Source organism: Gossypium raimondii, chromosome 7, assembly GCF_025698545.1.
Source record: "Gossypium raimondii isolate GPD5lz chromosome 7, ASM2569854v1, whole genome shotgun sequence".
In the NCBI taxonomy this organism is placed as follows: domain Eukaryota; kingdom Viridiplantae; phylum Streptophyta; class Magnoliopsida; order Malvales; family Malvaceae; genus Gossypium; species Gossypium raimondii.
Genome location: NC_068571.1, coordinates 38,955,649 through 39,027,737, shown reverse-complemented (window position 1 = coordinate 39,027,737; position 72,089 = coordinate 38,955,649). Strand labels below are relative to the sequence as shown.

At 32.9% G+C, this 72,089-nt stretch overlaps 4 protein-coding genes, 1 non-coding gene and 1 pseudogene across 5 annotated transcripts in view; 5 read left to right on the top strand and 1 right to left on the bottom strand.

Moving 5' to 3' along the window:
* LOC128042389 (uncharacterized) overlaps positions 1–1,856 on the top strand; it is a 2,018-nt gene extending 162 nt beyond the window's left edge. Inside the window, exons 1-2 of the mRNA XM_052633309.1 lie at positions 1–1,187; positions 1,277–1,856. The exon at positions 1–1,187 is cut by the window's left edge and continues 162 nt beyond it. Of these exons, the coding sequence (XP_052489269.1) occupies positions 1–1,187; positions 1,277–1,605 (1,516 nt within the window). The 3' untranslated portion in view covers positions 1,606–1,856. The remainder of the gene's footprint in view (positions 1,188–1,276) is intronic.
* Positions 1,857–22,067: 20,211 nt separating this feature from the next.
* On the top strand, positions 22,068–26,012 carry LOC105792347 (BTB/POZ domain-containing protein At3g44820). Its single transcript, XM_012620881.2, has 4 exons — positions 22,068–22,794; positions 23,123–23,192; positions 23,652–24,860; positions 24,941–26,012. Exons 1-4 carry the CDS (start codon positions 22,748–22,750, stop codon positions 25,511–25,513), a joined length of 1,899 nt encoding a protein of 632 aa, XP_012476335.1. The 5' UTR covers positions 22,068–22,747; the 3' UTR covers positions 25,514–26,012.
* A 134-nt stretch (positions 26,013–26,146) lies between these two features.
* On the top strand, positions 26,147–26,228 carry TRNAS-GCU (transfer RNA serine (anticodon GCU)). Its single transcript has one exon. It is a non-coding gene; the product is annotated as a tRNA-Ser (tRNA).
* Positions 26,229–45,808: 19,580 nt separating this feature from the next.
* On the top strand, positions 45,809–47,890 carry LOC105792375 (AT-hook motif nuclear-localized protein 7). The gene is made up of 5 exons (XM_052633928.1): positions 45,809–46,127; positions 46,330–46,394; positions 46,488–46,619; positions 46,778–46,945; positions 47,183–47,890. The coding sequence occupies exons 1-5, from the start codon at positions 45,809–45,811 to the stop codon at positions 47,591–47,593; spliced, it is 1,095 nt and encodes a 364-aa protein (XP_052489888.1). The 3' UTR covers positions 47,594–47,890.
* A 5,481-nt stretch (positions 47,891–53,371) lies between these two features.
* Positions 53,372–57,534, top strand: LOC128042304 (splicing factor U2af small subunit B-like; annotated as a pseudogene).
* Positions 57,535–67,231: 9,697 nt separating this feature from the next.
* Positions 67,232–68,492, bottom strand: LOC105792386 (uncharacterized). Its single transcript, XM_012620943.2, has 2 exons — positions 67,717–68,492; positions 67,232–67,594 (listed from the first exon to the last, which is right to left on the bottom strand). The coding sequence occupies exons 1-2, from the start codon at positions 68,096–68,098 to the stop codon at positions 67,425–67,427; spliced, it is 552 nt and encodes a 183-aa protein (XP_012476397.1). The 5' UTR covers positions 68,099–68,492; the 3' UTR covers positions 67,232–67,424.
* Between the last annotated feature and the right edge of the window lie 3,597 nt (positions 68,493–72,089).

Sequence of the window (72,089 nt, the reverse complement as noted above, 5' to 3'; positions counted from 1 at the left end):
TGATCCCGATGTGGACGATGTACCTGATGATATTGACGATGAAGATGTCAACAACGATGAAGGCATTAACGCTTCTTCGGTCGGCGAGCAGATGCGGCATATTTTGATACACAATAATCCTGGGCCACACATGTCGCTCATAGACTCCGACGCAGCGTATGTAGCTGAGTTTCCGGAGTACCCTGAAATAGTTCATTCTCACGGGCTGGCCGTAACATCTGATGATGATGAATTATTCATAGGCCAGAGATTCAGCTGTAAAGAAGAGTGCGTATATGCCATTAAACGGTACAACATGGAGATATCGGTGGATTATAAAGTCTTCGTGTCTACTCCGACGGTATATGTTGGGGAGTGTTGGAAGGCAGCGGAAGGCTGCAATTGGCGGGTACGAGCTGCATTCATTAGAAGTTCTCAGATGTGGGAGATACGAAAATTTGTTGGTCCTCATACATGCACATCAACACGTATGACAGAAGATTATGTAAAACTTGATTCGAAAACTATTTGTACGTGTATCATGCCAATGGTGAAGGACATGCCGACCATTAAAGTTTCGGTACTCATTACGAAAATGCAAGCACGATTCCAGTATCGAGTTTCATATCAGAAGGCATGGATAGCTAAACAGATGGCGATGGAGCAACTGTATGGGGATTACGATTCGTCGTATAACGAGCTTCAAGGTTGGATAGCTGTTATGCGGGAGTACGTACCGGGGACTGTGATTGAGTTACAAACAAGTCCATATTACGATCCGGATGACCAGTTACAGCCGGCAAAAAGGATTTTCCATCGGATGTTCTGGACGTTCGATCCATGTGTGCGGGCATTTCCCTACTGCAAGCCACTTGTGCAGATAGATAGGACCTGGCTGTATGGAAAATATACACAGATCCTACTTCTTGCAATTGCTCAAGACGGTAACAGAAACGTGCTCCCGATAGCATTTGCTATCGTAGATAAAGAGAACACGGAGTCTTGGGAATTCTTCCTCACAAATCTGCGGAGGTATGTTATTAGGAACGATAACATTTGCATCATCTCCGATAGAGGGAAGGGTTTAATTGCAGCTATTAGGCGTTCCAATGTGCTGTGGAGATCCGTTTACTGCATTCGTCACATTGGGTCTAACTTCCATAAAAATTATAAGAATGCAGACTGGAAGAGACAAGTCATGGCAATGGGTAAATGATAACCTTATCTTTTCAATAGAAGTTGTAATGTTTGATGTTATCGACTTACTAGAACTTATTTTTTGTTAATACGTATGCAGCGTACGAGTTAGAGCCACATATTTTCCGGCAAAGAATGATCCGACTTGAGAGTGACATGGAGGGGCAGACAAACACATCTTTCCGACAATGGTTGCGCACAATAGAGCCGTGGCAGTGGGCTCAAAGTTTTGACGAGGGCTTTCATTATGGCCACATGACCACAAACTTAGTCGAGGGGATCAACGCTGTCTTGTTGAAAACACGTCATCTTCCGATTGCATCGGTATTTTCTGCTACTTTCTACAGGCTGGCTACTTTGATGCCAAGAATGGGTCAGCAGCAAGTCGACCAGATTCAGGCGGGACATATGTTTGTCGAACATGAGTAATAACATTGTAACGAGTTAGACCGATAACATGTGAGTAAGATATAGAAATAGAATAGATGTCAAGAATATTAGAATAGCAGCTTACCCCTTCTCGGGCATGCTGTTCAGTCCTGAGGCGGTATATCGGGACATCACACGACTTCCCGATGCCTGGACGGGTCGTCCACCTACAAAAAATAGTATAGGGTTTAGGGTTGGTAACATTACTCAATATATTATGACTACAAATAATGACAATTTATATTTTATCACCTGAGTGGTAGTGGATACAGATAGGGTTGGTGACTAACGGATGCCAAAAACGGCATCCGATAAAGCGCCTAGGACTGCAGCAGTATGAGGCATCCGCCGATGTCTTTAACATGCAGCTCTGTCGCCCGACAGAGCTCCCGGTATAGCGTTGCTAGAACGGCGGAACCCCAGCTATACGACCTAGCAGTGGACAAATTAGCTAGCAGGGACAAGTACGACAAATGCACACTGTCGCCGTTTGCATCAGGCATGAGTACTGCCCCTATCATATGCATGATGTACACTCGAGCAGCGCACATCAACTCACCTTCAGTGGTGGTCGCTGATAATTGTCTAATTTTAGCTTTTAGCCATGTAAATTTTATGTCGAAAAAATATTTATCACCGTCCTCTGGCGACTATCCTAGGAGTTGATAGCAAAGTGCAGCCGGATCGGTGAATGAAGATACTCTCGTTATGAGACTCCCGTCAATTGGGAGCTCAAGCTGCACTGCAACATCCTCCAAGGTCACCGTGCACTCCCCGCACGGAAAATGGAAAGTGTGGGTCTCGGACGCCACCGCTCCACTAGCGCAGATAATAAATCAAAGCGCAAGTAGGAGGACCGGATCAATGCTACTAACCCAAATCCGGCTAGCTCCAGGTACGGCATCAATCGTGCATCCAGAGCTACCTTTAAAACACTCACACGGCCCCTTAATACTCGGAACGAGTCCTGATAGTGTTAAATTATAGAAAAAATATTACGATAACATAATTTATTTGTATATACTGCGTATATCCTTTTTAAATAAATAGAACTCCTGATTAACAAATAATAAATCATATCGCGTTATTAGCCACATCAGATATGTGTCTAATATTGCTTCGAATCAATGGAGCCATTGCGATGCCTGCAAGTTGAAAAAAAAAGTTAGTAAAAAAATCTTACTTCGACCATTTATTCGTATTTTTTTCTCCTCATTTTATTCCTTTAAAAAATATCATAATTTCTAATTTTATAATTTTACATTATTTCAGTGCATAATGTTTGAAATTTATTAATCTAGTGTGTTATTTAAATTAATTTGGTGTAAAAAATAACCCTTACCCCCGCCCTTTGCTCATATTATTTTCTCGATTTTATTACTTTATATAAAAATATATTATTCTCGTATTTTATTATTTTATATTATTTCAGTATATTTTTTGAAATATTTTGTATTAATTATTTTTAAATTTTAAAAAGTTAGTAATACACTCTTACTTTTGCCATTTGTTCGTATTTTTTCTCCGCATTTTATTACTTTAAAAATATCATAAACTTAGTCTTTTATAATTTTACATTATTTCAAAGGCATAATGTTTGAAATTTATTAATTTAGTGTTTTAAGGGGAATAAAAGAAAATAATAAATAAGGAGGATTAAAAGGTAATTTGTCACATATTGGTGCCGTCTTTTATTCCCTCCATCACCCTTTTTTTCCTCTATTATTTTGGTAAATAAAAAAAGTTTATAATATTTTGGTATTTTTTTATTTTTTGTAATATTTCGTAAAAACCGAAATAAACCCTTTCCCCGCCTTTGGTCGTATTATCATTTTCCGATTTTTATTACTTTCAATAAAAATATATTATTTTCGTATTTTATTATTTTATATTATTTCAAAGACATTTTGTTTCAATTATTTGTATAAATTATTTCTGAATTTTTAAAAAATTTACTAATACACTCTTACTTGACCATTTGTTCGTATTTTTTATCCGCATTTTATTATTTTAAAAATATCGTAATTTTTATTTTATAATTTTACATTATTTCAATTTATTATGTTTGAAATTTACTACATGTACATTTTTCGCATTTTATCATTTTCGATAAATATATAATTCCGTTTTTCTTTTAGTATTTTATGTTTTCTTAAACACACTTCTTTGTCATTTTACTTTTAATGCTATTTTCCTAAAATTTTAATTTCAAATTCCTAAGTAAATTTCATAAAAAACCCTAATCAACGTACAATGTACATACCATTATTTTTCATTCTAAATATATTTCATAAAATATATATGCTAAATAAAATAATAAAATAACTATAATGTACATAACATAAATTTTAAACACACAATTATTACAAAAAATTAAATTTATAAAAAAATTACCTTTTTTTCTTTTTTTTCCTTCCTTCCCTCTTCTTCTTTTTTTTTCTCTTCTCATTTCCTTTTCTTTCCTTCTTTCCTTCTTTTTTCTTCTCCTTTCCTTTTCTTCTTCTTTCTTTTTTTTTTTCTCTTCTCCTTTCCTTTTCTTTCCTTCTTTTTCTTTCTTTCCTCTCCTTCCTTTCTTTCTTTCTTTCCCTCTCCTTCTGCCCCCCACCACCGACCCCCCTATTATACATTGGTGCCTCTAATGGTATTGGCACCATTGGTGCCGCCAATGGCTTTGGCACCTTTGGTGCCGCCAATGCCATTGGTGTGACCAGTGTCCCGTCACATCGGTGCAGATTTTTTTTACAGGTTTTTTTTTGTTTTTTTGATATATTTTGGTAAATAAAAAATATATACTTTTTGGTAAATAAAAAAAATTATAACATTTTGGTTATTTTTTTATTTTTTTATAATATTTTTGTAAAAAACCCTTAGTTTAGCCTAGATATAAAATCTCAAGTTTCTTTCATTCTAGTTTCAGGGTTTTGTCCAAAGCCTCGATTATAGTGTTTGACATTGAAGGAAGAAAGAAAAAAGTTTTTACTTCGTTTTTTTTTAAATTTTTTGTGCTCGATGTTTATTACTAAGCTCGTTCAAAATTTGTCTTTTTATCTTTTTTTTCTTTATTTCTTTGGTTTTGTTCAAAAACTAGGGTATTTTTGGGAAAAGATTCGTTTTCTTGGTTTCCCGGTTTCTATTTGTTTTATGGTAATAGATTGCTGGGATTAGATGCCTGAGTTTTATGGGTGAATATGAGGTTTTCTTGGTTTTTTGGGCAAGCATCAATAAGGATGGTAAAATCCGAATCATCTTCATTTTGAATGTAACAGATTTTTTTTTCAAAAAACAGTGGATGCGGAAGTGGGGTAAGGTGGATCTTTTCTTTTGGACAGGGTATAGATCTATTATGGTTTTTGTTTGTCCCATTCCATCCTACTATATAAATTTATCATTTATCCTTGTATATAGATAAATATTAAAAGGGTAAAAATGTAGTAACGTGAATTTTTTATATATTTTATGTTTACTTTTTTTTTGAAAAATTATGTTTAAATATTTATTTGACTTTAAAAAAATTAAAAATATATAAAAATAAATAGTAAAAAATTAAATTGAAGCAGAGTGAGATAGAATGAGGTAAGGATGGATGCATTCAAAACCTATGGAGGTAATAGTAGTTTTAAGATTTTACATCCATAGTTGAGTGTAGCGGTGGTGAAGTATTACCATTCTTAAGGATAAGATAGAATAGATAAATGAGAGAAAATAAGAAAAGAAAAGAAAAGAAAGCAAAAAAAAAAGTGAAAGAAAATGAGAAAATATAAAAGAAAAAAGAATTGGATTATTTGTATTTTTGGAATAAAATTTGTGAGTTTATATTTTTATTTTATCAGCTTTTATTCATTTTTAAAATTATTTTTTAAATTAAAAGGAATAAAAGAAAAAAAATTGTGAAAAGAAAATAATAAATGAAAAAAAAAACAAAAAAAGAGCCTAAAAAGTATTGTCCATTTTTCAGCCATGCATTAGTAAATTTTGTGGCATCATGTGAAAGGAGTTCAGATCTCATATTTGGGGAAAAAAAGTCTTATTTAAGTTTTTTCATAAAATGGATCTAGATCGGGTTGTTAATAGGGCACCTTGGACTTTTAATAATCATCTTTTGGTGTTCTATAGGCTACAGGTAGGGGAAGATCCGGTTAAGGTACCATTACGATTCTCTGCTTTTTGGGTGCAAATACATGATCTACTGTTGGGTTCGTTTTCAAAATCTGTTGCTAATTAAGCAATGGAGTGATTTTGTTGGAGAATTTTTGGAGTATGATTCTAAAAGTTTGAGTAAGGGCTTACGAAGTGATGATCACTAAACTAACTATAAATATGATAAAGGCAAGTACACCTATCGAACAATAGTATAGCTATGGTGAGTAGAGAATATCGTGTCCACGAGGACTAAAAGTATTAGTAAATATTATTTTTCTATTATTTAGCCGACAATTTGGAGTGATGTGTTTTAATCTAAATTTACTAATCTAAGAACGCAATAGAGAACGAATCAAAGAAATAATCGAATATTAACCAATGAGATAGACAATACCCAGGAAAGAGTCCACCTAAACTTCACCTATTATTTTGAATCTAAATTAAATGATTTATTTACTTGTGTCTTGATTAGAGGTGATCATGGGTTGGGTTACCAGGCCCGGCCCGACGGCTCGCCCGAAAAATGGGAGGGTTCGGGTAAAAATATAGGCTCGAAATATAAGTTTAGGCAAAAAAATGAGGCCCGGGCCCGGCCCGAATTATATATTAAATATATATTTTTATTTTTAATTATATATTAAATATATATTTTTATTTTTAATCAAATATACTTTTTATTAAATATATATATTTTTTAGAATTTTAATCTGAATTATATATTAAATATATATTTTTATTTTTAATCAAATATGGGCCGGGCCGGGCCGGGCTCGGGCTTAGCAATTTTCTTTTGGGCCAGGCTTGGACAAATTTTTAGGCCCATATTTTGGACCGGGTCAGGCTTGGGCCTAGAAAATGGGCCTAAAATTTTGTCTTGGCCCGACCCGAACTCGACTCGGCCCGGCCCATGATCACCTCTAGTCTTGATCTGTAGAAATCTATAAATTACGTTAATATCTCTTTCGAGAGTAAGAACAATTAACTTTAGGTTGATTAATTGAAATATCTTTCTAATTAAAACCCTTATCGTCGCATTAACTCGATATTTGGATTCCCCTATTAGATTTGACTATAATCCGGTAGATTTATATCGTTCTATTTTTAGGATTGCATGCAACTCCACTCAATTATGCTAGACCTACTCTTAAATAGGGCTTTTTTCTCCACTGAATTAAGCAGATTAAACATGAATTAATATCCCAAAAATATTAAAACAAAAAATAATGATACATAATTGAGAACAAGAATCAAGTATTTATCGCGTAAAAACAGAAATTAAATGAAATGATTCATCATACGTTTCATCATTCCTAGGTATCTAGGGAATTAGTTCATAATCTTGAATAGAAACATCTCAAAGTCAGAATAACCACAAGACATAAAGAAACTCAATAAAACTTCGGAAGAAATTAAAAGGAGATATTTGATCTTGATGGGGATTCGCTTCTGAATTGATTCTGATGGTGTTCTTCGAGTGTTTTCTTCGATATTCTCTGATGACCCTTTTATGTCTTCTTCTAATGGGTATTTATAGACTTTAGAATGCTCAAAAAGTCTAAAAATTAGATTTTTTTTCGTGTATTTAGGAAGCAGGGTGCAAAATCGACACGGGCTGGCACATGGGCGTGTCTCCAACCCGTGTGGCTTAAATAAGTGTGTACCCAACTCGTGTGGCTCTTGAAAATAGCTTCATTTGTCTGATTTTAGCTCATTTTTCGCTCCCAAATGCTCTTCTAAGTGTAGAAACATGAATTTAAAATATTAGGAGCATCAAATTCACTAATTTGCATAATTAACCATCCAAAAACGCATCAAGAATGAGATTAAAATATGTTACTTTTATAGCTTATCACAAAGTTTTATACAAATTCGAGTTCTTGTACTTTTCTATTTTTTAAGTATGAACAGTTGACTTTGTTTTGTTTTTATTGTGGGCGGTTAGGGCATAGTGATTCTTTTTACCAAATTAGAATGTCAAAAGAAGAAGAAAATATGGAAATGGGATGGGACCTGTCGATACGAGCACAATCAAAGAAAGAGGTGGCGATGAATAACTTTTGGTTAAGAGAAGAAGATGAAGAGTGGCCTCAAGGATGTAATGTGGAAAGAGGAAATGGGAAGAGTGGGAGGTAGGGATCAGGTTTGAAAATAGACCCTATTTTAGGGGTTAATTTGGATGGGGATGGTAGTGATAATTTTGGTATGGTTGGTAACACGGTTAAGATTAGGGATGGGTTAATATTGATCATGATAGTGAAGAGAACCCAATTGAGGGAGGGGAGGGGAAAAACGCCCAATGAATGATACTTAGAGTCACAATGTTCCTAAAGTGATAGATTCATTGGTACCTATAAAGGATCATCCAGTGGAAATGACTCTTTTTATATTAATGGCTGCTAAGGGGCATGCCGACCGATCACAATAAAAATATTTTGTTGGAATGCCTGTGGTTTGGGGAGGCCACAGGCTGTACGGAGACTTCTGCATTTGCTGAAGATGTATAATCTTCAAATTGTTTTCTTTATGGAGACTAAATTAAGTTCAAGAAGAATGGAGAATGTTTGTTGAAGATTTGGTTTTTGAATGAGTTTGATGTCGAAGCTGAAGAATCTAAAAGGGGTTTGAGTTTAGCTTGGAGAGGTGATTGTACGATTACTTTGAGGAGTTTTTTGAAACATCATATTGATACTGAAGTTAGGGAGGATGGTGAGGAGGGGAAATTTTGGATATTTATGGGGCGCTAGATTCGCTGTGTAGAAAAGAGACTTGTAATTTTCTAAGGCTTTTAGGTCAATCACATAATCTTTCTTGGATTGTGGGGGATGATTTCAATGAAATTTTGTACTCTTTTGAAAAGAAAGGGTGGTGCCAAGGAAGGAAAGGAGAATAGAAGCTTTCATAAAGGTTATTTCTAATTGTCAACTCATAGATGTGGGATATTTAGGGCCGTGGGATACTTGGGGAAGGGGTAACCTTTCAGAAACAAATATCAGAAAAAGGTTAGATAAGAGGTAGCGAATGAAATATGGATGACTATGTTTTCAAATGCGGTGGTACGTCATCTCCCACATTCTTTTTCTTATCATTATCCTTTTTTTCTATAGCCTAAGTGAGATGCCTATGATCCTTGATCTAAACGTTTTCAGTTCGAGGCTTGGTGGGTGATGGAAGGGTTTTTCGAGGAGGAGGTGAAATGTCTTTGGGAGGGGGAAGATGATGATATTCTATCTAAGTTAGAACGCGTTCGGCTTGGCTTAGGGAGGTAGGCAGCAGTGGAATGAAGAAGGAAGGTAGGTATTAAAAAAATTGACAAGAAAGCTTGGGGATTTAATGGTGGGGGAAAGAAATAGGTATTAAAAAAATTGACAAGAAAGCTTGGGGATTTAATGGCGGGGGAAAAAAATGACGAAAATCTTTTGGAACTAGTCGACACCAAGGTTAAATTGAATTTAGAGATCGATAAGGATGAACAGTTTTGGGAGCAGAGAGCTAAGGCGAATTGGTTGCGATTAGGGGATAAAAACATGACTTTTTTCCATAATTTTATGTACAGAGAATAGGATTCAGCAAGATTGTCGGTCTACAAGATGGGGATGGTTGCATTACGATAGATGAGGCTGAGATAGAGGGTATTACTTGTAATTATTTCCAATCCCTTTTTGAGTCAAAGGGGATTAGAGATATAAATCATATCTTATCTTGGGTAAGAAGATGTATTTCTAATGAGGGAAATGGTTTGTTGATAGAACAGTACACAATGAAAGAAGTATTGGAGGCATTGAATGCTATGGGTCCAACAAAGGCGTCAGGGGATGATGGTTTTCTGACTCTTTTCTATCAAAGGTGTTGGCATATTTTTGGAAATGACATTACTTCTTTCTGTTTGGAGGTTCTGAATGAAGGTAAATCTCTAGTTTCATTAAATGTTACAAATATTATTCTCATTCCAAAAATTCCTTGCTCGATGAATCTAGCGAATTTTAGGTCAATAAGTTTATGCACAATTTTTTATAAGATGGTTGCTAAGATGGTAGCTAACCAATTTCAAAGGGTGTTTGAGGATTGCATTGATAGGGCCCAAAGTGCCTTCGTGCCAAGTAGATTGATATCATATAATGTTTTATTAGCTTATGAGATTTTACACTCTTTTCGACAAAAAAGAGTGGGGAATAAGGGATTTATGGCACTCAAACTTGACATGAGCAAAGCTTATGATCAAGTGGAGTGGGGTTTTTTTGAAAATTATGATGGAACGAATGGGTTTTGCTAGTAGATGGGTGGAAATAATTATGAGATGTATTTCATTGGTTTCATATTTGATGGTTTTAAATGGGAAAGTAGGGGGGAAGTTTGAGCCGAGTAGGGGACTTCGACAGGGTGACCCTTTAAACCCGTTTCTCTTTTTGATTTGCAGCGAATAGTTATCTACGCTTATGAGATTGGCTTTAAAATAATGAGTAATTAAGGGAGGTGTAACACCCCTAACCCGTATTCGTCGTCTAATTAGGGTTACAATGCATTACCAGACAAAACCACAATTCAGAATAGTCTCTTTCTCTCTCTATTTTTTTTAAAACTCTGATATTAAATATCAATCCAAAAATTTTTTATAAACCACATGTTCAAGTAAACTAATGTACCACGAAGAAAATTTTCATGTACTTCAGATAAATTAATATTCAAACCACATAACCCTAATATTAATGGCATTTGTATAGTTAATACATATCCCAACATTTATAGTTACATTTCATACATTGAAAATATATTACTATAATTATTACATAAATTGAAATTCAAATATAACATTTTATACTTCTTCAAGCACCTAAACCAAACCAATTGCAGATAATGCAATAATACAAGATAATCTCATATGCACTTTAGTAATATTAAGGTATGGTCGAATATACTAATGATGTATATATATGTAATATGCATTTTTGTCTAAAAAATTAAAAGGGAATCACATTAGTCAATTTAATACGATAACATTCCTTTGCACACCTAATTAGCATATATATATATATATATATATATATATATATATATATATATATACCTAATCTCATATTTCATTCTATTAACTGGTCATTGAATCAATCACACCAATATAAAATAAAAATTGACTAAAATCAGCCACATACCAAAACCGAATCTACAAGCACCCATATATGTTTACATATAATAGTACTAACATCAACTTGATATTGCTAACTATTTATCAAAAGCTATCCAACATGTTTAATTATAATTCTCTTTTACCATTGAAATTCTTACCTAAACAATCAACAAGACAATTATATTACATGTCCATTTCTTACCAAACAATCAACCAAACATTTATAATGCATGTTCATTTATTACCAAAACAATCAATCAAACAATTATAATGCATGTTCATTTCTTACCATTTAACAACTACACTTATATGACTAAATATTCAAGCATAGTATATGTATATGCTTGTTACCACTTAAACTGATATTAGCCAAACCACAATTGATCAAAACATACCCATTATCAAATTATATATATATCCATACATATCAAGCATATATACCATGATTGAAAATGCATTAACTTAAACATCATCTCTAGCCATTTTCGCATGGCTTAATATATATATACAACTCAAAATCAAACCTAGCATAACAAGCCTATACATGCCATAAGTTCAGATTTTAAAATTTTAAAAGTACCGAATATCAGTCGATAGTGTGATAATGATTCTTGACGATCTCCGAGCTTGTAATTAACTTTCAAAATCTATAAAACAGTGGATGAACAAACACACCGTAAGTTGAAATAACTTAGTAAGTCATAAGCAAATACCTTTCAAAATACATATATAAATTTTACAAATAAATCGAATCCTACTAAGATTGCACATGTACATATATACTCATATTTAAACGGTTCATTCATCATTCATGTTATATATATAAAGCTTACCTTTACTAAAAAACTTAGTATAACTCAAACATACCTGAATTTTCTTAATTCAAGCCCACATTCGATTTTTGTGTTATACAAATACTTCTTATACCATTCAGTTTCGAGAAAGATACTCAGACAACTAAAAAATTTCATACAAAGCCAACGTCCCAAACGTGGTCTTACATATAATCAAATAACGATGCCACTGTCCCAGACAGGGTCTTCCACGTAATCATATATGACGCCAAAGTCCCAGACTTGGTCTTACACGTAAACCTTAAATTGATGCCAACGTCCCAGACGTGGTCTTACACGAATTCACATTTCAACGTTCCTGTTATTCATATGATTTTTGAATAATGTAATTCAATCAAATTAAACTTGTAAATAATCTTTCTATGTAAAATACAAATCGACAATGTAGTATACAAACTCATATTTATTCTCGAATATGTATCAAATAAGTATATTAATTAAAACTCAATTATTTACTTACGAACTTACCTCGGACAAAGACGAACAAAACGGAACGACTACTCGACCACTTTTGATTTCCCTCGTTCCAAATCCGATTTCTACTTTTCTTGATCTAATTTAATACAAATTTAACTTATTTAACCATATATTCATTCAAATTTACTTAAAATCTCATAAATGGGAAAATTACATTTTAGCTCCTAACATTTCACATTCTTTTCAATTTAGTCCCTATTTCCAAAAATCATAAAATACACAAAATTCTTCAAAACTATGCCTTAGATGAATCTCCCTATAGTCCATAGCAACCCATATTTTTCATTTATTTCACATTTAAGACCTTAAATTTTCAAATTTCACAAACAAATCCCTAATTTGGATTTTTATCAAAAATCACTTAATTAAACATGAAAATCAAACATCAAAGATTTATTTTTCATCATCAAACAACAATTTCATCACATTATCAACAATGGAAATTTTCAAACTCATCAACAACTCCAGAAATTAACACATGGGCTATGTAATATACTAAGCAACGATCTCAAAAACGTAAAAAATTATCAAAAACTGAGTAAAACACATACCTAATTTGAACTTCCAAAGTGCCGAACCTAAGTTTATTTTCTTTCTTCTTTTATTTTTGATGTTTCAGCTATGGATGAACTATGCATGGCTTATTTTGTTTTTCATATACTTTTATTATATGTTATTTTATTATTTACTATTTTAACCTTAATTATAAAACATAATAATAAACTAATATATGTGCATAATGGTCCACTCAAGATACTAATGGTTTAATAACATTATAAGGACATCCTATTTAACAAACCATAGCAAATAAACACCTTTAACATATAGAATGCCTCTTTTACTTTTTATTCGATTTAGCCTTTTTTTTCCAAATTAAGCACTCAAACAGATAAATTAAATTACAAAAATTTCACACATGTTAATTTACATACTATAAGCACGAAAAATAATATTAAAATGTTTTTTGACTCGGATTTGTGGTCCCGAAACCACTATCCGACTAGGGTCTAAACTGGGCTGTTACAGGAGGCAAGTCTAGTAGGAGGGGCCCGTAGATAATGCACCTTTTATTTGTGGATGATTATGTGCTTTTTGGGGAAGCTACTGATAGAGAGGCAAATTCATTGAAACGAATTTTGTAGGAGTATGAAGTATGTTCAGGGAAATACATTAATTATGATAATTTGTTGTGTTATAGCTCGAACACTTCAAAAGAGGATCGGACTCGAGTTTTTAGTTTTTTGGGGGTTCAAAAATTAAATGAAATTGAAAGGTATTTGGGGCTTTAAAATATGGTGGGGCGAAGAAAGAGAGTTGCATTTCAAGCCTTAAAGGATCACGTTTGAAAAAAAATTGATAATTGGAGTATACGACTTTTGTCGCAAGGTGGTAAGGAGGTTTTCGTTAAAGCGATATTACAAGCTAACCTAGCCTATTCAATGTCTTGTTTTTTTGTTGCCTAAACCTTTGTGTCGTGAGTTGGAAGGTATAATGGCAAGGTTTTGGTGGCAAAAAATTCATGGCATGAAAGGTATTCATTGGTGTCAATGGTCTAGTTTGTGTGAGCTTAAAGAGAATGGCAGTTTAAGATTTCAATGTCTGATTTCTTTTAATGTTGCTTCGCTTGCCAAGCAGGGTTGGTGTATTATTACTAATCCGAACTTGTTATTAAGCCACGTCCTAAAAGCTAAATACTTTCCGCGTTATGACTTTTTGCAAGCACGATTAGGTAATTTACCTTAATTTACCTTTTTTTACCTGGAAAAGCATTTGGTCAAAAAGGGTCTATTGCAAGATGGTCTCTATTGGAGGGTTGGTATAGGAGACCGAATATCTATTCGTGAGGATGCTTGGTTGGCATGGGCTGAAAATTTCATAATATATGGTAATATCAACAACAATAATATTGAAAAGGTTTATGATTTGATTGGCTATTCTCAAAGGAAATGAAATGTGGGTTTGATAAAGGATACCTTTGAGGGTAATGTTGCGAACAAAATTCTAAGAATCCCTTTAGCCAGGTCAGAGCATGAGGATACGGTTGTGTGGAGAGGCAAACCTTCAGGTGTTTTCTCGGTGAGAAGTGATTATAAGTTGCTTCTTGATGGTGGTCGTGATAATCTTAAAAAAAAAGCCTAAAAAAATCTACTTCATATAATTAAGGAAATTTTTTAGCTTAGTGCGGAGAAACCCTTGAACTTATAATCAATAAGACAATCATGTGCCATATGTCACTATTTAATTGGTAAATGTGTCACGTGATCATCTTTTTTAACGGTGTTAAATTTAAGCACCATTATGAGTAAAGGAATAAAACTTCAAGTATTAAATTGGACATTTTAAAAATAGAAGTATCATATTAGAACAAACCTTAAAGTACAGGGGGTCATTCATGCCATTATTCTTATATGAAGTGTTTAAGATTTATTAACAAGTGTTGAGTACAATAGTAATGCACATTGAATTCTTAAAGGGAGGCGTATGTTTGAACATTGAAAACAATATTGTTGAGAGGGACAGTCACGAACCTCGAATATAAACAGTAAAATAGACATAGAGAATATAAAAAAATGATAAAGATTTAAAAATCCTTGGATTTCATGATCTTTCAAAAGACCCCAAAATGAAATACGCCATGGACCTCGGGTATATAATTCCCAAATAACCTTTTGTTCCCTGTTTGAGAACTTGGATTTGAAATTTTGGATTTGAATTTCAATTATCATATAAATGGTAAGAATGAAGTGGATAAACTAGTCTAGATCGGACCTGTCCATGGGCCGGGCGGCCCGGCCCGGCCCGACGGCCCGCCCGAAATATGGGAGGGTTCGGGTAAAAATATAAGCCGAAATATGGGCTTGGGCAAAAAATGAGGCCCGTTTAAAAATGGGCGGGACTCGGCCAACTTTTTGGCCCGAGCCCTACCCAATTCAAATATAATAAATATATTTTTATTTTTATTTTTTAATTTTAAAATACTTTAAAAATATATTTTTTTATTTTTTATTTTTAAAATATTTTTTTTGTGTTTATTAAAAATCGGGCCGGGCTCGGGCTTATTTTTTTTTCTCGGGACGGGCCTGGGCAAAATTTTAGGCCCATATTTCGGGCCGGGCCGGGCCCGGGCCTTAGAGTCGGGCCGAATTTTTTTTCGGGCCCGGCCCGGCCCATGGACAGGTCTAGTCTAGATTCAATATAGCAAATATTAGAAAAGTATAAAAACATAGATTTATCAAATCCAAAAATATTTTAAGGATTTCAAATAAGCTTCTAATAAACCCATGGATTTAAAAATATCATAAATGTTATATTTCTAAATTATTTACTACTCTATTTATACTATTTTTGAAATTCAAATTTAAATTCTGAAATATTAGTTCACAAACGCAATCTTAACAATTTCAATTCCACTATATTATTCGCATTAATTTTATAATAATAAATTGATTCAAAAAATTATTTAAATGATTTTAAATGAACATTTCAAGTTATTTATTTTAAAGAGGCTTTATCATTGGTACCAAAAAAGGAAAAAAGGTTTATCATTGCCCATAGGTCAAATCTCAACTTATTTAAAAAGAAAAAAGAAGGTAGCTGTGGGTTAAGCTAAGCTAAAGTGTGAGTTTTGAATAACGTTTAATGGAAGGAAGAGGTTGAAGATGAGTGACACCAGCAATGGTTCATGGGTGTCTGTCTGTTGCTTACTTACATTACTACATTTTCACGTTTTCTGCTGGGACCTTCCCTACTCTTTCATCTATTTTTTTAATATCCTTCTAAATCTAAACCAAACACTTCCAAATGAAATTTCTTGATTAAATACAAACGATACAATCAATACAAATAAATTTAGACTTACCTTCATTAGTGTTGATTCAAATCTTACATACAAGTATATGTATTGTTTCAAGTAGTATAAAATATCGACATCACAGAACGAAAAACCAATCATTAAATGTTACTCTAAAAGTTATCCAAATTAACCAATAACAAATTTTTCTACCTAATTTAAAAGTAAATAAAAATAAGCCATGAAAATTAAATAAAATAAACAATCAATAGTAAAACCTTAAGATTACAATTTCATCGTATGTGTTAGCTAATTGATCTGTCTCCACCCAATTTATTCTAATAGAGTTGATTATTAATTTGGGGAGTTAAAATTCTCTTAATTTTCTTCCGTGCAATTAAAGAAGTAATTTAACCCAACTATTGAGCTATTTTCCTATGCCAATAATGTAGATCAAATTGATTAAGAACTATCCCAATTATAGCTACCCAAGATAATTAGGTATTCCTATCCTAATTACAAATCACGGATTGACCCATCTAATTAAAACTAATAGTTATCCATTCTAGACCTAAAACAAAAAGTCATCTTCTGATTTCTTTAGGTTTTGCCAAACTAATAGTTGGTTGAACTATTCTCAAAGAAGAACAAAATTGAATAAATAATCTAAACTCTATAAACAATAAAAAGAGATAAAAATAGATACATTCAATTAACTAAGCATGAAATCCATTGTAACCCTAGAAAAGATATTTAGTTCATGGAGAATTTGGAAACATCTTAAAAGTAAAACAATAACTAGACATAATAAAAGGAAACAAGAAGGAAAAACAATTGAGAAACTTCATCTTCTCGTTAAAATCTGTCGATTCTTGATGCTTGAAAGCTTGGGTGGCTTTTCCTTTTTTTTTTTTCTCTTCTCTCCTCCTTTTTTTATTTCCCCTTTTATAACCTTCAAAAACAGCAACTTTTAAAAAATATGAAGTACATGCACTACTCCAACGAAAAATCTTTGCATTGGAGTTTTGTGGAGCAGAAAGTTGTATGTTTCCTTTCGTTGGGGTAGAGACATTTTCCGTTGGAATGAAAATCTGCTTTTGTCAAGCTATTCTTTCTCATGCTTTGTTGGACCTACCTTGGATAAGAACACATATATAATTAACACACAAAAAATTAATTTGATTTAACACTATAATATATAATTAACTTAAAACATGAATGAAATAAAATTTCTAAAATCTAACAAAATTAACTTATAAAAATAACTAAAAATCCTAAGATCCTACTAAAAAAAAACAAATAACTCTCAGATATTAGAATTATCAACTAACTTGAAATCTTATCTAATATTTGGTAGGACTTGGGCAAAAATATTATACCTGAAAAATAGGCTTAGACAGAAAAAGAAGTCATGTTTGAAATACTAATCAAGTTCAAGCTCTCACATTTAAGATTCGAGTCCAACTCAACTAATTTTCTAACTATGTAAGATATTATTTTATTTTTATATGTCACGATTCCTAGTTTTTATTTTTTGATACAATGCCTCCTTCCCAACCCTTTAATAAGAGGGTAATATACTTCAGTGCACTTGAACCTATGTTCTCTTATACTGGCAACAATACCGATGCCAATTGAGGTAACACTCAATCAACAATTATTAAGTATTGAATTAAAAATAACATTTTTTTGTTTAAAAAATATAAAAGAATAATAGCTTAAATTAATTATGAGGGATGCTATAATATAATGTGAGGCATATATTCCAAGTGGAGTCAAATTTAAATAAATATAAAATATAATTCATACATTAACATCAAAGTCTGGGATAATATTAGGTGGAAAATGACTGGGACCATGTTTTTTTTCTACTTAGAAAGCGATTTCTTCTCCATGGGACATTATCTATTTTGGCCTCTTTTTTCTAATTTAATAAAATAAAATATTATGAAATAATAACTTATTTTTCGGGGCAGACTAAAACACTGACCTAAGACGAGAATAAAAAAGGGTTGGTGGGTTATTGTTTAAATTTTGGTTCTCAGTTCTCACTCCTCCCAAAAGGAAGAAATAAAGGTTGAAAAAAGCAGCAATTTAGTTGGTTGACTCAAAAGTTTCCTTTTTCTCTATTTAATTAATTTTTTGGTTAATTCTTCCCCTCAATCCCTATACTTCTCATACATTTTAAATTTAGTCTCTCTATTTTTAATTTCAACAATAGAACATGTGTTACCCATGATTTTAGGTGTTTTTTTTTAATTCATGAAATCACGTAATCATGTAAAATAATATTATCCAACCTAATTAAAATATGTTAACTATTTTTATTATTAAAATGTTATAACAATAAAAAGACTTATGAATGAAATTCTTTTTTTTTTTGTGCTTCTAGCTGTTGATTCAATGAAAGAATCATTTCAATATCAGTAAGAGTGTAACTCAAAATTAAATACTTTAAATAATAGAAAAAAGGTTAAATTAATATGAATACAAATTGTTTAATAAATATTTTTAATATTCATATTTTAATAAATGTAATCACTTTCTTTTCATTATTTTTAAGGATATATAGTAGCAAACATGTACATTTATATATTACTTATTAATATGCAAATTTAAGCTATTATGAGATAGAAAATGATATATAAATAATTTTAAATATATATTATAAATTAAAATAATATCCACATACATGAACACACTACCATACAGGTGTTTTGCAAGTCACCACCCAGATTCCTAGCCTACTCATATATTAATATACCATAAAAAATTTCGTCTTTTCATGCTGAAAAAACAAAGTTGCTGATTCTCTGTCTTTTTATGAACATCTCACCTGTTCTGTAATGATTTTAAAGCTAATTCCAAAAACTCTGCAAATTTGTATTTGAGGAGCGATAGAGTCGTTGTAAAGCCAAATTTTGGGGGTCAACAAAGTTACAAACGGCAATAAATTTATGACATGTCACATAGTTTAAAACAGGACCACTGCTCCCCATAGAATGTTGTGTTTGAAGACAATTTGATACATACATGTTTACCAAAATTTTACTGTAAGAATATAATTTATTTAGCGGCGGCCTTGACTCTTTCAAAGAGGGGAAATTCTTTCTTTAGTCCCTTTAAGATTGCACAATTTACAGTTTAATCACACCTAGAAAAGAATTCTACAAGGTCCATCTTTATGAATGATTTGACGAAAGATGCAACAATAAAGGGACAGTTGCATGTTATATAAATATTATCATACTGTTTTTTTTTTCTAAGAAATTAGGTAATAATAATTCAGTTGAGCCATCTTTTCTTTGCCCCACTGATAAAAATAATAATGGTTAAATGCTAAAAGAAAAGACATTAGATAAAAAGGACTTTTAGTCATGTGTCAAATGCCTCTTTCTTTACATTTATTTATATTAAGGTGTGGGAGGTTGAGACATTTAAATAATTGCTTGTTTCAAACAGAGCATGTGAGTTATGATTAAATTTTATTAGCAAAAACAACCCGTCTTTGTCTCTCTTAATTTTGGACAACCACACTGTCAATCACAACACTTCCATTGCATTTGTTATGAAGAAGATAAATACACTGATTTCTCATATGACCACATTTTTGTAAATTTATAGTTTTTTTATTTAAATCATTATAAATATTGATATAATAGACAAGAAAAATAAAAATAATTGAAGTAGCATCTCAACCTAAATATATATAAATATATTAGTAAATAAAGGGTTTTTTTTTTTTAAATGAAGCACCTAAATTGAACTGTTGCAACTAAACTAGGTTGAAATGACATAAACCAAGATCCTTTAGGTCACTTTGGATGGACTGTGTGTTTAAAAACAATGGTGGGGTGAGATTGAATAATGTAACGATACTATAACATGAGCAAAAAACAAAACAAAAAATGTCGCATTAAAAATAAACACCCATTCAAAAAAACCTTTACCTATTTCTTTTACTATCATTGTAGATACTATCGATTAATGCATTTTTCGTAAAACATAAAGAAAGAAACATGGGTTAAAAAGCAATTTTGACTGCCTTTTTTAATGGTAGGTCATTCAAATTAATCATTTGGGAGGTTTAATAAGTAGCATACTTTATGAATTTATGAGAGATGTTGGATGAATTTGAAAATTATTGAAAATTCGATGCTTAAATTAATAAATTATTTAAATAGTAAGCTTGTCCGGAAATAGCATCTACCTACTTTTTTTGTTTTTAATTGGGTTCAGCACTATAATTGGTCATAATTTATATAAGTCTACCTTTCTAATACATTATTAATGCATGAAGATGAAGTCATTAAATGGGATTAATTTGCAATATTCTGTCTTTTATTCTCAAGTTGTTGGAGAAAAAGGACATTTCTGCCTTTGGGTTTGCCTAAATGCCTTTACAAATTATTTTATAATTAATTGATTGTTTTTTAGGGAGGGTTAATATTTTTTTTAATAATTAATTGTGATTTAATAGTTTTTGTAAGTGTAGTTTAGGTTCGAGTCGCGCTAATCGTGTTGTTCTTAGGACTTTGTTCTCTTCTTATAATTCATAGAAGAAAATCTAATTTTTTTTCGTAAACTATATCCATGGTAACTTAACTATAAAAAAGTTTACATTATGATCACTCAACTATTCAAAATTGATCATTTAAGTCATCCCTCCATTAACTTGCTAACAAACGTTAACGCAGGTAGTCAATTTACCGTTCCTTCATATATTTGGGCAAGTTACACCGCTAATCACCCAACTATTAGCCAATTATCGTTTTGGTCATCGATGCATGAAAACTTGTAAAATAATCACTAACGAATTGATGGCATAACACATTAGCTTATAGGTTTAATAGTTAATTTGGTCATTGAGTTATAACTGAAGTATCAATTTGGTACTAAAATATCAACATGACAAGAACACAATTTTTGTTTTTTGCTAGGTGGATCATCTAATTTATGTCATATCTTTGTAGTTTTTCATTATGCTATTATTACTATCATGCTTACAACATTTGAAAACTTACCTAGATCGAGAAGAATGCCTTTTAATGAGAAAGGTATAATGATAGAATGTGTTGAATCACGTTAGAGAAATTATTTGATCAATTAGCTTAGAAGCTTGTTATTTTCACAAGTGTTAGAAGAAAGGGAAAATAAAAAATTTATGCTATAGATGCCTATTTTGATGATATTTATTTATCTCTAATGAATTTTTAGAATTTATGTTTGTTTATATATGTAAAGCATCAAATATATGTTTTTCCTAAATTAATAATGCAAATCACATCAAAAGGAAAACAATGATGCCAATGGTTTAGGTTTAGATTATGAAATGATATTTGCAAACAATTCTCAAGCATGGATAAATTGTGAATTGTAGCAGTTAATAGAAAAATACCATTTTTTTGAAATTCTATGAATATTTTAATTTTCAAGAATTTTTCATATAATTATTGTTTTAGGAAAGAAAATTTTGAAAATTCATATATTTTAAGAATTTTTGGATTTGATTTGAATTTTTGTTAAAAGTGTAGAAGTATTAAAATGATACTTTAATTATAGTCTAGGGACCAAATTAACTATTAAGCTTATGAATTAATATGTCACCTCATTAGTGCATTATTGAGATAACATACGAGTGATTAAAATGTTTCAAATTGATAATATTAGTGATCGTTTTGTAATTTTTTATAATTAAGTGATCAAAATAAAAGTTTATTAATAATTAGGTGACTAAATTTGAGGAACACTGACTTAATGGCCATGTTGATGTAAACAATCAAAATCAAATAATATAATTGGTGGATCAATGTGTAAATTTAAGAATAATGAAGTGACCATGGCTGCAATTTACCCTACAATGTTGAGAGTTCCGACATAGGACGCTGTGTCACGTCCTTTCCGGTTATTTACGGTTTAAACTTAAATACATCCAGCTTCATAAATCATGAAATAAAATAAAAACTCAACAAAAAGGAAGAAAAAGAAAACCACCATTCTCATCACCACGCGTTTTATGTTATGATGATGATTTGAAGTTCGCAAGCAATGTTTTAGACCCCAAAATGAAGAAAGTCTGACAGACATAAAACCCATAGTATCTTTTTTTAATTTAAACTTTTCTCACTTATCATTTGCCTTGTTTCTTGGCCGGCTAAAGCCACACCCACACCCCCTTCCCATCTCCCAATCACTTGCCTTTTGTTTTTCACTTTGACCCACCTTTTATTTCCCATTATAAAATATCATATATAGAAAGAGAGGGGTATTCCATATGCCCCCCCGCTGCTTGGTTGTTTTCCTGTCGTGATCTGTGCATGCTTTTTTTCTGAAACATTAAATACATTTCTCTATTTATTCTCCTTTTTTTTCGACTGACGATAACTTGGGTATTTTTTTAAAACTGTGTTTTGCATGGTTGTTTTTATAATGCTTCTTTTTTAAGAGTTTAGTAGTAAATTAGTAATATATATGGTCCATGGAAATGGAGTTGCGGCTTTTGTTGGAGGAAGACAAGGCATTTGGAGTTTTATTTTCTTAGCTGTAAAGTTCCACTGTTGCCCACACGCCCCCATTTAGCCTTTGTCCCCTTGGCTCTTCTCTCTGCTTCTTTTTTAATGTTTAAGAAGAATTATACTGATTTGCTTTTGATTTTAAAATTTTGATATTTGGGTTTTTTGTTTTCCCTTTTGTGGGGGGAAGGCATTTATTATAAGATCCCAATTCAAAGTTGGGCGTGTTCCCCTTTCTCTCTCAGTCATGGCACCTGCCAAGGTTTCTGGGTTTTACAAACATGGAAATGACTGGTAAGCTCCAACACTTAAAACTCTGCTACACTTGTATCTCTCTAATCCATATCGTAATTGAAGTATGTTGACAGTTCTTTGCTCTATTTTCCTTTCTGGGTTGTCTTCTTTTTGTTCAATTTTGAGACTAAATTGGAAATATTACTGCCTTTTTCTTTTCCCCTCCAATTTCGTTATTGAATAATATATATAAGCTCTGTATCTTTTGATCGAATTATGCTTTTCTTTTTCCCTTTGTTTTGGATTCGTAGAAGAGAGACAACAGGTTGGGGCTATCTAATGGAGTTAAAGAATTATTCTCATAGTGTAGTTTCTATTGGTTTTGCAGGTTTTTTAATGCGGGGTTGCCAAGTGATTTAACCATTATAGTGGATGGTGTGAACTTCCATCTTCATAAGGTAAGTCATTTTTCAGTTTCCACTCCCATCTGAGGTGTTTTTTGGTGTTTGGTCTTGAGACTATTTTTCTTACCTTGATATTTGAATTGCAATGATCAACATAATGTATAATTTTGTTGTTAACTGATTATTGATTCCTGGACTTTTTGGTGAAAAGATTATAATTTTTCTATAGTTTCTGTGATCATGTAGAGGCATTTTATTGTTGTTTTAGTCCTTTAAATAATTGAACTACATGATAGTTAAAGTCTGTATGCAGATGGAGGAGTTTAGATTTCTATTGAATGAAAAAGAAGAAACAGATAGACTGTGTAAACTAGAACTGAATTTAGATGAACACTTTATCAGATGATTTAACCCTGCAGTTTAGGCAACTTCCTTGCATTATAGATAGTGTAATGTGGCTTCATCATGTTACTGATTAACCATGTTATGCTTTATGATCATGTATAACTGCAGTTTCCTCTCATGTCGAAATGTGGGAAGATCGCTTCCATCTTTGAAGAACTAAAGAGTACCCACGATAAGACTTTTACCACAAACCTTGAAGAATTCCCTGGTGGCCCAGACGCTTTTTTGTTTGCAGCAAAATTTTGCTATGGCATTCGAGTGGAATTTACAGCAAGAAATATAATAATGGTCTACTGTGCCGCTGACTTCCTTGAGATGACGGATGAGTATGGGGAAGATAATTTACTTTTGAAGTCTGAGAACTTCCTCCACAAAAATGTACTTCGCAACTGGAAGGATTGTATATTGGCTTTACAAAGTTGCGAGTCATGCATGCCGAGGGCAGAAAAGCTCTACATATTAAAGAAATGTTTGAATGCTGTATCCATGATGGTTTGTACGGATCCTAGTTTGTTCGGTTGGCCTATGATGATGTACGGTAGCCTACAGAGCCCTGGTGGAAGCATTCTATGGAATGGAATAAACACTGGGGCGAGAATAAGAAGTGCAGAATCTGATTGGTGGTTTGAAGACATCTCATATTTCAGTGTAGGTTTATTTGAAAGACTCATTAAAACAATGGAAGGAAGGGGTATAAGATGTGAACTTCTAGCAGGTGCCATAATGTACTATGCAAGAAAGTTTCTACCAGGTCTGGGCCGATGGCAGAGCGTGCAGGGTGGCAAAGCCAGGACAGTTGCAAGTTTTAGCCTGACTCCCGTCGCTGTTGATCAGAAAGTTTTATTGGAAAGCATTGAAATGCTTCTTCCAAAAAAGAAGGGCAAGTCCTTCTGCCGGTTTTTACTTGGACTTCTTCGTGTTGCATCGATATTAGGTGTCAATCAAACATGCCAGGATTCTTTGGAGAGGAGAATTGGAATGCAATTGGAACTGGCTAGCCTCGATGGTCTTTTGATTCCTTCATACTCAGATTCTGATACCCTATATAATACTGATTGTGTTGAACGGATCGTCCATCATTTTGTGTCCTTGGAGTCAGGGTTAACATTATTTTCACCACCATCATTAGACCTAGAGTCATCACCATCATCTGAACCCTTAAGAAAAGTTGCCAGGTTAATGGATAGTTATATTGCAGAAGTTGCTTCTGATGTAAATTTGAAACCCGGAAAGTTACGTATTCTTGCAGAGGTCCTTCCAGAATCTTCAAGACCTTTGCATGATGGGCTATACAGAGCACTGGACATTTATTTCAAGGTTTAAATCTACTAAACCTACTTTTATTTAGATGGAGTATATTGGTTTCAAGGTTTGTAATTATTACTACCGTTTTGCAGGCGCATCCTTGGCTTTCTGATGGAGAGAAGGAAAAACTTTGCAATATCATTGATTACCAGAAACTTTCCGTTGATGCTTGTGCCCATGCTTCCCAAAATGAAAGACTGCCACTCAGAGTCATTCTGCAAGTCTTGTTCTTTGAGCAGATGCATTTAAGAATGGCTTTAGCCGGCTGTCTCAATGTCTTGGAAGCTGAAAGTGCCCCTACAGGTCAAGGGGAGATAGCTGGTAATGCGACAGCTGGCCAGATCGTGCAAAGAGATGGATGGGTGACAGTTGTACGTGAAAACCGAGTTTTAAAGGTGGATATGGAAAAAATGAGGTCTAGAGTAGGAGAGCTTGAAGAGGAATTCAGTAAAATAAAGCAAGAGATGAAAAGGGTGACAAAATCACATAGCTCACTCAGTTCACCCCGTGTAGTTGCCCGGAAATTTGGATGCAAGCTCCTTGCAAAATCCTCAGATGCTCAAACAGATGTTGCTGGAAGCACGGGACCAACTCCAAGACCATCAGTCGAGAAGGCTTGTTCTTCTCGTAATTCCAGGCATCGGAAAAGTTTCTCCCTGTTTTGATAGTTAACACACGTGGAAACTAACATCAATGTTTCGACATAGAAACAGCGGTCCAAAGAAACAAAAAAGGAAAGAAAGATTGTGTTTTGTTGTTGTATAGGAAATATAGTTTTTGTGAAAAGAAAAAGAGATTCATATCACCTACAGTTTTGGTGTCGCACATTTTTCTAATTATGAAATCTTTACCATTCATGATTTTGGGCATATAAATTACATGAATGGTTAAGATCTCATGTGATGTAGTAGGAGTGTAGGAAAGAAGATTGTTGGTGACATGAACCTTAAGCATCACTTGTTGAAATAAATGTTAATAGAGAGAGAATAGGGTTGGTGGAATCATATTTGTTTCTGGTTGTAGAGGGTATCCATCATATCGTTGTTTGTAATCTTCATCTTTGCTTATGTTTGGATTTATTTACACGCTACACTTCTGTAAATCAAGTTGTAAGTTTGTTTAAACATTTATTATTAAATAAAGTCAAGTTATTGTTGTCCTAAACTTCGCATCATTTGATTTCTATGTCCATGTTTGTTGAAAATATTACTCTTATCTTATGTTAAACGTCATTTTGATTTATAGGTCAAGTTTTCTATACCTTTAATAAATGTTAATTTCTGCTCCTAATATCAATAGTCGCTTTGGCCGAGTGGTTAAGGCGTGTGCCTGCTAAGTACATGGGTTTCACCCGCGAGAGTTCGAATCTCTCAGGCGACGTTTTTAGTTTTTCTAATATTTGTTTGCTTGTTGAATTTGAGGAAAATTATTTTGGTGGAGTTTTTTTGGGTGTTTATTTTATTTTATTTTTTGAAATTCTTTTCTGGGTGTTTATGAGTTTTTTTTATAGAAATATAGTAAAATATTAAAAATTATATTTTAAAAATGAGACATATAACAATATTTTAAGATTACTTGTAAAATAAAAAAATTACCAATGTACCAAATACTAACTCTTCAATCTATTGGTGTAAAATGATTTTATATTTAAAATCAAATTATTATATTTATATTTATATTTAAATGCCTCATTTAATTGGTGCTACCCATAAATTAAGCTTGAATTTATTTGAGAAATGACTAAAAATAATAATTTTTACAAATTTTATTATTATGAGGATATTTATAAATTTTCCATATTTTATGTAAAATTAATAAAATCCACAATAGGATTTGAATGCAACAATATAATTTTTAAAATTTTAATTTTACTATTTCAATCAAAATTACTTACATAAAATTTTATTAAACATATATATTTTGTCCAGATCATGAGTATGCCTTCATCTAATGCTTGTTAAATGTTTCAAAGAAAATTAAGCCTAAAAAAATATGAATAAAGGTTTTTCAAATTTTAGGTAAATTATACCGATGGTTACATTAATGGTTCAAAATACGAATATCTATATGAAATCACTCATTCTTTAACTTGCTAACGATGTCAACGTAAGTTGTTAATTAACTATTTCTCAATGTTCTTTGGTGTCACTCAATTATTAATAACTTTTGTTTTGTTCACTCAACTATGAAAAATTATAAAATGATACTAATGAACTAATGACATAGTAAACTAACTCATAGGCTTTATAACTAATTTGTTCCCTAAACTATAATTAAAAAAATTAATTTGTTACTTTTAGAATTTTTTAATGACAAATCCAAAAAATCTAAAATTATTAGAAAATTTAAAAAAAGCTTGAAGTTTTATAATTTGTTTTTCTAAAATTATGAAAAAGAATCTTTAAAATTATAATTAAGAAAAAAATTCATAAAATTCTAAAAAGTTCTAAAAAAAAAAAAGAAAGAAAAGAAAACCTAAAATTCCATTGTTCGACTGTAACTTTTCCTTTGCTTCACTAGACGACAAACAAAGCAAATCTAGGTTCTTTCTTTTTGCTATCTTTTTTGTTGAGGGTGCTCATTTCGAAAGCAAGTTAAAGATGGTGAACATAATAAGGCCTCTTTGTAGTTTTCCATCGTGTTATTATTACTATCATGTTAAGAATGTTTGGAAGAATGCCATTGAAGGAGGAAGGCACAAATCATGCCAAAGAAACTTTTTGGATAATTGACTCAAACGCGCTTGTATTCTTCACAAGTATTAAGAGAAAGGAGGGAAAATGAAAACAACAAAAACAAAAACATATTTTGCTGATATTTATTTATCGATAATCATTTTTAAAAACTCGTGTTTGTTTCTTAATTAAGTGATTTCATATGATTCATTTATCGTAAAGTATCAAATATGAGTTTTTGCTAAAGCACATCGCTAACAATCTGACAAAAATATTTATATTATAACATGAAAATTTGGGTTCTATCCTTACCTCCCCAACTCCTATCCTCAATTATCAAAGAAATAAAATGCAAAACCCATCAAGGGAAATAATTCTTATATAGGGTAATTGTGGAAACTATAAGCTGTTGACAAGTTATTATTATTATATATTTTGTTGAAAATTTAAGTAATTTTAAAGAGTTGTTAATTTTTTTTAGATTTTTTTGGGATTTGTTTTGGATTTTCAATTAAGAAAATTAATTGTATCAAATTATTATTTTAGTTATAGGTTAGGTAAAAGTGTCATAGTAGTCCTTATAATATGCATTGGATTGTATTTTAGTCTTTTTATTGAAAATTCAACTAACTAGTGTGACGGGACTAGACTTTCAGTCTCACAATCCATGCAGTCTTAGGTAGTTTCTTTGACTCAAATATGCCTAAGTCAGCCTAGCTCCCACAAGGTAAGGATTCTCGCAGAATTCCTCTGAAGCACTAATTTATATAGCAGAAGCAACTCAAGCCAAAAGAATGCGCAAAAGAACAATAGCCATAGAAAAATAATGCACGAGAGGTGTTTGAGTAAATGCTCTCAAAGAATAATATTACTCAAGGAATTCAAGATACAATAGGTGATTTACAACTAAAGAGGAGGCTTTCTATTTCTAGTTGAGCTCCCTCAAATCCAATGTTTTAGCTAAATTTACATCGACGGATGAGATGAAGCCTATCCCTACAATTAAGAGATTTACAAGATTTACACAATCAAATTAGATCTAATCTTACTATTACAGGGCTAGAATTTTAGTCTCACAATCCGTGTGGCCTTAGGCGATTCCTTCGACTCAAATAAGCCTAAGTCAGCCTAACTCCCCCAAAATGAGGGTTCTCGTAGAATTCCTCCAAGGCATCAATCTATATCGTGAAAACAACTCAAGTCAAAAGATTGCTTAAAAGAATAGAATAGCCATAGAAAAACAATGCACGAGAGGTTTTTAAGTAAATGCTCTCAAAGAATTCTATTACTTTAAGAATTCAAGATACAATGGATGATTTAGAACTGAGAGGGAGGCTCTCTATTTATAGTTGAGCTCCCCTGAATCCAATAGTCTAGCTAAGTTTACATCGATGAACGAGATGAAACCTATCCCTACAATTAAGGGATTTATAAGATTTACACAATCAAATTAAATAAAATCTTATTAGATTTTTATTTTCCTCAATCTTCTAAGATTAGTTCCCCTATTTATTAAGGTAGCCTAATTTCCCATATTTGTCTTACTGGGCCACCAAGGCTTCAAGTAGATAGGCTTCTTCACTTGTTCTTTGAATCGGGCCAGCTCTCGTGGGTTAAGTAATCCCCATCTAATCAATAAACCCCATGGTATGCATTTTGTGTAATCGTCACAAGCTTTGCACCTTGGCCTGTGACATTCTCCCCCGCTCATTCTCGCAATGCCCTCGTTGTGCCTTCGGAATGACACTGATTTAATTCGTCTTGGAACTTTCTCGTCGCCTTAACTCTTTCCCGACTAGTCTCACTATCAAGTAGTCTTGCCCCTTGGAACATTCACCTCGACTTCTGTCGCCTCTTAACTCAAATATTTTCACTCGTCCGTACATCTCGTTTGCAAGAAGTCGCCATTCTCACATGCCCATATTGTGACTTGCCTTGATCAAGATCCACTTGATCCACACAACTGGATTTTCGTATGCCCACATTGAACATTATGTTAACCTTGATTTTTCCCAACAACTCCGGTCTGTACACCTCTCCACTTCCCCGCTTCAGAACTCTGAAAGGGTCCCTATGTTCTCTCCAAGCCAACAAGTCAGAATGCAAAACACTATCAAAGTGTTCAAAATGTACCTTACTCGCAGCATTTACTCGTCTCAACTGTCCAGTTTGTATTACCATTTTACCCTCAATGTTTGATGCACAACCCACATTTCTCCTAGGTGGTAGCTCCAATGATAGCTCAGTAGGCTTCATATCGATTTCATGCCTTACTAGCATTTCCACAGGTACTTCCTTAGCAATTCGATCTACCGAGTCAATATTCTTCTCATACGAAACATCCTCGAGTAGCTGGATTACCGACAACACCTTGGTCCTAACCTTCATATCTCAATTCACTAGTATAACAATTTGTGACAACGGACCATCAATGATATGAATGCAATCGGAAAAAAGAAAAAGAACCGCCTTAAACCTGTCAATGAAGTTTAAGCCAAACACAAAATCGTAATCATCTAACTGGATTACCTTAAAATCTTCCTTGCCCTTCCATTCATCGATTTGTAGCTCCACTCCTTGAGCTACTCCCACAGTTGGGGCCTATTTAGAATTTATCGTCTTGATCTTCTTATTTGATTTCCTAATTAAGAGACCAAGTTTGCTAGTAGCTTTTTTTTTTTACATAAATAAGTCTGATGCTCTCGTATCAATAAGAGGACTCCTCTTCTAGCTTGCAATGTTGATGTCCACAAACATCAACCCTACCTACTTATTACTCCTTTTGCAGGCACGAGTACCATTGAATTAAGCTTTAATGCTTTCTTCTCATCGAGCTTCGCTTTCTTTCCCTCACTGATTGCGGATTGCTTGGATCGTTCTGGATAGTCCCGCAACTTATGTGGCCCATAACACAAGAAGCACTTCACTGGCTTCTTATCGCTCTCATTAGCCCTCTTGGCTTCTAATCTACTTGCAATCGAACTAAGCTTCATGGGCGCTTCTTTCAGTTCATCATCCCTTCTAATAACCGAAAACACTAATTTCTTTAGAAAATTCTACACCATATGTGGTCATCGACAAAGGAAGCATTTTATCTTGTTCTCCTTGTCTTTCGGTTGTTGGGTCTTCGCTTCCCATTTTGTACTTTCCCATTGACACTATTATCGTCGTTATACCCCTCTTTATCTTTCTTATGGTCTCCCTTACCATTGCCCTTCCCATTGGGTTTGGAAGACTCGAACTTATCTTTCCTCGGACCAAGCTCTATAAAGGATTCTATCTCAGCCATGGCTACAGTAAGCTTGGTGATACCTTGCCGATGCAACTAATGTTTTGCCCACGACTTCAACCCATCTCCGAACCAATAGAATGGTTCTTTCTCACTCAAGTTAGAGATTTGAAGCATCAGCTTACTGAACGTCCGAACATACTCCTGAACAGTGTCTTGTTGAGTAAGACGATGCAACTTGGCCTGAGCCTCCTTCTTTGCATACTGTGGGTAAAACTGTTTCTTCAACTTTATTTGGAACTTCTCCTAAGTCTCAATCGTGTTCCCACCACGCTTCTCATCCATGGACCTAGGACGCCACCACAAGAGAGTAACATTAGTAAAATAAATTGAAGTAGTGTTTACCTTAATAACATCATCCTCGATCTCCCACAAGAAGTTGTCCACTTCCCTTACGGACCTGCAACCTTAAACTTCTTTGGTTTAGGAACATCCATTGCTATTGCTTTTGCTTCGAAGCTAACATCCCATTACTCAAAGCATCCTTACAAATCATAAGCTCCCTCTTAAGCTTCGCGATCTCCTCTTTAAAGTTTGACACCATAGCCTCAAGAGCATCATCTCTTCTCATCAGCTTAATCGGTAATGGAATTGGGCACCCTTTTCATCTTTTCCACATTGGAACCAATGGACTCCAACACAAAATCTTTGAGCTGCTCCTCCATTGAGTCAAACTCACCTGTGCGTCCTTTGACAAACTCGAATGTCTCCCTCATGTCCCCTATAAACTCATCGAGATTGACCACTCGTCCTTCTAAAGTTGACAACATATCCCTCGAACAACTTACTTTTTTTTTTGCTTCTCACAGGTCTCTATTGCTTCATTCTAATCAACAACTTCTTTCGACATTTTGAACAGTGCCTTCACAACCTTAGCCCTGATCCCAACTATTACAAGGCTAGAACTTTAGTCTCGCTATCCATGTAGCCTTAGGCGATTTCTTCGACTCAAATATGCCTAAGTTAGCCTAACTCCCACAAAATAAGGATTTTCGCAGATTTCCTCCAAGTCACCAATTTATATAACGGAAACAACTCGAGTCAAAAGATTGCTCAAAAGAACAAAATAGCCACAAAAAAGTAATGCACGAGAGGTGTTTGAGTAAGTGCTCTCAAAGAATTCTAGTACTCTAAAAATTTAGGATATAATGGATGATTTACAACCGATGGGGAGGCTCTCTATTTATAGTTGTGCTTTCCTAAATCCAACGGTCTAGCTAAATTTACATCGACAGACGAGATGAAGCCTATCCCTACAATTAAGGGATTTACAAGATTTACACAATCAAATCTAATCTAATCTTATCAGATTTTATTCTCCTCTATTTTCTAATATTAGTCTCCCTATTTACCAAGGTAGCCTAATTTCCCATGTTTGTCTCACTAGGCTACGAAGGCTCCAAGTAGATAGGCTTCGTCACTTGTTCTTCAAATCGGGCCAACTCTTGTGGGTCAAATGATCCTCATTTAATCGATAGACCCCCATGGGACGCATTTTGTGCAATGGTCACGAGCTTTGCACCTTGGCCTGTGACACTAGTCTCTACACGTTGGATGAATGTGCAAAATAGTTTATCTGTTAAATATGTGTTGCTAAATGCTTATTTTAGAGTTTTATATAAAGCATAATAATAAATTTAACCCTCGATATTTACACATTTATTCAAATTAGCTTATATTCTTTTATTTGGAATAAATTGATCCTCAACCTTTTACTGTTGATGTGACATTATTTTATTTTATATGCCAAGTCAATAAATAATTTAAAATTTTTGAAATTTCAAAGTTTCAAAATTATAATTTCAAAAATTTTGAAAAAAAAGAGTATTCAAAATTTAAAATAAAACCTAAAAATAAAATAAAAATAAAAAAATTACAAAAGTTGAAACAATAATACAAGAAAAATTATATTTATTAAGGGTAAACTACTCATGTAGTCACCCAACTCTTGGTAAGTTTCTTTTTTGGTCATCCAACTATGAAAAGTTACAAACAATCACCTAACTTTTCAATTTTTTCTTTTTTTTTTGGGTCATAAGTGATGGAAAGATGACGTGGTAGCTTTTAAAATTGACATAATAACCCTTAACATTTATACATTGTGTTAGTTTAGTCTTGATTCTAAAAAAAATTAACCCTCAACATTTACACATTGTACAATTTGGTCTTTTTTTTTCAACTTTGCTTTTTTATGACCCTTTGACCTAGAAAGCTAAAAGAAACAAATCTATAAACTAAGTTTGATCGAAAATATACCAAAAATGAAAACACTCAAGATAATATTTGTCATCTTTTCTCATTCTTTTAAAATCAACCCTCAATGTCACAAATAAAAGTAAAATTGCAAAAAATGACCAAATTGCACAATGTGTAAATGTTGAGGGTTAATTTTTTTTGAATCAAGACTAAATTGATACAATATATAAATGTTGAGGGTTACAGTTGCTATTATATCAATTTTGAAAGCTGTCAAGTTATCTTTCTGTTAGTAATTTCATGGCTGGTGACCAAAAAAAGAAAAATTCAAATAACTAGGTGACCAGAAATGAAAAAATTGAATAATTGAAAGACCATTTTATAAATTTTCATAATTGACTGATAAAAAATATAATAATAATTAGATAATCACTAATGCAATTTATTTTTTAAATACATGACAAGTTGGCACCCCCAATGTTGGTTTTATCATTCCATTTTCTTACCTTTTGCGATCTTGGCACTAGGGGTGAGCAAAATCCGATTGGATTCGGAAAATACTCGATAAAAAATTTAAATTTTAAATTAAATAGTTTGAGTTATTTGAGTTAATCAAGTTATTCGGATCAACTTGAATAAAAAAATTAAGTTTTTCAGTTTAACTCAAATCTGAATTACATAATTCGAGTTATCCGAAAATCCGAATAAAAAAAGGCAAAACTACGCTGTTTTGATAAATGTTTACTTTTTTAAAAGTTAAAAGTTAAAATCATTAAGTTAAAAGGCAAAATTATGTCATTTTGATAATGTTTACCCATTAAGTTAAAAAGCAAAATCATTATATTGTTTATGTAGCCAAATAATCTTGTACTTCGTCTAGTAGTTAAAAAATCGGTCCATTAAATGCAACATTGAGTATAAATAATAGGATTCATTAACTCGACTTCACTTGAAATTTTTTGACTCGATTTGATTCGATTCGAAAAAAATTCAAATTGAGTTCAATTGCTAAAATAAGATTCATCAACTCAACTAACTCAAAATTTTTTAACTCAATTCGACCAGACTCGACTCAATCGAATATTAACCTACAAACAAGATGAAAGAGTGTTTCCCTGCAGAAAAATCCAAATCCAATAGGCGCATCCAGTCGCATCAATATTCGAGATCTTAATCAACTTAAAAATCTCTCTCTCTCTCTCTCTCATTTTTAAAGGAATTTTCAAATGAAATTTATCCACTTCAAGATAAAGGCAAAAGGAAATCATGATCATATTGCAAGAATTAAATGAAGATAAAACGTAACATTTACGATTAGCTAATATAATATTTGATATATGAATTTAATTCTTTTCCTTAATTTAATATTTAAATTTTTATTTAATTTAGTATATAAATTTGATTATTTTTAATTTGATACTTACACTTTTTTTGTCTAATGTGGTACCTATACTCATCAAATCTTATATAAATTATTCAAATACTAATAATGTTGTTTTTATGAGGTAATAAAATAATCAATATATGATCGACGTGTAATATATGACATTATTTTTTGTATTTTAAATGTTCAATTTCTTTTTGTCTAATTTGATTTGATTTAATTTTTAATTTAGCATAATAAATTTCTTTTATTTAAGGCTTTAGAACTCTTATTTTCTTCTTCAATATCTATTCGCTAAGCATAGCTCAAATCATAATTTTTTAACACAAATTTTCTCTAATACTGATGATATTTTTGTAAAATTAAGAGCTTTGTGACGCCAAGCCATACTTTAAGTATGTGTTCCTTCTTGAACCGTTCCTACCATTAACAATGAAAGTAATCTCAATCCCAATTAAATGTAAAATTCGATCATATTATTTAGTGAAACAAAGAAAGCTCCAAATGAATCTAATCATTTTGCCATTGAATTCCATGTTACCTATCATATGTCGGTCTTACATTAGTTATTTTTGTCCCCTCATAAAAAAACTAACACTGTCAATATTGTGTTTCGAGTAATTTGAATAAAATTTGACAAGTTTAGGTGCCAAATTAGGTAAAAAAATAGATACCAAATTAGAAAAAAAATGTTAAATCATGTACCAAATTAGATAAAAAAAGCTTAGTTACCAAATTTATGTATTAAGAAAAAAATGTCATGTCAACAATGAAAGGTTGAGGGCCCATTTACTTCAAATAAAAGAGTAGAGACTAAATTGAAAAATGTGTAAAAATTGAGGCTAAATTTGTTATTATGCCATATATAAAAATGATAAAATAAGTATTTAACGGCATAATTTTAATGGATGAACTATTTTACTCTTCTATTTAACGTGCAACTCCAATTGATCTATTTTTAGTAGAAAAATCAAAATGCAATCATGGATATAGTACAAGGACTGTCATAGTAATTTTACTTATAGTTCAAAAATCAATTTAGCTGTTAAGTTTAAAATTAATATGCCACGTCATCAGTTCATTAATAAATTAATAAACGAGTGACCAAAACATTACAAGTCTATAACAATAGTGATCATTTTTAAATTCTCATAGTTGGTATTGAGGAATAATTACTTAGCCCCCATGTTGAGGTGTATTAACAAGTTAATGGAGAAGTGCCTTAAATAATCAACTTTAAATAATTAAATGTTTAAATCATAATATTTATAATTAAATGACGAAAGTGTATATTTACTAATAATGGAGTTAACTTATCTTCCTTTGAAAATTTTAATTTCTTTTTGATTCCATATATCAAAACATGCTTCCAATTGATTGTGTCAGCTTTGTTGTTCATGTTGAGGGTTGTTTTCTTCCTTCATTAATGCTAGGTCTTACCAACTTTTTTTAAAAAAAATATCTTTTAAAAGTAAACCCAAAAGATAAAAAAGGAAAAGGTTATTTTTAGGCAAGCATTACAAAATGGGTTGAAATGGAAGCACAAAGTTGCACATTTTCTTCCATCCATTTGAATCAATTGGTTGAATTCAACTTAATTAATGCCAATATCCCATCTCTTCATTTCAACAAAAGGAAATATATATTGTTGAATAAATTAAAATATTAAAAAATTAATATGTTTGTTGAGGGATTAATTTTTTCGAGAAAAGTTTTCAAAATATCATCTGTCGGGTAGTCGATTGAGTCCCAACAATGTTAAGGTATATCTCTCAATAGGGGTTTTGCCCTCATACTTTGTCAAGGGTCAACATGCCTGAAGAGGTTGCCTAAAGAGGCTTGATTTACAAAGCCGAGAACACCTCAATTGGTGGAGATATGACTTATAAGGCTCAAATGAAACATGTCAATATAACACATATACTTGCAAGTATGGTCCCTCAGTGGGGGTTTACAATGTTGCTTGAAGAGGCCTAGTTCGGGGTGTTCAAACTTCAATTAAAACCGAATTAACCAACCAAACCGATCTAATTTAGTTAATCGATTGGTGGTAAAACTTAGTTCGGTCAGAGGTTGGTTAATGGTTTATTGGAATTTCGGTTATCGGTTAATTACGTTCGAAATCGGGTAATTAATTGACTTAAATCATTAATATTATGTGTTAATTATGTGTTAATTTCAAGACTTATGTAGTGTTTCAAGACATAAAATTTCGATTAATTCTATTAACTTTCAAGATAAAAACATATATTTCGGTTAATTTCAATGTGTTTTTTTGATATGTTTTATACTTGTTTTAACCAAAAGACAAAAACATATGAATTTTGGTTAATTCAGTTAACCGAAATATTTCAGCTCGGTTAACGGTTAATGGATTATACAATTTGGTTAATTTGGTTAATGCTAGTTCAGTTCGGTTATTTACCGAACCGACCGCTTGAACACCCCTAGGCCTAGTTCATAAACCGGAAGCACCTTAATCGGCGGAGATACGACTTGTAAGGCTCAAGAGAAATGTGTCAATATAGTGCGTAACAACAATTATGGAAGTCACTTGTGTGCAGGGAGACTAAAACTACCAAACCTAAGGCATATAAGCAATATACTTGAAATTATAGTACCACTCGAGTTACATCTTCATGCAACCTCTTAAGAAACTTTAACTCTCGACAGGATACAAGGGATAAAACCCAGCCACAAGGACAATACTTTAACATTGTTGAGTGTTTGATTAGCTGCCTAATGAATGATACTTTAAAATTTTCTATTCTTTATTTAAAAAAAAAAAGAAACTTAAATAAGCATCTACTCTTTTATTTTCATCCTTGAAAGTATTAATTTTAACTACCAATAAAAATACTTTTAAATATTCAAATTCCCAACATTTTGAAATATTAAACTAATAATATTTGTCTATTTATTTATATATGTATTATTAGATTATTTTAAGATATTTTCATATTAAAATCTATCCTATTTTTATTTCACTTTACGACTCCAAAATTTTGAAGTAGAATAAAAATGAAACTACCATTATGGGATCTCAATTTCTGATTACGGCCCAAAAAGTAAAACATATAATGAAACAATTGTAAAATACATTGAGATTGAAAAACAAGTGCAAAACATTATTTTATATACAATATTGAGTTGAAGATAGGAATCCCAAACTTATGCTATTTAATAAGAAATTTAACTATCACTCCATATAAATTAAGATAAATTTATTTTTTTAAAGATATATATCGAGTATATTTAATTTTGTGAATAAAATATCTTATTAATTAAAAAAGAAATATAAGGTTTATTTGAAATGAATGTACTAATTTAGAGATATTTTTTAGTTTTTACATAAAAATTGTAATTTTATTATTTATTAAATTATCTTTTTATAAAATGTATTTTGCAAAAAAAAAGTTTTTAAAGGCTATCTGGACACTTATGAGTGTTAATTAGTGTTAAATTTTGCAATCTAAGTTTTTTTTGCGCCTAATGGAATTAAGGGAATGATTATTGAAATATTAAAAGTATTTCGATACCTATGAGTGATGATTTTCCAATAAATTACTTAAAATTTGAACTGTAACAATAAAATTTAATTTTATAAAGGTTTGGATAATATTTAAATGAAATTTGATATCTATGAATGTAGAGTTTAGTTTTAAAATTAAAAATACCTATGTAACTGTATATTTGAAGATTGAGAGGGTTATTTAAATGGAGTGAGTGTTGAGTTTTATGAAATCCTGGTTAGGTAATTTAATTGACTGGATAATTGATTTAGTATAAGGATTACATTGTAAAGGTAGTAAAAGTTGATTCTTATGGATTTCTATTTACTAATTATAATAAATTATCGATTAGGGCCTAGAATGATAATTTAGCCATTTCCTTTATAGGTAGTGGTGCATTATTTAGAATCTTTTTAATTTTATATAATAATTGGATTATATATATATACTGGGGCATAGTGGATGGAGTAGGGAAAAACTCATTTTCTTTCATCTTCTTCATCACCATCTTTCTTTCTTGTTGAGATAGGGAAATTCAGCTAAGTTTGTGCTATTGCATGGTGAGCTAATTTGAGCTTGTTTTATATGGATTTTTTGTTTTTGGGATCGTTGTACTTCAATCTAGCTAACAGTTGTGTCTGTTTCTAAAACTGTTAAGGAATCATGAGATTGCCATTGTTGAATGCATGAAATTATGGTGTTAAATGATTAGGCTAGAGGAAAGGTTATAAAAAAGGACCACTTTGTAAAATGAAAATTTGTTAGTTTTTGAATATCAAGACTTAAGTGTAAACATTTTGAAACCAGTTTGAGATTTCTATAAACGTTGCTATAATAGGGCTCGACTATATAATGTGTGAGGTTTAAAGGAATTGTGAGTGACTGAATTGAATTGACTCATATGCATACTAAGCTGAGGAATGATATTTGGTTGATTGCAAATTTAATCGTTCAAGTAATCGGTGGTAACATTCCGTAGCTTGGGTTCGGCAATTGGATAGGGTAAGGGGTGTTACAATACCATCCTACATATAAGTGTTTTTTAATTCTACTTCTCAATTTTTCTCCATTATGGCTATCCCTTTATTGAGATCCGAAGAAGGACGCTTGGGTCATAATGCAACAACAATGGAGTGTTCTCTAGTAGCACTAATTGAAAGTAATATGGAAATTAATCCGCTTAACAACATAATCACTCCTCACTTAAGATACGCTAGTTTCTATCATGCTAGCTAATTAGGAAATTTACTTTTGTTTCATCCTTCATCTTTTCTCTAGTTAAATGATGGAGATTAGAGATCCATAATTTTCATCTTCCATTCAACAAAGGGATAAATAACGCTAGAAGATATAGCATTACTAACAGGCCTTTTAATGGATGGGCATCTAGTACCGGTAAATTCTAAGTTTAATCTAGCACATATTATTGTTGCATCATTTGAAACAAGTACCAACTATGTTCGACTAGTTAAACTAACAATTCAAGCGTCTCTTACAAAATGACACACTTGAAGATATTCAACATAATGTTAGAGTTTATATACTTTAGTTGATAGGAGGTGTCCTGATGCCAAAAAGGTCCAGCAACTTAGTTCATACAATGTATCTCCCATTGTTAAATAAGTTTGAAATTGATGGAACATACAATTAGGGGTTTGCAATTTTAGCATGCCTATATCGGGCATCATGTAAGGCATGTAGAATAGTGGAAATCAAAATAAATGGCTACCTTATTATTTTGCAATTGTGGGGGGTGATATCAACTTCCATGGATAGCACATTTACCTTTTCAAGATCATACCCTCTTGTTAGAAGGTAAAATTGGTGGTATATCTTATAAATGCATTGCATTATAAATGTTTGATATCAATATTAATATTGTATATTTAAAAGTGGTCCCAACATCGCAACCGTAGAACTCAAAGGAGGGAGAAATCTACGACCTCATGGTAGAGGTTGAGGTGTAGTCAAATATGTTGAATTTGAGCAATAAGGCCAAGGTCAAGGAAGGTGTGGTGGTTAAGCCAAAGGTGGAGGTCAAGGTAGAGTCATTCCTATTGAAGACGCCATAGATCTTATACTTGTTGAACCTAAGGAAGGTATTAACTTTGCATATTTGAGGTTGATCTTGGATTTGCCTAAATCATGGATGAAAATCTGATCCACCAACTAGACCAGCAATGATTTTTTTTATTTTTTATACTTCAAGTAAATAATTATCACATGTATAGATATTAAGGTTTAGGATGCAATAATTACGGTGAATGCAATGAATATTAATTTTTATATTTTAATTAGATAAATATAAACATTTGAAGAGAGATGCACCAATTGGTTTGATTCAAATTCATCCTTTTTTGGTACAATTCTATTAAATTATTTTGATTCATTTTACCATTATATATTACAAGTCCAATTTAATTTAATTTGTACAATTCATTTTCATTCATTTGATTTCAGTTTGTGTTTATGTTGCTAAAACATTGGAGAAATAATGAGTCACAAAGTGGATTTAATATCGTATGTACATAAAATATCCAATTGGAGAAAATTTATTTAAAATTTTACATCACATTGCATGTCAACAAATCTAATTAGTTAGTAAACATAACATTATGCAATGAAAAAAATTAAAACAATCCATTCCCTTATTAAACAGAAATTATCTACCCATCGATTGATTCAGGCGACTAATATACATACAACCATTGATGTCAAGGGTCATCCATACCACCACAGTGACAAAACTCTAGAGTGTAGGTGCACGAAAAGCCTTAACTCATTTCTCTTATCCTTTAACATTTGATTGCTCAGTGACTTTTTATGGTCCCAGGAATAATGTGCAGCCACCAAAAGTTGAAATCCTAAATGTTTACAAGTTAGATTGTTCATCTATCCCAATTGTCCAATATTTAAAAATATTTAAAGGCACGTTTGAGAAACAACTTAGCGATTGGATTTGAGCGTAATTGTTTGTAATTACACACTTGCAACATGTTTGAGTAACCATTGTTATTAGTGGGTCATATTGAATTAGGTGTAATTGGAGCATCCAATTACGCATTTCAATTCTTAGGGGAAGGGTGAGAATTAGAGTAGTTACACAAATAATTGCTAATAACTACACTCAAATCCAATTACCATATGTCTTTCCAAACATGTTTGTACATTATTTGAGTTTAAAATGTTGTTTTTATACAATAATAATAGTATTTTATTTTTAAATATATTTAAAAATTATAATTATATGTTATTTTCCAAATTTTAAATAATTTAAAACTTTTATTGATGATAGATAAATTCTTATATGTTTTGACCTATTAAATAATTAACTACATTACATAGTATTTATTATATATTATTGCTAAATTTAACTAAATTAGGTAGTATTTACTATTAATTATTTTTACTTGATTAATGATCAATCGATGATAACAATGGGTAAATGTTTAATATTAGAGAGAATAACTTAACAATATGGAATGCTAGAGTAATTAGATAAAATTGCTTATGATGTTTATCTTTCTTGTTAATTTTATTAGTAAATGTATTATCAAATACAATTTTGAGACTATCGTATTGTATACGATGTTTTGATTTTAGGCTTTGTAATGACAAGAGTGTGTAATTATTACCCTAATAAGTATAATTTTATTCGTTTATTCTTTGGTGTCTAAACTATGGATGGCAAAATTTGAATCACTCAATGATTTCGAATTGATCTGCTTCAAATAGAATAAATTTTTTTTTTGAAAAGTGGATGTGGGATTGGACGGGTGGATTTGTTCTTTTGGATAGTGGGTGTGGAGCAATTATATTATTTGCTTACCTCACTATATAAAACTATCATTTTGTCCTTATATATATAACTATTAAAGGATAAAAATGTAATAATGTATTATAGAAAAAATTCATCAATTTTACGTTTAAATATTTTCTAAGATTTATATTTAAATATTTACTTAACTTTAAAAATATTGAATATATTAAAGATAAGTAACAAAAATTAAATTGGAGCGAACTAAGGTGGGGTAAGGCCAGGATGGATGCATCTAACATCCATGAAAGTGGTAATGATTTTCAAAATTAAACATCCACAGTGGAGCAAAGTGAATGGTGGAACAAAAGCGGTGATATATTTAAACCACGTTTGATTGGGGGAATAGGGATTTGGTTCAGGGCTTATTCAAATTTAAGCAATATTTGCTTTATTTGGTTCAATTTTTATTGTCGAATCTCATTTCACGCGGGCCTCTATTACGGGTGAGCATTGAATACCCATTCAATAGATAGGGCTCTGAATTGGCTATTCTTTGTCGTCCGTAATAGTCTTCTACTTTTGAAGGTAAAAATCTCCTTTCATTTGCCTTTTTCATTTTCTTTGGATGCTCATGTTACGGTGAGTAATAAAGTTGGAGACAAAATCTATCACCATTATCGAGTAATTTGCTCTTGATTTTCTTTGTATTTCATATTTTTTGTTTGAATCTTAGACTACCTTGCTTTAGTTGATTGAATTCTCTACCTTTTGCTATTTTTTTATATTCTATTGTAGAACTTTTCCATGAAATTCACACCTTAAAGGCTCATTTGGAAGGTGAAAAATATGATTTCAAAGTTACTGCATTGGTGCACTTGTTTCCATATTTGTTTTTGTTTTTGTTGTAGTTTGTATATTGATGTAAATGTATATTGATGTAATTTCTATAGGATCTATATTGTTCTGGTGGTGACACTCATAACTTTAACTTGGATGCCTAAGATATACCTTAATAATTGCCTGCGATATTGTCCTAGCTACTCTGCAAGGTTTATACTGATTCTTTATTGAAAATAATGGTATCTTTATTTCTTCTCTTATGGGTATATTTTGCTTTTATAGCAATAATTCAATTAAGAACATAAGCTTGAATTTTGTGCACTACTAAATAGCCGGGTCATAGTTAGTATATCTTGTTTCCATGAACATCATATTGTAAGTTTTATGTATTTATGGTTTAAATTTATGCATCACATTCTGTTTTGGGATTAATTTATACTATGATTTGAATATATGTAACACTTTAATATCTTGCAGTAATGGCTCATTTGCCTTTAATAGTACAAAGTGAAAGGCGAAAAGGAATTGGTCTTGCATTGACAGTATGGTTGCAGATGTTTACAGTTGCGAGTTGGTTCTTAGTTATGTTGGGTGGCGTCTCTAGCCTACATACTAATAAACTAATGATTAGATCATATATTTTATATTTTTATGCACAACGAGATTATGTGAAAAAACTTGTACTCGCTAGTGACAAGACTTGTATTGAACAAGTTAGGATGAATAGAGTTACTTTTTTAAAACTATGTGAGATGTTACAAACTTTAGGAGGATTGAAGTCGTCAAAGAACATGCTTGTTGATGAGCAAGTGGCAATGTTCTTGCATAACATTTCTCATCACCTTAAAAACCAAGTTATCAAACATCACTTTAATAGGTTCGTGGAAACAGTTAGTAGATCATTTCACAATGTTTTAAATGTTGTCATACACTTACAAGATGTGTTATTTAAAAAGGCAAAGCCAATTACAGCTAATTCTACAGATCCAAGGTGGAAATGGTTCAAGGTATTAGAGTGGGTTTCAAATATAACTTATACATAATTCACTTGATTATGATTTAAATATAGTATCCTAACCCAATATTTTTGAACTATTTTTGTAAAATTACTTAGGTGCCTTGGATGGAACTCACATCAAGATTAGGGTTCCAAAAGTTGATAAACCTAGGTATCAAATGCAAAAATGTGACATAGTAACAAATATGTTGGGTTTTGTACACCTGATGTGCAATTTGTTTATGTTCTTCCTGGTTGGGAAGATTTCGTTGCTGATGGATGAGTTCTTCGAGATGCCATTAGTAGGAGACATGAACTAAAAGTTCCTCATGGTAAAATGCATAATTGGAGGAATTTGAATTAATTTTTAAGATCATATTTCTTTGGGGGAAGTTATTGAAGATAAATAGTTTTTTATAGGCTGTTATTATCTAGTTGATGCTGGTTACACAAATTGTGAGAGCTTTCTTACTCCTTTTAGGGGACAAAGATATTATTTAAATGAATGGTGTTAGGGTCACCAACCAAGTACTCCAAAAGAATTTTTCAATATGAAACATGCTTCAGTGTGCAATGCTATTGAAAGATGCTTTGGGTTTTTAAAATTTAGATGGGGAATACTTAAGAGTCCATCATTTTATCCTGTGAGGGTGCACAATAAAATCATTATTACATGTCGTTTGCTCCATAATTTTATTCGAACCTATATGAGTCTTGATCCTATTGAAACGGAGTTGGGAACATGATTACCTAGTAATGTGATAGAGGACGATGAACCGAATATCGTAAATATTCATCCATCGGATGCATGGGCTACTTGGAGGATGAAAGTAGCTAATCAAATGTTCTATGAATGACAAGCATCTAGAAATTAGTTAGGTTTATTAAAACATAGAAGACTAATTTGTTTATGTTATTTCATGTATCTAGTTTATGAAACCTTGGTGTTGTTTGTATCGTCTTTATGTATTGTACTGGAAATGTTGAATTATAGCTTTAATTAAATTGATGTATGAACATTATGTTTGGATGTAAAATATAATTCTCAAGCTATTTATTACTTCTAATATTTTGTTTTTTTAGTTTAAAAGATAATTAAATTATTTGTTTAGCTAATGATATTCTAACACATTAAATATGCATTGCGGTTTAAAAATAATAAAGTAGACTATATATTAATTTTCTAATATTATTTATTATTAATTTATATTTGAATAATAATTATATTAAGAATGTTATTAAATTATATTTAATAATAATCCTATTAAAATTTAATAAAAATAACAATAATCATCTACTTAAAATTCTTTCGCTAAAAGTGCTATGGTCATTTCAACTTTTTCATATGCCATTATAACTTTTATTTCATTCAACCAAATATAAAAATATTATTACAATTCTATTTTATTTTATTTAACCAAACAATTGAATTCTCGACTACAACTCTATTTCATTTCAAGAAATCGATAATATTCATGGTTACGCTACGTTTCTTTCCTAATTCAAACACACCCACCATTTGATCCTATGATGTTAGAAAAGAGAAATGATGATAATAGAATTCATGTTATTTAAGTAATAGCTGAGCGTCTAAACTATTATTTCAATTAAGTCTTAACAGATATTTTAAATAATTTATATTTTAAAAACATAATATGAATAGTTTTAACAAATTGGAATTATCCATTTGCAAACAATAAATGGATTGTCGTGTATCTTACGAAATAAATCCAAATCTTAAATTTTGTAATTACCATAAATGTAACAAATTACTTTTTAAATCTTGGGAAGAAACAAATTTAAAATAAAAATTCTAAAACAACTAACACCGACTATTATTAAATAAATTTCCAATATTCAATTAATATATTTGGAAATGATATCACAAAATTACAAAAAAAATCTAGTAAAATCATAGAAATTAAGATGTTTTTAAATTTATTCATAAATAAAAAGATAACCTTCCATTAATTAGTAAATAAAATTAATTATATTATAACAATTTTATTTCTTACTCACTCTTAAAAAATCTAATAAATAATAAAACCTACCAAATATAAATATGTATAAACTTATTACATTCTCCCCATCTTTTCTCCCTTGTTCTTTTTGATGATATAAAAATACTGCAAACACTGCACAAAAATCTCTCCTCCGTCATCTTTTGTAAGTTCCTTTTTTCAGTAAAACCCTTTTTAAATTTTCATATCTTTACGTTCTTTTCAATGTTCTCTTCTTTCTTTTTGTGCTTTAATTTTTTTTTTGTTTTTTTTTTCTTTTCTCCAGCTTTTGCATTGAAAACAGTTCATGGAAGAGAAAACAGTGGCTCTCTCTCCCGACTCTGCTGCTAATGCTAATCACCAAACCCAAAACAAGTCATCAATGGATCCACCGGAAGTTCAAGCGAATGCTTTAGGGCCCGGGGAAGGGTCAGGTTGGACTGCAACCAGTAAAGAAATCGTTAACAAGAGAGGAAGGGGGAGGCCAAGGAAGTACGAGCATGGTATTCCAATCATTAATGGCTCATTGGAAGCTTTCCCACTACCAACGGCGTCCTATTGTTCGACAAAAAGACCTCGGGGACGGCCTAAGGGTACTGGCAAGTTTCAGGGTTTGGCTTCTTTTGGTGAGTTGTTGTTGGTATAAGAATGATATAGTTAAGGCTTAGTTAATGCTAGACTTTGTAATTACGTATCTTTTTATCATTATTTTGCTTTTATAGCTTTTTGTTTTTGTAACGTTAGATTCATGTTTGGCATGTTATAAAAGCTTATGATTTACAATATTGCTGTATTTTTTTTATGGATACTTGAACTTGTTTCATTAAGGTGAATATATGGACACTGCTGGAGGAAGCTTTACACCTCATGTACTGCCAGTGTACGAAGGAGAGGTAATTGTTATATAAAAAAAGGAACTTAGTTTCTGAGTTTTCAGTTAATATGCCCTTCAAGAAGTTGTTCTAAATTCTCTGTTGCTGAAGCAGGATCTTGCTAATACGATAGTATCATTTTGTGGAAGGGCTTCTCGTTCAGTTTGTGTTCTTACTGCTAGTGGTGCTGTCTCCAGTGTCACCCTATGTGCGCCTGGTTCTTCTGTTGGTACTCTGACATATGAGGTGTAGTCGATTTGATCTTTCACATATTTTATTACATTTCATGCTATATGCATTCATACATATATTTATACATAATCCAAAGCAAGAATTTGCTGTTTCTGAACCGGCATTCAACAAGAAGGGCTGAATAGAACACTAAATTTTACTTATTAATGCAGGGACGCTTTGAAATTCTTACTCTCAGTGGTTCTTCTGTTGTGTCCGGTGAACCGGGGACTCGTCGGAGAACCGGTCTTTTGAGTGTTTCATTGGCTAATCCTCATGGACGAGTTTTTGGTGGAAGTGTTGAAGGTCCACTGATTGCAGCTGGCCCTGGACCTATCCAAGTATGACCCTTTAGTTCTCTTAACCTCAATGTTTACCCGAGTCTTACGGATATATAGATATAGATATTCGTGACAGCACTGTTCTTCATTCACTTGATCATGAATTATCACTTAATTAGATTTACTTCATTAAGTTTACTTGTAGGTTGAGTTTGTTGGTTTAGCTTAAAAATGGTGATTGCAGCACTATATCGATCTTCTGATTGTACTCATTTGGTGTTCTCTTTGTGTTATCAGCTAATTGTTGCCAGTTTCAAGCAAAACATTGGTCGGGAAATCCGAAGGAAGTATTGTGGAGGAACTTCAGCATCAGCCAAAATTTTTGCCAGTTCAGAAATGGTGAATGCTCCCATTAATCAAGTTTCTGCAATGGCAGAAGACCATGAGAAGTGTACTTCACCACCCCCAGTAGCAGTTATTATGAAAGCAGATAGCCTGAAATCCAATACCATTGTAGCTGAAAACAATAACATCAACCCCACTTCACTACAAAGTATTGATCCAAACAACTTGCAGAAAGCAGAGAATTTGATAGCTGAAAACCATGACTTTAGCTCTCAAAAAATGGCAGGTTCAAACAACTTGCAGACCTCACCAGTCCAACAGCCCGTATCTGATGAAATGATGATTGATAACTCCGGACACTAAAGATGTCTGTGAGATGCATGCAAAGGAGTATGATTAGTGACATACACAGGCCTTTTTTCCATGGACTATGGTTCTTAATAAACTAAATTTGGGAAGTATATTGTTGTTGTTTAAGTAGCATGTAGTTTTATTTAGATTAACCCACTGGCTGAGGCTTATTTAGTAATGAGCTGAGATCAAACATCTGGTCCCAACTTTTATCGACTCTCTCATGTTGTATCTCTTATGCTCATGGGATAAAAGAAGGGATAATTTTGTGTTGTTGAATATTTGATCTACTAGCAATTTCCCATTTCATCATCAATATATAACGTGATGTTTACCGTTGTTACGCCCGTACTGGATGGGCGACAGTTTTAGCTGCCATTGGAGGGTCTGTAGGTGGTAATCTTATACCATTGACAATAGCAAATGGAAAGCTTGCGGAATTGGGTATGGAGGTGGGTTTATTTATTTATTTGCTTTGAAAATCCAGTGATTGTGTTGGAACTAAGAACAAAGATGAATTAAAAATGACAGAAGCTTGAGCTTGAAGGCTCGATGGCTTAATGAGCAAACAAATTTAGTTGAGAACTTTGAGCAGACTTAATTTAGTTGAGCTTGAAGGCTCGATGAACTGCAATGAATCAGTTTCACCTTTTGAGTTTGTTCCATTTCCCTAACAAAATGAAACTTAATATTGAAGTGCTTTGTTCTCTCATGGAACATTGGATTCTTTGTAATTGCAACAGCAGATTGGTTGTCACATTTAATCTCTGTTGCTTCCTTTTGGTGAAGATTCAAGTCTTTCATGATATTTCTTAACCAAATGGCTTGGTTAACAGCACTAGCAGCCGCTACATACTCAGCTTCAGCAGTTGATTGAGCAACAACACTTTTTTTCTTTAAACTCCAACAAAAACTGGCTGAACTAAGAGTAAACAGATACCCTGAGGTGCTCTTCATATCATCTACTGATCCAGCCCAATCACTATCAGCATAACCAAGTAATTTCATCCTATCAACCTTGGTAAACATCGTTCCAAAGCTCAGTGTACCTTTGATATATCTTAGAACTTTTTTGACAGCTTGTAAATGCTTCATATTGTAGCAATGCATGAATCTAGATAGCAGACTTATAGCAAACATAATGTTTAGTCTAGAGGCAGTCAAATAAAGCAGACATCCAATCAAACTCCTATAGGTTGATTCACAAACCTTCTCGAAATCACCTTGGCTCGACAACTTCTCTCCAACAGCAACTGGTGTGCTTGTTGCCTTGCAGTTCAACATGGAGAATTTGTTCAGAATCTTCAAGGCAAGTTCTTTCTGACTTAGGAAGATCCCTTGCTGAGTTTGAGACACTTCCATGCCAAGGAAGTAAGACATTTTTCCCAAATCAAACATCTCAAACATTTTCTCCATTTTGCCTTTGAAATCAGCGAGCATTGCATAATTTTCTCTTGTCACCAATAGGTTATCAACATACAGGGACACTATGAGTTGTGTTTCATTACATTTCTTCTTCACATGCAAGGTTGGCTCACTGATGCTTCTCTCAAACCCCAAGCTAGCTAGGTAGCTATCTATTCTGTCATACTAGGCTCCTAGTGCTTGTTTTAAGCCATACAAGGCTTTCTTCAGCTTGTAGACACTATCTTCCTTGCCTGCTACTTTAAAACCTTCAGGCTGTTCAACATATATTTCCTTATCAAGAAAATCATTGAAGAAGGCTGACTTTACATCGAGTTGATGTATCTTCCATTGCTTCTGTGCAACCAAAGCAACCAACAACCTAATTGTATCAAGCCTGACCACTGGTGCAAATGTTTCAAAGTAGTCAATGCCATACTTCTGACTGAATCCCTTCACTACCAGCATTGCTTTTAGCTTGTTCAAAGTTCCATTAACATTATGCTTGGCTTAAAACACCTACTTCACTCCTATGACCTTCCTGTTGGCTGGTCTTGCAACTAGCTTCCAGGTCTGGTTCTTGTCAATCATGCTCATTTCATCGAGCATAGCCTGTTTCCATCCTTGTTGAGCTTTAGCTTCTTCAAAGCAGCTTGGTTCAATAGCAGCCACTTCAGCCCTTTCATATATCGCACTCAAAGGTCTAGTTCCCCTGACTGGCTCATTGTCAATGTCCATTTCAGAACCATTTTGATCAGCTTCAGTTTGATCCATCATTAGATCTTCAACAACATATTATGGTTCATTTTTATCCCAGTTCCAACTTGATTTCTCATCAAAGACTACATCTCTGCTTACAAAAACCCTATTAGATGAAGGATCCAAAATCCTATAGCCTTTCTTCACATTGCTATAGCCCACCAGGATGCCAGGTTGAGCCTTATTGGCCAACTTATCTCTTTTTACTGTTGGGACATATGCATAGCATATGCATCCAAAGACCGTCAAGTGAGCAACTGATGGTTTAAACTCAAACCAGGCCTCGAATGGAGTTTTATGAACCAATACCTTGGTTGGTAGTCTGTTTTGAAGATACACAACAATGTTAACTGCCTCAGCCCACAAGGTCTTGGGCAAATTCCTTTCAAACAACAGACATCTTGCTATATCCATCAAGCTTCTATTCTTTCTTTCACTAACACCATTCTGTTGAGGTGTGTAGGAGTTGGTGAGTTGGTGCTTAATACCTGCTTCATCACAAAAGCCCTGAAACATAACTGAGGTATACTCTGTCCCATTATCCGACCTCAATGTCTTCAATTTGCAACCTGTTTCTATTTCTGCTGTAGCCTTGAACTTCCAAAATACTGAGGCCACTTCTGATTTGTGCTTTAGGAAGTAAATTCAACAATACCTCGAGTAATCATCAATGAACAAAATAAATACCTACTGCCATTCAAGGACATGGTTTTCATAAGGCCACACACATCAGTGTGGACTAGTTACAACTTTTCAGAAGCTATCCAAGCATTGTTTGAAGGAAATGGCGGTCTGACTTGCTTTCCTAGCTGACACACCTCACAAACATCTTCTTTCTCAACTGATTTGGAGAAGTTTTCAACCAAGTTTTCTTTGGTTAGCTGAGCCAGTGACTTGTAGTTGACATGGCCTAGCCTCTTGTGCCATAGCTTGGATTCATCTAAAACAGCTGCGTAGGCACTGTCTGAGCTCTTGTTCCAATCTACTACAAAGCTTCTATCAGTCATGGTCACTGACATGAGTTTAGATCCACTTGAATCACTGATCATGCATTCTTTGCCTTTGAACACTGTTGAATATCCCTTTTTTAGCAACTGAGCTATACTGAGTAGATTTCTGTTAATTTCAAGCACAAACAAGACATTCGAGACAAGTTTGTTACCTGTAGGAGTGTCTATCAGCACATATTCTTTTCCTTCTGCTTTGATAAAGTGTGCATTTCCAACTTTCACCCTTGTTTTGAAACTTTTATCAATGTTCTTGAAGATAGAAGCATTAGGGGTCTTGTGGTTTGTGCAACCACTGTTTATCAGCCATCCTTTTGTGGCTTTTTCTTTGACAGCTGAGCAAGAGACTGCAAATACTTGCTCTTCCTGGTCACTGCCTTTTTCTACCACTTGAGCTTCAGCTCTTGGCTGTTGAGGTTGGTTTTGTCTCAGCTTGCCTTTGTTTCTGCAAACTTTCTCAGCATGGTCCATCTTTTTACAGACTTTACACTGCACATCAGGCCTGAACCAACAGTTTGCTCCTGGATGACTGAGCCTTTTGCAATGTGGGCAATGTGGATACCTTCTTCTTGCTCCATCTCTTCTAGGCTTGTCAGACAAGGCCTTCTTCCCTTTGTAGCCAGAGGAGCTCGAGGCAGGTCTGCTCTTGGCTTGGAAGGCACTTTCTTGATGCTACTCTTGCCTGTTGGCTCTTATTTGCTCTTGAGCATAAAGAGCATTGATCAGTTTAGTCAAAGAAATGCTAGTCAGATCTCTCAAGTCTTCAAGGGAAGAAATCTTGGCTTCATATCTCTCAAGAAAATTTGAGATAACCTTCTCTACAATTATTTCTTCACTAAACTGGCCCCCAAGCAATATGATGTTGTTCACAACAACCATGACTCTGTCTGAATATTGCTTTACTGTTTCTTCTTCCTTCATCTTCAAATTTTCAAAGTCCTTTATCAAATTCAAGAGTTGTTGTCGTCTTGTTCTTTCAGTCCCTTAAAACTCCTCCTTGATTTTATCCTAGGCCTGTTTTGGAGACTCATAAGCCATGATCCTTGTGAAAATCACATCAGACACACTGTTTTGGATACACGGCATAGCCTTGTGTCTCTTGGTTCTTTCATCTGTATGCTGCTTGATATGAGCCACTATGGCATTGGCTCTTAGAGGTACTGGTTCAACATCGGAGTTAACAACCTCCCACAAGTCAAATGCCTGCAAGTAGGTTTTCATTTTCATTACCCAAATATGGTAGCCTTCACCATTGAACACTGGTGGTGGAGCTGGAGAGAATCCGGATGAAGACATGATTTTTAGACTTGAAGAATGACAAGTCCACTAAGAAATAAACTCTTGATACCAATTGTTGGAACTAAGAACAAAGATGAATGAAAAATGACAGAAGCTTGAGCTTGAAGGCTCGATGGCTTGATGAGCAAACAAGAAATTCAATTGAGAACTTTGAGTAGATTACTTGAGTAATAAATCAAAAAAATGAAGAAGAATTTTAAATAATTTCATTAACTTTGAATTGAGGCATAATGCCAATACATATACCAGTCAGTAAGCTGGTCAACATGAAACAAAGTTACCTAAAAATCTACCTAACTCCACTAAGTAGCATTGTAACTTGTTAAACAAAACTTACACACTTGGTAAAGCTGATTTATCAGCTCAAACATCAACAAATTACATCAAGTACATTAACAACTTAGTTCTAATTTAACTAAGTTACAAAATATCATTTGAGAGTAACAAAATGAATAGCAGCATAAACTTCAGCTGCAACTGGTTGGCTCATGCAGCTTCTTTGCTTCTTGTTTGCATGTAGGCCAGCTTCAATAAATTGCTTTTTCATTAATTTTGTATGATTAGACTATGAGATTTATCTGTCCTGTATGAATACAACAGACTATTATTTCTTATCAAATGAAAACGATAAGGAAATAAATGAAAGTGAAATCTTCTGTCTTATCAAACATAAACAAGGTGCTAATCGTTGATTAGCTTAGTTTTTTCATTTTATTAAAATCAATTTTTTTGTCCATTAAATCCCTTTGATATTTTTTGAAATAATACGTAATATTTCATTGGCTAATCCTCATGGATGAGTTTTTGGTGGACGAGTTTGAAGCATGGTGGGTGCTCAGCCTCAAAGACATACATTATTTTAAAATGTGTTTAATTGTAGTTGTAGAGACTTTTTATCCATAATTTTTATTTAATTTGATTATAACATATATAAATATTTTATTTATTTATAAACAATAAATTAGAATTGATTCAATAAAAAGAAATAAAAAAAAGTTTTTGGACCATATTCCAACCTCAATGTCCATGAAACATATTAATGGGCTTGTTTAAGCAACATTAAATTTGGGATAGCCAATGCCCATCAAAGTAATCTATATTAGTATATCCAATCCATCATCCTTTGGAAACATCTAGAAAAAAAAGGGCATTGTGATTCGACGGTCACAATCACATCACACAAACTCCAATACCATTATAAACCCTTCCATTTCTCTCCCTGGCGTCCAATAATCCCCACATGCACATACTTTTCCCCTTAAAATTTAAAAACAAAAGAGATCCTTTAAGAGACAAAGGAAGAAAGAGAGAGGAATCAACAATGGCAGAGCACTTAGCGTCCATATTTGGTACGAAAAAGGATAGAGTGAACTGCCCCTTCTATTTCAAGATTAGCACCTGTCGTCAGTCCTACTATCCTCCTCTCCAATATGTACCAGTGCCTTGATATGGTCACCCCCGGCATTGATGCCTAGGGTAACCCTATCGACCCCTGTAAGATCTAATAGCATTTCGAGGTATTTCTCTTTAACTTTTTTTTAAAAAAAAAACCTACGTTTTAGTGATGTGTTAGGGCTTTACGATTTAATCAAAATTTAGATTTACTTCTAATATCAACAAGCAACTTAGTATTAGATGTTGAACTTTAATGTTAATTTTTGTAGAGATTTTATGAGAATTTATTTGAGTAACACTCTTCACTTGAAATGAACTTATACATCTTGAGCAAGAGATGTCACATTTGGACACTAAGACTGATTTAATTTGAGCATCAAGTTAGACTTTACTTTAACATAAATGAATCTTTTGAAGTTATTTAAGTCATTTTTAGGCTTATTTTAAAGTTTAGTTACAAACGAAATCGTTTGAGGTTTATTCGGGTCAAAACAAGGTAAACAATGTCATGTTGCAACATTGGAAAGTGGTGTCATGACAATGATTGATGTCATGAAACTGGAAATCGATTACTTAAATAGAGTCAATGTCACGACATTGGGAAATGGGAGTCACGAGACATACTGATGTCGCGACATCAAAGGCAGATTACCTGGAACATGTCTAAAACATTTAAAACCAAGTTTGAACTATCATCAACCATTCTATAACACATCTAAATAATTTTAGGACTCAAAATATGTCAAATTATCATTTAAAAACTTCATATAACACGAGTATATCCATCTAAGGAAGATTATCTCAAGATATAAAATTACATTAAGCATGCATGACATAGTTTTGGAACCTCTTAGTTATGTTATAATAAAAATTCACATGGTTCTAATCCCATGTACATGTCACTCTGTTACCAATAATTAAACTTCCATATACTTTAGTCCTTGTTTGATGATAAGATGAGGATGAAGATGGCCACTTCAAATTTTGCCTTCAAAACGAACTTTACCTACGCATTCAAAACAAACGCGTTAAGCTTGTGAAAACTTTGTAAGTAATCAAGATTTCATATCTTACCTTTGAATCCAAGAATTAAACCAAAGATAAAGTACATAATAGCAATAAGGATAACTAACACACTTTCACTTACCATACTTCCATCATTCACTTATTTTTATCATTATTATTTTATACCACTCACATTGCCCCTTATAGACTCGAGTGAACAAGAAGGATATATGGAATATAATCACGAAGTACATGAGCATGTAAGTGCTTGATTATTATGAACACTTATAGTGTTAGAACACAAGCACTGAAATGCTAAATTCATAAGCGCGTTAAGGAACTCTTAATGGCCTGCCATCTATATCCCATAAGTATATAAGGGTTTTAATATTATTATAAGTCTAATATTTATCACAAGCACAATCAAGTTTCATAATTTCATAATCACACATAACTTTTTAACATTTTTCAATTTAATTCTTTTGTCTACACACTTAATCACATCAACAATAACCACAATCATTTACTACTTTCTTAAATTATTCACACATTCATTAAGTTACAAGTACTTAATTCATGACAATAGCATGTTCTTTAATTCACCATTTTAATAAAATCTAATTAGGTAAGAAAGAATTCTAAAGTACTTACAAATTTTAATTAGATTATACTTCTTTCAAGCTTTGTCCACTTGTTTCCTTTGTCTACTCTTCTCCCATCTTTTCATTGTCTTTCTCTTCATTTTACATCAATTTCATAAAATATGATAAATCAATACACTTGATTCATCACTTTCATGCTCAAGTATTTGAAATAAACATGATCTTGTTGCTAAATCATGAAAATCTTATCTTAGATCTTTAGTTTCTCACATAGTTTAGATTCTCTCTTTAAACATGAACCCACCACTTCTATTAAAAAATATAAGCTTTCTATGTTGTGGGTAACTTGATTTAGCTAAGGTTTCTATACAAATTTGATGATTTCAAGCTTGGAAAGGCCTTTAATGATGATAGAGGACTAGATTGTAAAAGAAAAAAAAGTTACTTTCTCCCCATATTGGTTGTAACATGTAGGAGAAGAAGAAGATGATGATGGTGAATCTTCTCCTTCTTTCTTTTAAAATATCATCATTATTATAATAATAAAATATAATAATACTAATATCAATAATAATAAAATATAAAATTGTAACTTATTCATAAAAATCTAACCATCATCATTATTCATTATATCTTGCTAAAATTGCTCTCCTTATCTTAACATATTTCGTCATTAATTTAATTTAATCCTTTTTACTTTTCATTTCTCACTTTGACCCCAACACCTTGTAAAACCTTACAATTTAGTCTATATCCCAGATTAATATTTCTCAATACATTAGTCTTTTAAATTTTCTTTGATCTCCTACTACCCTCTCCAATAAAACTTATAAATCAAATTTTAGTTCTTCTGGGAAATTTGATTCGTAATTGCTCAAATTAATATTGTTACGACCTAGAGATTTTCAAGGATGTTATAGGAACTGAGCAAGTACGTTGAAATTGAGAGTCTGAACTTATGGGACAACTTGGCTGATTATATGGTAACATTTTTTTCCTTTGAAGTTGTGTCCTTTTCATTTTCTTTTCCTTTTTTTTTTTTTTGTAATTTCATATTATTCTTCAATTTTGTGGATAGGAGGATAATATGTATGTGTAATTTAGAGAGGAAGAACATGATGGAAATGCGCTTAAGAATTTTACTGGAAGATTTTATGCAGGTTTGACTTCTACTTTTGTAATACTATATGTATATATGTTTTGTTGGGTTAGGATATGAATTACAACACATTCTAGTGTGGCTAAGGTAGGGTTAGCAGTTTTTGACAGTTTCAGATGAACACTTAACAAATAAATGGTTTTCTACAGTTAATTAATTGTGTCAGTGTCCTTGTAACAAAAGCATCATGTTTATTACGAAAGTTATTGTTAATTGATTTAAATACAGTTAAATATGACACAATTAACTGATTTAGACATGATCTATTTAAATTTTAACACCAATAATAAGTTGTTTTTATATATCAATAATGCAATAAATAAGTTTAAATGGTCTAGATAGCCAACCTGTTAACACAATTCATTAAAAATGTAAAAACGAGTTGTATAGTAGTTAGATAGGTCAACCTGTACGAAATATGAATGAGCCTAATAGGTTCAACAAAAAAGAAACTTAAACATTGTACAGTGGTCGGGTTTAGGCTACATTATTATTCTTTTGTATTATTTCCTACCTCTTAGTAATTCTGGTATTATAGTAGATGATTGTGTTCTTAACATTATCTTTTTGGTAGTTCTAATAAATGGTTGCCTTGTTAATTTGCCCTTTTTCTATTAGGTTCTATTTTGCTAATCATTTCGGAAGTGTATTTCCACACTTGCTTCTATCATTAAATTGTATTATGCTTTTTGATGCAAGGTAGCGTATCATTGTTGACTTCTCACCTGTGACAGGCTTCTGTGAAGCCACCTGCAGGCAGTATGACGAGAACACTTGTAATCGTGGTGGATATTGTAATTTTATGCACCTTTATAGAATCAGTCGGTGAGATGTTTCTCCAAATCAAAGTTAGTTGTATATTCTTATTGTTTAATAGGTCTTATTTATTCATTGCATTCATCTTCATTAAGGAGATAATACGCTAGTTTTTCGGGAGGTCTAGAAGGAGGCGAAGTCATAGCCGAAGCAAAAGTAGAAGCTCTCATAGGTTTCGTACTAGCTGTGAGGAGCACTCTTATGGTGGACATGGTCATAGTAAAAGGTATGATGATAGGGATAATTATCATGAAGGCCGAAGAAAAAGGAATAAAGTACAAGTCCTGGCCATCGGAGAGGACGAAGTAGAAGCCCTAGAGGAAAAAGGAATCGTAGCTCAATCCGTAAGGCAGGGAGGAGAAACGTGCTAAGATTGAGCAATCGAACTGGGAAAGGGAACAACAAGAAAATGCTAAAATTATTGATAAAGATGTTGCCAATGATAACAATGAGAATCGTAACAATGGATATGTATAGAATAATGATAAGCACTACCAACAACAGTAGGAGTAGCCTCCGCTTGTGGTAGCACTCTAATCTAAATTAAATCACTCTGTCTGGTTTGTCTCTCAAGCCTTTTATAAATAATTTTCATGTTCTTATTGAGTATAACAACAAATATTTCTACCAAGAGTATGCATTCAATAAATAGCTTACAACTAATTTTCCACTATGCAAGTGGTGTGCAAGTTCACAATTCTTTGATATGAACTGATTTTTTCCCCTTAAGTTCATGCTTGTTGCAACTGTTGTCATGGTGTTTGACTGCATTACTATTTGAAAATTTTTAAACACAGTCTTCTTTTGTTCAGTTGTCCTATAAGTTATATTGTTTCCCACACTGTTTTAGCAACTAATTTTTCTTTACCATACCATATTTTCCCTCACTATCTATTTCTTCTCCATTGCTTTGGTCTTTTCAAATTTTGTAGAAGATATTTAGGGATGTTGAGAAATGAGGTTTTAACTTAATAAACAAATCAAAATACATTTTACTTTGTTTTACTCCTCCTTGAAGAGCATGTTTAGGCCGTCTTCTCCATTGCTTTTGTCATTTCAAATTTTGTAGAAGATATTTAGGATTGTTGAGAAGTGAGGTTTTAACTTATTAAGCAAATCAAAGTAAGTTTTACTCCCCCTAAATCTCATGTTCAGGTCTTGATCTCCTGTGTTCTTGGAATTTTTTTACTATTGTTGTTCATTCCATTTTTAGTGGGGAATGCAAGATCATAATGTGTAAATTTAAGTCAAGTCTTTGGAAAGCAATCTTGTGCTCTAAATTTTTAGCTTAACCTTCAGGGCTAGATAAATGTATGCATTCATTTAAAGTGTTATCTCTGTGTGTCTAATAATATTACAGTCGGGTACCTTATGACAATTACACCTTCAAAATATTGAACGATCAAAATATTCGAATATTGTTTATAAAGTAAGGCTTAAAGAATAAGCCCTAAATAAATAAGGTGCTAGATATGATTAAGTGCTTAAAGTCTATATAATGCACCCATGGGCAAAGTCTTTGTTAAGGTGAGCTTGGTGGTTTGGCAGGCTCTCTTACAGGGTATACGCCGCCCTAGCTGATAGACGTTAAAGTTTATTCCTTAGCATTAAGTCTTTAGCTTGAAAGAACTGTTGGTTATATTAATATTTTACAGTTTTGGTTAAACCTTTTAGTCGGTCTAAAAAGGACTAGTTAGAATGAGACAAGGTTTTTGAAATTGAAAAGATATGCATTTAAGATGAGAGAGAAAGTTATTAGTCATGGGCATCGAAGGAAGGGTAGTGGATAAAATAAAACTTCCCCATTAAGTTTTCCTTTTATATGCTCTTATATAAAGCCAACATATGCTTCCTAAGCAAGTTTATGCTTTCTTTGGCAAACCTTAATTTCTCTCCAAATTTTCTCTGTATTTTTCCCGAGAAAAAAAAAACTCTAACACTAAGACTTACCTGAAGGATTGGATTCAATGTATTCAGCTAACTCCTTTGTCATTAAGTACTTACACAAGAAACTCCTGAAAGCTCCCCAGATAAGGGAAAGGGTCATGCTATCTAAACTTTTCTGCATCTATTTGTGAGGTCCTTCTTACTCTATGTGTGTATGTGTATGCTTTCGTTTATGTATTGTTTAAGGTAAGCATACCTATCTTGTGAAGATGAAATGCTTGTGCAAGTGAAGTAGAAGGTGTTGTTAATGGTCTGTTTTAGGTATATTTGTGTGAAAAATGTAAAGGCTTTTCTTTGTCTCCCCCTTCTCCCCCTGCGTCTGAAATGAACCATATGGTTTGAAAGGAAAAAAAGAATGGAATCATGGCAATACCTTTAATTAAATGTGCATTAAACTGACAGATCGTGATACATGAAAATGGTTGTGTAGCCTCTGGTAGGGAAAGTGTTATTGGAAACCAGATTGGCAAGGCATGACAAAGAAAAAGAAACGAATGAATGATATGAATCTAAATATGGACTAGGGTTCTAGCTAACACAAAGAAGGTTGTCTGTATGACTGCATGGGCATAGTGTACACGCCAAATTAATTGCGTCTGGCGTATTGTTTGTCGGTGTTGGTATTTGCCAACTAGCGAATTGTGTGACTATGCTGAAATGGAAAGGCTTATTTGACTTGTCTAGGATTTTGAATTGTTTACCTTGAAACTCAGTAAGTTCTTTGAACTTACTTAATTACTTTTTTTTCTCAAGCCCACTGACGAAGCAAAGGAACCTCTAAAGTCTACGCCAGAAGATAAATCACCACCATGAAATTTCTAAGTATTTTTTATTATGTATGGCATGGGGGTGTTGTCATGAAGATGTCTTTTTGAATAATGAACTTTGTATATTTGAACTTATGTTTTTGAAACTGTAGATTTAAAAAGAATTCAACAAAGTTATTACGTTTCATAATAAGCCTAAATTTATAGAACTTCGATTGATCAATGTTTCGCACCTCTTATCTATATATATATATATATATATATATATATATATATATATATAGATATGTTCAAAAGTAATGGTGTAATATAATTTGTGGTTTGCGCCCAACATACTTTGAAGAAATAGTAATTTCAAAGCAGTGACACGTCATTTCTGAATCCTCCTTAAGGATCGGGTTTGAGGCGTAACAGTTTTTATAATATAACTACAAAAAGCATTTAAAGTTTCAAAAGTTATTTTCTTATAAATTTGGTTTGTCGGAAATTCTCGGAAGAGTCCAATTATCAAATCTTTTGGTAACATTTTCATAAAGTTCTTCTTGTTCATTTACAATATTTTTTGAGGTTTGGTTAGACTCTTAGGATTGATTGGAGGTAAAGCTTGCAGAATAATTGGTTCTCTCAAGGAAATGAAATATCTCTTTGTTTTCATATTCCCTACAGTGGCTTCTACTATTAGGATTTTTGGAGTACTAAAATTGCTTACGGGGATACTCTATCATTAACACGCCTAACCCATGGTTAACTGGATTGTGTATCAATACTTAACAATAATAATACATTAATAAAGAGATCAATACTTAACAACAATAATAATAGATTAATAAAGATAGTTAAACCAGAACTTAAAAATATTAAAAATAAATTTAAAAATTTTCAAAATTTAGAATTACCTGTTCTTCCAGGCAAAATACCAATAAAAGCCCATTTTTTTAAAAAAATTACTTAAATGGGCATGGTAAAAAATCAATTACAAGAATGGCCCAATTCTCCGAAAACATGTCCACATCAGCGCGTTGTCAGGTGACAACGTAGGAAAACACTTTCTTGAAGAAGCGTTTTGCTCGCCCATGTACAGTAGCAATGACTACTTTTTGACCGTTGGTGACCTCCCCAACGGTAAAAAAAAAACTATAAAACCCCCTTTCATTTTTTCATACCTAAATCTTTTCTCTCAATTTCTCTCCAATATTCTCTCAAATTCCTCTCAATCTCCTCTTAAAAAAAGCTTTAATTTTATTTTTTTGAATTTTTTTAAATCATAAAAATTTGATCGTGTTAGCAATGGCCGGAGAATTAATTTGTCTCGATAACAAGCACATATCTGTCGAACAAATGAAAATGGTAAGTGTTAAATTTAATTTTTAAATATTATTTAAGATTTTTTTTATTTATGCAATTTTAAAACATTTTTATTTTAGTATTTCTTATAAAAGTCTGTAGATCAGATATTGCAATGTTATATCCGTAATATGCATGGTCCTCCATCACCGTTGGTAGAGAATTACCTGCGGGAAGCGGGTTTTTGGCACGTGGCGACGGTAGGCTGGGGATGCAAGTTAAACCTGAAACTCATCAGTGCGTTGATTGAGAGGTGGAGACCCGAGACGCACACATTCCATCTTCCATGTGGAGAATGCACTATAACTTTGGAAGACGTAAATTTGCAATTGGGATTGTCGGTGGACGGGTACGCAGTCACCGGGTCTGTTTAACCTGGTGATTAGGGAGCGGTATGCTACGAGCTTTTGGGCGCTATTACGGACAATATTAACGGAGATCGGATCAAGATAGGCTGGTTACGAGACACATTCCCGGAGCCGAATGATGATTCTACCGAACTAGAAAGAATTTGATATGCTCAGGTATACAGTCTTCAGATAATTGGAGGTTATCTGATGCCAGACTTGTCGCGGGACCTTGTACATCTAAGATGGCTGCTGAAACTCGTTGATTTTAGAGCAGCTGGTGAATTTAGTTGGGGGTCTGCCGTGTTGGCAACATTGTACCGAGAGATGTGCGGGGCGACGTGACCAAATAAAGCAAAAATCGGAGGTTGCCTATCACTACTGCAGTCATGGGCACGGTTTCGCTTTCCATTTTTACGTCATCGAATGGACCACCCATATACATTCTCACCCATATACCTCCAGCATCAAACATCGACCCACCGAGGTGCATGTCCCATCCACTGACAGAGTGTCGTGCAGGGGATGTGTATTCCATGACGCTACCAAACATGGGTTGTTTCGTATTTTGTAACCCACTAACCGAGTGTCGAGCAGGGGTTGTGTATCCCTCTCGAACAACAGTCACAAGTGCATCATTTGGCGATGTAAATTGTACATATAACTCAATATAGGGTGATCCACTAGCGAGATGAGTCTGCAGCATTACCTCCAAGCTACGAGCACCTTTTACGTCGAACGAGTCATATGTCACCAAATCAACAGAAGAACAAAACCGATACGTAATAGATAGAACTTTCATTGGTGTCGTTCCGAATATTTTACGCCTAATTCTTTTACGAAGTTCTGTCAAATCTATGTTTTGGTTAAAAACTAGTCGCACTGTATTTTCTGATAAAAAAAACAACACCGTTCTCAGTGTGATGAACCTCACCATCATAGTAAATAACAACACTAATACGTTCACTCATCTTCAATTTCTATCCTTCTTAGCCTCTCTAAATTTTTTTTGCTGTGACTTATGCAATCTGAGAAAAAATTTTGCTTCATTTATAGCCTTAGGCCAAACAGGAGCTACTAAAGCAAAAGCGCATCCACGTGGGAGCTTCTTTCAGTACTTTTGCTGACAAAGCATCCTGCTTAAAGCGTTTTTGACACTATTTGCTCAAAAACGTCTACTCGCAATTATTTTTTCAGGAGCTACTATAGCAAAAGAGCGTCTACGTAGGAGTTTCTTTTAGTACTTTTGTTGACAAAGCATCCTGCTTAAAGCGTTTTTGACACTATTTGCTCAGAAACGTCTACTCGAAATTATTTTTTCAAGAGCTACTATAGCAAAAAAGCGTCCACGTGGGAGCTTTTTTAAATTAACACTAAACCCTAATCTGATTTTTTAAAAAATTTTAATTAATTTACTCAAGTAACCTTAAACCCTAATTTAATTAATTTTTTCTTTAAAAACCATAAACACGAAACCTAATTCAATTTTGAAAAATTTATAATTAATTTAATTAATAAACCCTAAACCTTAATCCCTTATTTATTTAATTTTTCTTTAAAACCCTAAACCCTAAACTAAAAATCCAAAACCCTACCTATAGCAGGAGACATGGGCAAAACGCGTCCTTGAGGGCGCGCTTTCTGTCCACGTGGACAAAGCACTCCCTTGAGGAAGTGTTTTCCTACCTCGTCACCTGACAACGCGCTGACGCGGACGCGTTTTCGGGGAAACAGGGCCATTTCGGTAATTAATTTTTTACCTAGCCCATTTCAATAATTTTTTTTAAAAAAGAGACTTTTATTTGTATTTTACCCTATTCTTCCACTCAAATATAAAAGAGTCCAAAAAAACGGGCCAAACATTTGTATCAATACTCAAAAAATTAACTGAACATTTGCATAAAAATTTAAGTTTTAAAACATATAAATATATATTATATACAACAAACTATGGTGTAGTTTATTCGAAAATATTAAATATTTTTGATAGACAAAATATTAAATATTTAAAATAACTGTAACATGAATAAAAATTATATTTTTAAATTAAGCGGCACGTAAGATAAAATCATTGAAAATAATATATATAATATGAAAAACATAAAGTCTTCAAGGTTTTTTTACAAGCCATATCCGAAGTTGTGCAGACTACGTTTAAAATCTTATTATAAAATTTAAAATAATACTTTAAAAATTAAATATTATTTTTATAAATTTAAAATTGAATCTTATAAAGATGTCATAAATTTTATAATATTATTGAATTAAATTTTATTATTATAAATATATAATGTTATAGTTATTTGTAAACAATATTATAATATTAAAAATAATAATTTTATAAAAATAAATAAATGGATGATTTGAAAATGAAAAACTTTTGGTCACATAAGACCATCTATCACGTCCATCAATAAATTTATTTTAATTAAATTAAAAATGTAAAAAGAAAAGAAAAGGCAAAATCTGTTTCACCAAACTGATTTCTTTCCTTTAACAAAACTTGTATTAGTTTGGTAAATATAGTAGAAAGTAGGCTTATTGCTACAATAAGCTTTTAGATTTTTAAAATATTCAATTAAATATTTTTAAATTTTTCATCCAATTCAACCCTTAAACTATTAATCTTAACAAAAAGTTCTTTTAACCAACGTTGATCATTAAAACTAACAACATTAACGTGGTTGTTAATAGACGTTACATTAACCAACAAAATTAAAAATTATTTTTAAAATAAGTACACAAAGAACTTGAACAAATAGTTGACCTATCTGCATTTAAATTGTACATCAATGTGTCCAAATTTATTGTGGAATTATAAAAAATTATAAAAATGATTAGAAATTGATTAAAATCTTAAAAAATAAAAAAAAGAGAGTAAAGTATTATTAAGAAATCTGATTTGGAAATTGTGGTCTAAATTAAAGGCAAAAAAAGGAAAAGGCCTCATGTAGTGGTCTAACTAATCTTTAGCTTATGTAAACAAAAAGCAATAATGCAAACAAAATGGCTATCAAAATCATTCCAATCCAAAACACAAGTTAAAAGGACATGTTGCATCATATCATTGATCCATCGATCAATGTCCTGTTTTCTCTTCTATATAGCACGGCTTTTTTTTGGTTGAAACAACAAACCTTTCCTTGTTCACCTCCCAAACCACATGGGAATTTTCATTGATTGGTATACCTATAAACAGAGAGTTACATTATGTTGCCCAACCATGGCTCCCACAACCAAAAGTAAATTCAGTGAATGAAGTTCCCGTAGTTTCTTTTGGGATCACAATTTTTGACTTCTTCTTCAACTTTCTATTTCAGAATCAAACATGTTTCTAGCCACAGATTAGGATATATGTTTATATTTAATCGCAACATTGAAACGTATTATATTAAAATATGTATATATTTTGAATACAAATTAAATATGCGAACCCATATGCAAAACCTTATAGGAATCAATATGTGATCCCTTTGTATATTTATACGAACCCCATATGAATATCTTGCGAGCCCTATATGTTAATTATGCAAACCCTACATATGCATATGCGAACACTACATATTGTAATATGCGAACCCTGTATATTTATCATGCGAGCTCTATACATGTATTTATGCAAACCGTACAAGTAGTAATATGCGAACCCTACATATTGTAATATGTGAACCCTGTTTGTTTATCATGCGAGCCCTATACATGTATTTATGCAAATCGTACAACTAGTAATATGTGAACCCTACATATTGTAATATGTGAACCCTGTTTGTTTATCATGCGAGCCCTATATATGTATTTATGTGAACCCTACAAGTAGTAATATGCGAACCCCGTATGTTTAATTGTGTGAACCCTAACATGAATTAGCATGCGAACCCTGTATGTGCAAACCCTAGATGTGCGAACCCTGTATGTGTGAACCCAACATGTGCGAACCCTTCTTGTGAACCTGAATGTATGTGATAGCAGAACTAGGCTTGTTAAATACACATGAAGATGCTGTATATGTGAAATTGTTTTAATCTACATAAATTAGTTGTATATGTGAAACTGATGTGAACGAGTGCATGAATACATGCTATTAAATGCTAATATGAAATATTGAATGTAGCATCAATTGATGATAAATAGCATAATATGCTAAGTGTATGTGCATAATACATAAAATTAGGTATGGAGAATGGAGGAGTTCCGTAGGAGAAAGTAGCAAATGAAGTCCACATCGAAAGTCAGTACTGCATGAAATAGGTGGCAATGTCATCAAAACTGAATAAAACAGGATAATAGCTTAAAAAGCCATCAAAACAAGGCAACCGAGATGGTAAGTTATTGTAGTAAAAGTCATTGTCATGACAAGTGAACGCCCGTCTTCACCAGGAAATCCGAGATGGTTAGTTATTGATATGTGTTTTGGAGTGTTGAGCAATGCTCAAGGGCAGATAGGATAGACGGGAGGGAAATTTAAAATTATAATTGCATTGCATCATGAGTATAATCGGTACATGTATGGATTTACCGAATGCTTTTTATGATATGCATAATTTGCTATTATGCCATAAATTGAATGATTTACTATTTGTATGTTTATATATAATGGTTTAAAAATTAGGCTCATGATGAGCTGTCATAAGCTCACTCCCCCTTTCTTTACCTCTTAGGTAACGCGGAGAATATTTAGGACCGAAATGATATTGGAGGAACCACGGATTAGCAACTCTTTTCCTTTATATTTAAAAGTTCCCATTAAAGTTTTTCCTTTATCATTTATTTTCGGGTTGTAATTATTAATTTCTTGCTTTTAGGTTTTGGGTTTGTTTAGCTTTTTAATTTTAAAACATGATACTTAGTTAATACTATGATAATTGCATGCTATTTGGTTTAGAAAACTATCGTTCTTAATAATATTTTTCACTTCTTTACAAATACTTTAAGTTTTGAAAAGTTTTTTTTTGTTAACTTTAACCATTTTCAAAATGTCACACTAATAATATTGCAATTGAATTGCTAAGTAAGTTGATTTAATTACTGGATGTATTCCTTTAAAACAGAAGAGCAATTTTCATACAATCCATCTTAAAACAAAAGAATGGCTTTACATGATCAATTTGGTCATCAAATGTAACACTTTTGACTTAGCGGAAATTCTTAGGCCGGGTCGGGGGTGTTACATTTTAAATGTGAATTTAGTATTATGATGTAAAATAAAAGGTATTCTTATCAGTTCAAAAGTTTTTTCAAACACGTGCTTTTATATATATTATAGATTGGAGACATAATAGAAATGAGATTATAGTATACACATAATGTGGGTTAAAAAATTTAGGTAAAAAATATATATTAAAAGCTTAGTTAAAATTAAATGAAGATTTGGTTGAGATAGTAAAATTGAAGTATTTAAATGGTATGATGTTAGGTTCAAATTTTATTATGAGTAGGTTTTATTGATTATAAATAAAAATACAAAAAGAAAAAAATATTTTTATAATAATATAACTTATTTATAATTTTTTTTAATTATTTTTCAATTGAGTTGGAATTATTTTGAGTACGGGGAAAGCCTCCAATCCTTATCGACAATGTTCAAGTTGGCAGGCTTCATCAACTTTAGACTCTCAACCACTGCTTTTATTACCTTGGAATTATATTTTATATTGGATATGTTAGTGGGTTTAAATTGTATGTCAATAGAGCCTGAATATAAGTGGGGACTCACTTTACTTGTTGGCAGCTGCTCCTAAAGTGAACAGAAAAGGAACCATCTCAAAGACAATTAAATTAGGAAATATTCCAGATCCAGTCTAGAAAAAACTATACAGATTTTCCATTAACTAATTTAAACAAATAAACATCATTCAACATGCAAATTTACCCCAATTTCGCACGTATATCTTGTTCATAATCTAAATACACAACTATCTTAATTATCATAATTTTACAAAAATGAAATTCGAAAATGATGGAAAGCAACAAAAAATTTACATTTTTATTTTAACTAGAAATTCATGAATTTGAGCCAAGGTATTATTACGCTCTTTGTAACCTTCTCCGCTTCTTTGGAGCACGACGACGTTGGATTGTCGCCGTCCTTTGACGCCGCCTTTTTGGTGCACAAGAAGAAATTTCGCGATCCCAGCGCCATCAGCTTCTCTCCCCTTTCTAAACCTGCGCCCCACCACACAGAAAAAAAATATTAGGAATCAATCTCAAATGTACACCAGTACTCAAAAAGATAAACATCACTGATTGAACGGCTAGTTATTCTTTAGCAGAAGGTTTTGTCTTACTCTCTAAGCTAAATTGAGAATAATGGAGGTCCAACAGCGAGGCGTCCGTTGACGGTAAGATCGGACGGCGACCTTCCTTCGAGTACTGACGAACGGCGGCGGTTATTAAGTCACCGACAGTGTTTTCCGGCGACAGCACTACTTGTACAGCTCCGAGACTCCCTTGAATGGTCACGTTCAACAGCAGCTTCGTCAACTTCGGCCTCGCATCCGGTAAGACGGAAGTAGTCCTCTCTGAGAATAGGTCGGGCAGCGTCTTCGGCCGCCTCAGATCAGACGGAGCCACCGTCGGGAATTTCCCGTGAAACGACGACGCCTTTTCAGATAACTTACCCTTCCGGTTCTTCTCCTGCTCCTTACGATTATTTTTGGAATTCGGCATCTTCCAAGTGTCGTATTATACAATAATTCAAACGAGAAATATAAAGAAGAAAATAAAAAAAAGTAATAAATGAACTTCTCTTCTCCGTTTTTTTTTCTTTGTTGGGAATACGGGTGGAGCGGAGTCGACGATTACCTCAAGCGCCGGAAACGGAAGAACCTAACGCGAGGGAAACCGAGAGCGGGAGCGGTGCGGTGGCTCTCAGGTTTCCGGTCACTAAAAGCTATCATAACCTGAATGCTATATCCGTAAATAAACAGAGACGGCAAGGGGGCAAAAAGAGAAGCTAATGAGAAGCGGATAGGACACAAAGTGGCCTCAAACTATGGTAGCCAATTTATATGGGAAGGAAAGCGAAGAAAAAGAGTGAGAAACGGCTATGAATCTCTGATTTTTGTTGGGTTACCTGCTACGTCCGGTTGATGGGAAATTCCGTCTTCCGCGTGATAACTGATAAAATCAAGTGGTGACCGGCAATTGCCCGCGGATACGACATTTGTATGGCTTTGCTTGAGCCTTGAGGGTTAACTGGTAATCTGCATCGTGCTAAAGTGCGCTGGTGTAGGTTCTTTCGGTGACTACAGCGTACACGTGGAGGGATTCTGTGGCCTTGGTGGCTCCGAGACTCGCGTGGGTGTTTAGCATGTCGGGTAACAATATCGTTTTCCCTTGCTTTAAGGCGGCTGTTGGTTTACTCGTTTGGAAATTGGGACTACTCACAAATGACGTGATTTGCACGTGCGAATTATTGAAGGTTAGTAGATATTACGTGGAAGTATCATTGACCTAAACTATTACTGCTTGGAAACGCTTAGCATAGCAGTAAAAAGGTAAGATCCAGTGATCTAATGGCACGTGGCAAAAGATTGTTGGAAACTAGCAATTTTTTATTTTCAAAAAAACAATATATATATTGGCGTCTGTTTGCAATTATTGTTTTTGTCTTATTTATCTTAAATGAAATTATAGTATTTAAAAAGTAGAATTCGAATTATATTTATTGAGAATCCTAACATTTTAAAAAGTAAATTTAAACTTTAATTATTAAGTTAAACTTTATGTATTTAGTTTTTATGTTTAATTGAAATTATCTATACTTTAATTGGTTTATTAGTTGGTTTTAATCTTTTCAATTGAAATGTATTAAATTATTGTTTATTTAATCTTTAAATTGATTTTTAATTAAAATTAAGAAATTTAATTAATTTTTAATTCAAACTTTAATTATTAAGTTAAATTTTATGTATTTCATTTTATTTTTAATTGAAATTATCTATACTTTAATTGGTTTTAATCTTTCCAATTGAAATGTATTAAATTAACTTTTATTTAATCTTTAAATTGATTTTATAATTAAAGTTAAGAAATCATGAGAAATTATCTATACTTTAATTTATACATTAATTGAATCATGGGAAATTAATAAATCACTCGTCATCTTCCAATCTAGCATTACGAGAAGATTGATCAGGAACATAGACATGATATGGGCCAGTGAATTGGTTGTGGCCGGATGTTCAACATATTGTGCACTGTTTAGCGCACGTCTCTCTGACATCCATGTCATTTCGAATCCTCATCGATTGTGGTCGACCTTTAGGATGTCTACAGAGACTACGGTTCGATAGCAACTCAAAAGCAATCGGTGAAACTTCCAAGTTGGAGACATCCGACATTATTGGAAATTCATTACCCCAGATATGCAATGTGTGTTGCAGCGTGTAAACCTCGTCTATGAGTTGTTCGACATCAAGATTTGCACGCGTATATGCTACATGAGCATGCGCACACGGATATCAAAAAGTTTGGAACAACTCGTACTCGCAACGTCTATTTCGCAAATCAACTGCATACGACCTAGGCGGAAGACCTGAACGACGACCAACATGCTCTTAAACCCAGAAAGTCTCCAAGTCACGTGAACACACTTCTACGTTCATCCTCTACGCCCTATTCGCGTTGACTTTTATTACCTTTCAGATGCCCTCAACATACACGTGCCCGACATTTATCTGTTTTACTTGTCTCATCCCCATCGTTGACATTAATGTGGCCAATCTATAGAATGTTGCCGAGAAAACAACAGAAATTGGCAAATGACATGTATGCCTCAAGACCGAGTTAACAGCCTCTGTGAGGTTGGTCGTCATCTATCCATGCTGAAACCCATCATTATAACTTTGACCTCACTACCAGTTCTCCATACTACCCAACCGCTGACATAGACATCGATTTTCGAGTGATGATGACATCTGAGCTTCAAGCATCGCGAACCTTTGCTTGAATCTTCGCGATTCTAACTCGTACCATGTATATGCAATTTTGAACAAATATTTTAAAACAATTACACCGTTATAAATTTAGAAAAAAAATTAAAAATCTTGAAAAAAATATAAACAGTTTCAAAAAATAAAATATAATCAGATCAATTTTGGAACAGTATTTTTTTACCCATACTCATAATTTCTCTGCGCCATTCTTTATTCTTATACTCTCTGTGAAAGTTTGACGTGATGTGTCGAATGCAATAAACGAACTCCGCGGAAACCCCAAATGCCTTACCGCAACAAATAGTCCATTCGATCCATCCGAGATTAGGCAAATGTTGTCTTGCCTGACAATGTGCCTCCGCTTATTTTACAAAAAAGATTCTCAAGGCTCGAAGTTCTCACTCTCCATAATGGCAAAATGATAGGAAGTACATTTCGGTTGTCGTCTTGTGCAACCACAACCAGGAGTATTTGCGTGTTACCTGTCGTAGAGCCAAGTTCCATCCACCTGCACCATCGATTTGTAGTGAGGGAAAACCCTAGCACACTACTCGAACATCCAAAACAACCAATAGAAAACTCATTTCCCCAGTTCTATCTCATTGTCCGGACCTCTATATAACAGTGTTTACAAATCAGTCACCATCCTCAACACATACTCCCGCATCGCGACTACCCACCATTGAAGTTCGTTGTATGACACATCAAAGTCACCATACAATTGTTGCATAACCATTTGCTTCACCCACCATGCCTTCCTATAGGAAACCTTGTACTTGAATCGAGCTTGTATGTCCGTAATAAGCATAGATACAATGATGGCACCAACAAGATAATGCAGTTGCATATGGTTTTTGCATCTAACTTTTGATGGTTTTGCGACATACGAGCGATCGAGCATGTGTGAGGGCCTTCTATTCTTCTGATTGTCTACATCTGTGTCCGTTGTATTAATGTAGCTCGAACACGCCACTTACAGGTACTTAAGGATTTCCAGCATTCTCTGACATATAAAGACTACGTTGCCTTCGTGACTTTATAGTCGACAGACAACTTCAACTTCAAGCTATACTGCTTTATTGCATGTAAGCAGTTTTTCTTGCACAGGTGTCGTATCAAGATCTACATCAGTCATAAAGGCCCCTGGATTATTATGGATAACTACACCGGATCCCGTGTTCCCGATTGAATGGGGATATACATCTTCACCCTTCACAAGGCCTTTATTGTCTATGTCTTTAGGGATGTCATCCAAATTGGGGTCACTCAAATCTTTACTATCAGGCCATTCATTATCAGACCCTTTATTACCGAACCCTTCATCACCATCGTCTATGGTGAGCAACACCTCTAGATGAATCTTTAGACGATGGCTCGAGATTGAGACATTATAAGAACATCCACCGTAGTTTGGATTTTCAGGAGTTTGCAATGACCCCCCACAACCCGACTAATCTTCCCAGTAGATGTTAAGATCAAAATCAATTCCAGAACGTTGACTTACTGGAGCTACAACTTGAATAGGTTCTGGTTGGAATTATCCATCTCAGGGAGGCAATATATTGCTATCATTGTCCCTGGATCATCATCATCTTCAAGCTCTATTTCCGAAAACTTGAATGAATCTGTTGAAATCAGAAATTTGTAAAACAATCTCAACATTTACTTCCCACAACGGGTAGCTATCTTTGTATTGATCTTCTGTTTCAAATTCGTCAACA

Coding starts and splice junctions, on each gene's coding strand:
- LOC105792347 (XM_012620881.2), top strand. CDS start 22,748: ATGGCACCTGCCAAGGTTTCTGGGTTTTACAAACATGGAAATGACTG. Junction 22,795..23,122: donor TACAAACATGGAAATGACTG/GTAAGCTCCAAC, acceptor TTGGTTTTGCAG/GTTTTTTAATGCGGGGTTGC. Junction 24,861..24,940: donor CACTGGACATTTATTTCAAG/GTTTAAATCTAC, acceptor ACCGTTTTGCAG/GCGCATCCTTGGCTTTCTGA.
- LOC105792375 (XM_052633928.1), top strand. CDS start 45,809: ATGGAAGAGAAAACAGTGGCTCTCTCTCCCGACTCTGCTGCTAATGCT. Junction 46,395..46,487: donor TGCCAGTGTACGAAGGAGAG/GTAATTGTTATA, acceptor TTGCTGAAGCAG/GATCTTGCTAATACGATAGT. Junction 46,946..47,182: donor CTGGCCCTGGACCTATCCAA/GTATGACCCTTT, acceptor TTGTGTTATCAG/CTAATTGTTGCCAGTTTCAA.
- LOC105792386 (XM_012620943.2), bottom strand. CDS start 68,098: ATGCCGAATTCCAAAAATAATCGTAAGGAGCAGGAGAAGAACCGGAAG. Junction 67,595..67,716: donor TTCTCAATTTAGCTTAGAGA/GTAAGACAAAAC, acceptor GGTGGGGCGCAG/GTTTAGAAAGGGGAGAGAAG.